Source organism: Miscanthus floridulus, chromosome 13, assembly GCF_019320115.1.
Source record: "Miscanthus floridulus cultivar M001 chromosome 13, ASM1932011v1, whole genome shotgun sequence".
Lineage (NCBI taxonomy): Eukaryota > Viridiplantae > Streptophyta > Magnoliopsida > Poales > Poaceae > Miscanthus > Miscanthus floridulus.
This window is the reverse complement of record NC_089592.1, coordinates 77,770,754-77,842,842: the sequence shown is the minus strand read 5'-3', so window position 1 is coordinate 77,842,842 and position 72,089 is coordinate 77,770,754. Positions and strand designations below refer to the sequence as shown.

General features: G+C 46.7%; 1 protein-coding gene and 1 pseudogene across 2 annotated transcripts; both read right to left on the bottom strand.

Moving 5' to 3' along the window:
- Positions 1-27,880: 27,880 nt before the first annotated feature.
- Positions 27,881-34,837, bottom strand: LOC136500637 (uncharacterized). Of its 2 annotated transcripts, none has more exons than XM_066496038.1 (16): positions 34,481-34,837; positions 34,320-34,373; positions 33,952-34,185; positions 33,352-33,450; positions 33,206-33,261; positions 32,578-32,689; positions 31,660-31,830; positions 31,281-31,517; positions 30,776-30,979; positions 30,487-30,693; positions 30,246-30,389; positions 29,890-30,174; positions 29,716-29,814; positions 29,213-29,637; positions 29,082-29,130; positions 27,881-28,197 (listed from the first exon to the last, which is right to left on the bottom strand). In XM_066496038.1, the coding sequence occupies exons 1-15, from the start codon at positions 34,550-34,552 to the stop codon at positions 29,097-29,099; spliced, it is 2,433 nt and encodes an 810-aa protein (XP_066352135.1). In that variant the 5' UTR covers positions 34,553-34,837; the 3' UTR covers positions 27,881-28,197; positions 29,082-29,096. The 2 variants fall into 2 exon arrangements, with proteins under 2 accessions (XP_066352135.1, XP_066352136.1); XM_066496039.1 differs by having other exon boundaries at positions 30,255-30,389.
- Positions 34,838-46,805: 11,968 nt separating this feature from the next.
- On the bottom strand, positions 46,806-50,089 carry LOC136500102 (uncharacterized; annotated as a pseudogene).
- Between the last annotated feature and the right edge of the window lie 22,000 nt (positions 50,090-72,089).

Sequence of the window (72,089 nt, the reverse complement as noted above, 5' to 3'; positions counted from 1 at the left end):
AGAAAGAGAAAAATAAAAGGCTCAAGGCAAAGGTATAAAATGTAGGAGCCATTTTGTTTTAGTGATCAAGACACTTAGTGAGTGTGATCACATTTAGGATAGATAGCCGTACTATTAAGAGGAGTGAAACTCGTATCGGAATGCGGTTATCAAAGTGCCACTAGATGCTCTAACTCATTGCATATGCATTTAGGATCTAGTGGAGTGCTAACACCCTTGAAAATATTTGTGAAAATATGCTAACACATGTGCACAAGGTGTTTGCAGGGTTGAGATGGGTTTGGGTCCCTCTCTCCCTCCCGCCGAGGTTGCGAGGCGGGATTCGGCGCTTTCGGGAAAATGAAATGTCTATTTTCTATTGTGCCGGATGCAAAATTCTTGGTGGTTGGCACACTTGAGCAAGGGTGAAGAAGTTAGAGTTGAAATGAAGTTGGTCGAAATGATGCTGGCGTCGGTCTACTAACCGGACGCTGGGTCACTCAGCGACCGGACGCTGAAGGGCTGCGTCCGGTCGAGCTGTCAGACGGCACAGTCGCTAAGGTTGAGCACCGGACGCTGGTCTGCGTCCGGTCAAGGTGGACCGGACGCGTCCGGTCGAAAAAAACATGCCTCGGGGAGCTTACTGGAAACGACCGGACGCTGGGGCTTCAGCGTCCGGTCAGTTTTGACCGGAGCGTCCGGTCAGCTTCGTAGCCGTTGAAATCTGACGAACAACGTTTGAAGCTGGTGACGCGTGGCGTCCATCGGGCGACCGGACGCTGAGGGCCAGCGTCCGGTCAGTATGACCGGAGCGTCCGGTCAGAGCGCGTTCTGCCCAGTGAAGGGGTATAACGGCTCTATTTGATGGGGGCTCTATTTATAGCCCCATGGCCGGCTCAAGGGATTTCTCTTGGATATTTTCATTGACATAGCATCCTTGTGAGCTTAGCCAAAGTCCTCCCACTCATCTCCATCATTGATCCATCATCATTGTGAGATTGGGAGAGAATCCAAGTGCATTGCTTGAGTGATTGCATCTAGAGGCACTTGGTATTCGTGTTGCGCTGCGGATTTCGCTTGTTTCTCTTGGTGGTTGCCACCACCTAGACGGTTGGAGCAGCGGTGAAGGATCGGCACGAGTTGGTGATTGTTCGTGGCCGCCTTCGGTGATTGTGAGGGGAGTTGTACCTTCCCCGGCGGAGTGCCGAAAGGTAACTCTAGTAAATTGCTCGTGTCATTGAGTTACCTCACTTGTGGGTCGGTTCTTGCGGTGTCCTATCGTGTGGACGAGGTTTGTGAAACACCTCTTAGCCGCCGAACCACCAAGTGTTGGTCGACACAACGGGGACTAGCGTGTTGGCAAGCACGTGAACCTCGGGAGAAAAATCGGTTGTCTCTTGTCATTTGCATTCTCCCGGTGATTGGCTTGATCTTCATCTTGTGATTGGTTCATCCCCTACACGGCGGTATAATCACCCTATTTACTTGATTACTTTCTTGCAAACTAGTTGATACAAGCTCTTTAGAGTAATTAGAATTGAGAGCTTGCTTTGTTGTTTACATTCATCTAGTTGAGCTCTTGAGAGTAGCAAGTTTGTGTGCCTAAGTAATCATTGCAACTAGAATTGTTGGATAGGTGGCTTGCAACCCTTGTAGAGCTAGAGCAAGTTTGCATTACGCTATTTGTCATACTAATCAAATTGCTCTAGTTGATTTATAGATTTTTAAATAGGCTATTCACCCCCCCTCTAGCCATACTAGGACCTTTCAACTACGCACCGGTGTCTCTGAAGGTCTCCGTTAGACATGTCCAAACCATCTCAACCGGTGTTGGATAAGCTTTTCTTCAATTGGTGCTACCCCTAATCTATCACGTATATCATCGTTCTGAACTCGATCCCTTCTTTTATGACCGCAAATCCAACGCAACATACGCATTTCCGCGACACTTATCTGTTGAACATGTCGTCTTTTTATAGGCCAACATTATGCACCATACAATATAGCAGGTCTAATCGTTGTCCTATAAAACTTGCCTTTTAGCTTCTGTGGTACCCTTTTGTCATATAGGACACTAGATGCTTAGCGCCACTTCATCCACCCTGCTTTGATTCTATGGCTAACATCTTCATCAATATCTCCGTCTCTCTATAGCATTGATCCTAAATATCAAAAGATATCCTTCCTGAAGATGGTGCTAGATCTTGTCAAACACAATGTCATTCCGAGTTAACCAAATCGTCCAACATATAGCACTTGCACCCACAAGAATTTGAGATTTCAGTTTCCTATTTACCCCATCTAACCAACCTATAAATAAATTGTGTACACTAGTTGGAGGTATTAGATTGAAGGAAACCTAAACAATTCTCCACATGAATTTAGCATAATGACAATCAAAGAGTAAATGTTGTATGGACTTATTTGAAGAACAGAAACAACACCTCCTATCTCCTTGCCACTGTCACCTCGCCAAATTATCTTTTGTTAAAATTACTCCCTTGTACAAGTACCACATGAAAACTTTGATTTTGAGAGGTAATTTAAGTTTCCAGATTAAACTACTACACGGTATAGCTTGTGTTCCTAACAAAGCTCTATACATGGAGTTGACTAAGTACAACCCATTGTGATGTAGCCCCCACACAAAGCGATCTCTCTGGTTTGTTAGTTGTACATCTACAACCATGGCCACCACTTCATGCCATGCTCGCAAATTTGCAGCCATCAGAGATCTCTTGAAGGCTATATTTAATGGCGTTGTAGCCAACACTGACCTTACAGTCGCACTTTTTCTTCTCACAATGTTATATAGTGTAGGGAAGAACGATTTTAGAGGGCGCGGTCTTATCCACGAATCCTCCTAAAAACGCACTTGAGACCCATCACCCAGATCAAACCTACCCATCGAGAGGAACTCCCCCTTGACCTTCATGAGGCCAGCCCAAAACTGAGAATCTCCGGACATGTATTGAACCTGTGTTAAGGTTTTGTCCCTTAAATATTTATTCATAAGTAATTGCTGCTAGATCCCGTCTCCATTAATTAGTTTAAAAAGCCATTTGCTTAGGAGACACTTATTGTGAACATCTAAATTTAAGACTCCCAACCCTTCTTGGTCTTTGGGTGTACAAACTACCTCCTATTTTGTCAATTTATATTTTTTTCTTGTGTTCGTCACTCTGCCAAAAAAATCAAGATCTAAAATAGTCCAACTTTTTCAAAACCCCTCTAGGTATTTCAAAAAAGGACATCATGAACATGGGAAGACTGCTTAGAACAGAGTTAATTAGGACAAGCCTCCCACCTACCAACAACATCTTACTCCTCCAACAGCTTAGTCTCTTTTGAAATATTTCCTCAACATGTTTCCAGTCCCTATTCATGAGCTTTCTAGGATGCATAAAAATTCCTAGGTATCTAAAGGGTAACGACCCTACATTGCACCCAAAGATTTGAGCATACTCATTTTTATTAGCTTTAGCTGCTCCAAAGCAAAATAATTCACTTTTATGAAAATTGATCTTTAGCCCTGATAACTGTTCAAAAGCACAAAGCAAGAGCTTCATGTTTTTGGCCCTCTCTAGATCATTATCCGTAAATATAATAGTGTCATCTGCATACTGAAGGACCCAGAGTCTGTCCTCTACCAGATGCGGAACAACCCCTTCAATTTGTTCAGCTTCTTTTGCTCGAGAAATAAGAATAGCCATCATATCAACCACTGTATTAAAAAGGATTAGAGATAACGGATCTCCCTGACGCACTCCTTTCCTTGTTTGAAAATAATGGCCTAAGTTATCATTGACCTTTATTGCAACACTCTCTCTAGACATGACTTGAGAAATCCATTCACACCAAGTTGCTGAGAATCCTTTCATCTTGAGGACTTGCTGTATGAAAGGCCACTTTAGTTTATCATATGCTTTCTCAAAGTCTACCTTTAAGATGACACCATTTTGTTTTTTCCTATGCAACTCATGAATAGTTTCATGTAAAATCACAACTCCTTCCATTATATAGCGACCCGGAACAAAGGCCGACTGAGACGGTCCTATTAGCTTGTCAGCCACTTTTAAAATTCTATTATTTAGCACTTTTGTGAAAATCTTAAAGTTCACATTTAAGAGACAAATAGACATATATTGTTGTATCCGAATTGCATCAGAGATCTTAGGCAATAAAGTAATTACCCCAAAATTTAAACTAAGAATAGGCAATCTCCGAGCATTGAATTCATAAAAAGAGGTTCATCAAATCCGTCTTCACAACCTCCCAAAAGAATTGATAAAATTCAGCGAGAAAGCCATCCGGACCAGATGCCTTGTTATGTTCCACATCAAAGACCGACACTTTAACCTCCTCCTCACTGAATGGAGCCACCAATACTTCATTCTCCTCCACCGACACTTGAGGTATGTCATGCCTCAAAGTCTCGTCCATTGAGAAAGAATTCTATACATGAGGTCCAAACAGTCCTTTATAGTACTCAGTTATATAATCTTTCAAGTTCGTGTCCCCTAAAATAATTCCTTCTTCCTGTTCTAGCTGTACAATTTTTGTTTTCCTGTGTCTCCCATTTGCCACCATATGGAAATACTTAGTATTATCATCCCCTTGCAATAACTTTGTTGCTTTTAATCATTGGAGCCAATGTATCTCCTCCTCTTTGAGCAACTTAGTTAATTACTCTTTAAGATGATGTCTAAGTTCCCCCTCTTGAGGTGACAACAAATTAGTCTCTGCCTTTCTGTCAAACACATCTATCTTAGCCAACAGATTTGATTTAAGCCTTTTGTTTTGGTGAGCCAAATTCCTAGCCCAACCTCTAAGAACTGTCGCAATCTCCTACTCTTATTTAGCCACAGTTCCATTGGTGATCTACCCCTATTTTCAAACTTCCAAACCTCCTTCACTAGCTCAAAGAAACCATCCCTTGACAGCCACCCTAACTCAAATTTAAAATTTATAACGTTGCCTCTATGAGATGGTTCCCCTCCATCTAGCAAAAGCGGTATGTGATCTGAGATTTCTCGGGTGAGTGCCTGAACAGAAGCAAGCGGAAATTTTTGTTCCCACTCTGTTGTTACCAAGATACGGTCCAGCCTTTCAAAAGTTGGAACCTCCGCATAATTAGCCCATGTGTATTTTCTACCTGTCATCTCTAATTCTCTTAAATTCAATGTTTCAATAATAGCATTAAACAAAAGTGGCCACTTGTTATTATATCTTGAGTTGTTTTTTTCTGACGGGTTCCTGATTATATTAAAATCTCCCCCTACTAAGAAAGGTAGATCTCCACAGCTAGTACACGCTCATGCTAGTTCTGATAGAAAGTGTTCTTTGTGCTCCTCTTGCGCTGCGCCATATACAGACAAGAGGGCCCATCGAAAACCATCTACTTTGTTTTTTAAGACAAACTTGATATGGTAGTCACCATCGATAATATTTTCAACTTCAAAACATCCTTGATTTATTCCCATTAGCATCCCCCTGGACATACCCCGGGGGCACCGCCAATGCCAAACAAAATCAGCCCCCACATAGAAATTTTCCAGACACTGAGTCGGGAAACTATTTCTGTTGGTTTCTGATAGAGCTATAAAATCAAGTTTATTATCTTCGGCCACATCATGTAAAAAAGTATGTTTAGCCAGGTCACGCAACCCTCTACAATTCCAGAACACACCTTTCATTGAAACAATTTTTCTTTGCAGCTACCTTCTTATTGAAGAGTTTCTTTTTATTCTTACTCTTTGCCACCTTGATGGGTACATCAACAAGTACTCCATCAAGGCCCGCACTATTATCGTCCATCACCTCCTCCGTCAAGTTGCCACAGAGTCGACTGATAGTGAAGGTGTCGGGATCAATCTCATTCTCCTCAGAATCAATTTCGTTGTCATGTGTAATTAAGAAATTAGAAGTTCATCATTTCTTTTTCTACCTCTTTGATTAATGTTACAGACCCAAGAGTTAAATTTTCATTGTCACCCAAACTGATCCCCACACTGGTACAGAACAAAGCTTTACTCCCGGTGGGGAACCCCCTCTAGTCCCGGTTCCTCACCCGGGAGCAAGCATCCGGGACTAAAGGGGGTCCTTTAGTCCCGGGTCAGGAACCGGGACTAAAGGGGGACCTTTAGTCCCGGTGGGTAACACCAAAAAATAATGCCTCCCACCGCTGCGTCCCGTGAGATTCGAACCCAAGACCTCATGCATTGCCTCGCGCGAAGCTTACCACCCCACCTACACAACACATCTGACAAAGGATGGGATGCTTCTCTTTTGAACTAACCCATCGGGGGACCTTTAGTCCCGGTTGGTATTACCAACCGGGACTAAAGGTTGGGGACTTTTAGTCCCGATTGGTGGCTTCAACCGGGAGTAAAGGTCCACCTTTAGTCCCGATTGGTGTCTCCAATCGGGACTAAAGGTCCCCTGCCACTGTGCCGAGCGCAGTAGCTGTTGGGCAGGGACCTTTAGTCCCGGTTGGAGAAACCAACCGGGACTAAAGGTCTCTCTAGTCCCGGGCGTAAAAAATACCGGGACTAGAGCCCATTTTGACCTCGGATGAAAGGTATGTTCTCTACTAGTGTCACTCTCTTTAAGTTTTGCTCAATACGAATGTTAGAAAAAGAACAAAATGAATTTGTTTTTCGCATTACTTTCATTTTCCTCAAGGTTCACGATGGCAACCCTTTTTTCTGCTTTCTCAAGAGAGTCAACATCAGCCACGCCCGCATTCCGCTTGTTGCGCCACACTGGGGTAAGCTCGCCATCTGATAGAACCGTCAATGTCATGACACTCCCCAATTCTTCTGTTGTCCCACCATCAGCTGAGACTCCGGCTTCTAACATGGCGTCAAGAAGGGCTGTACATTGATGTGTCTGAAATCCAGTCCGACTTTGTGCTGATTGACCTTTCTGGCAACAGGTTCCACGGCTCCATCCCCATCACCATCGGAAACCTGGGTGCGCTACATGTGCTCAACATGTCAGGCAATGCCTCCACAGGGGAGATCCCACATGAGCTTGGCAATCTCGTTCGCCTTGAGTCGCTCGACCTCTCATGGAATAGGCTGTCAGGGGCAATACCAGAGGAACTGGCAGCGTCTTTGACGTCTCTCGAGTGGCAAAACCTGTCGTACAACACCCTTAGTGGCAGGATACCTTCAGGTCCCCAATTCTCCACGTTTCCAAGTAGCTCTTTCCAAGGGAATGAAGGGCTTTATGGTTGCCCCCTTCCTACTCAATGCACCTTGACAGGTTCATCTTCGAAGGCCCCAGCACCATCGAGTCCAGCAGCATCCAAATCTAAGGGTGACTGGTTTGACGACATCATGCTACATTTGTTCGTTGGCTTGGGGTTTGGTCTTGGCTTCTCAGTAGCAGTCATGGTGAGACTGGTGTGCAGTGCCAGATGGTGGCGTCACAACAGCGGCTTCCGAACTCCATAGTGAAATGCATGGCAAGGTCGTTAGCATGTGTAAGTGTATGTAGCATATGCGGTGTACAGGGACTGGCGGTGTATAATGGTTACCATCCATTAGTCCAGCAATCCGTGCTCTTATCGCGGGATAAAATAATCTTAGGAGGCATAAGGTAGCATGCGATATTGTTGTTTAATTAATATCTTTGACTAATAAAAATTACTTATATTAATTTATATGTTATTCTCTTTATTTATTTTCTAACACAATTGACATAATGGATACTCTATAGTTACTGTTCAGTTGTGATAAAACTTACTAGTCTATACGTTTTTCCATCTATATTCATATTTTTCTTTGCAACACACCTATGTGTATTTTGAATATGTATTTAGTTTAAACTGTCACGTGACTTGACAGTCGTTCTAAATTAAAACTTTGTAAAAAATTCTTGGAAGCCCCAACACCCAACCATCACCTCCAGTCCCGAGTATTGAACCTAGTCAATCTCCGAGAGCCTCTCCCAACATCAACACCCGGTCCTCTTGTACCCGAAGGCTACCTCCCTATCTTTTCCGTGCAGTAGTGATGCTTGTCAATGTGATATACCATTTTGCTATAAGTCCCTTTAACTTTTTCGTGCATCCATTTTGCTATGTATCTAGGTATAACGTATGTCTAGATACATAGTAAAATAGATATAAAAAAAAATCAAAAGCGACTTATAATTTGAAACGGAGAGAGTACTCTAATTCGCACGCAAGACTAGAGCACTCGTTGTGAGCGGAGATCCCGTAACAAATGTAAAATAAATGTTGAACTTAATTAAATAAATAAGCTTGAACTACCAAAGTAAACTTCAGATGTCGCTAGAAAACCAGATGCATTCGTCGAGGTACAAAATCGAAGAGGCACCGATAGACCGGCTCCTCTCCACCGGCCAGCTCTCTCCTCACCACTCTCCCTATTTTCTAATAAAAATACAATTGGATGGAAGCACCCACCCGAAGGGGCACCTCCTCTAGGAGGGAGAGAATGTGATATTGAGGTGCAATTATAGAAGTGGAGTGGGGGTCTCTATTTACAGGACTAAGGTGGAGTAGAAGTCAAGCCAAGGCCTCCAAGATGCTCTCCCAAGGTCCACCTAGCGCCAACCACATAGGAAGCTCGGTGGAAACGTTCCCGGTGGGCTGCCGCAGAAAACTGGTGAAGAACCGGATCCTAAGGCCTTGAATCGGCGTGAAACCATTGATATACACGCTATTTGTAGTTTACTGGACACCAAAGCAGAGTTTCCTGGGCCAAAGCTACCCAGACCATTAGTCCAACCGCGCCACTACCTCCCGCGCTGCGCTGCGCTCCACAGCTGACACGTGGCGGGCAAGCCAATCCCTCCCACGCGTGACCCTGTGGCATTCCTGGGTGGCCATGGTCGCTGCTCCACGTGAGTGTGCGTGTGTGCACCTAGCCACGCCGTCGCCACATGATGAGCCACGGTTGGATACCATCGCCTGCTACAAAAAGTGTGCTAGAGCCTGTTTGGATCCCTCCAGCTAACAGTTAGCCGCTAAAGTTTAGTCGGATGGGATCTAGATGGACCAGCTAAAGCGTCGGACTGACAGTTAGTCGATAGCAAACTAATCACTAGTTCACTAGTCGAAGAAAGCACGCTATCGAGAGCTAAAAGCGGTCCCGCTGAGCAAAAAGACGTCTCATGTCCTCCATCTCTCCTCTCTCTCTCTCTCTCTCTCAGACATGCCTGGCAGTGGAGGAGGATGGATCCACGCCGCCGTCGTTGATCCGCGCTGCCTCTCGCTCCGCCGTGGCCCTCGCTCGGGCGCGGTCCCTCGATGTGGAGGCACTCCGGGCCGACACTCTACCGCGAGCCAAGGAGCGCCAGTTGTCGGGGCGAGCACCGCTGACGGATGGGGAGGGGAGGGGCAAGCACCGTTGGCGCACGGGGTGGGGAGGAGTGAGCGCCGGTGGCGGACGGGGTGGGCAGGGGCAAGGCCGAGGAACGCCAATGGTTGGAGGAGAGATGGGGACGGGAGTAGAGCGAAGAGGGAGACGTGAGAAGGGATAAGGTGGAGAGAGAAGAGGGAGAGGCGGTGGTACGTGAGATGGAATAGTAGGAGGCTGGATGCTTAGGGGTATAAATGACTTTTAGTTGAGATACTAGTACTTATTAGCCCAGGGATCCAAACAGCACTGAAATAATCACTAGTCAACTAACTACTAGTTAGCTAATCACTAGTCCTAGTTTATCCAAACATGCCCTAACATCAACTCTCCATTTTAGATACATTCTTCATGATGGCATCGAAATTTTGGTGAATCCATTTGCTACCGGTAATTTAAGGTTACAATCTATGGACCCGTTTAATTTGTAGTTGTTTTGCTTCCTTAGATTGCTTTTGATTCTTGTGATGGTTTGGTCCATTTAGTTTCTACATTTTAATTAGTGTAGCATAGAATATAAATGTTCATGAGGGCTACCAAAATTTGATGAACCACTTTGATTTGAGGCTATTGGCTAGCTGAAAGTAACAAGGTTGGTTTTGGTAATTGAGTGGCAAGTAGTGGACTAATGCTTTCATGGAGATGCTTAAAATAGGGTCCATGAGATGGTGTTGTGCAAGGTGGAGACAATGTTGGAGATGGTGTAATCCACAAGAGCAAGTGTTCAACATAATGGTGTTTGGAGATTGAAGATGGTGGATGGATCAAAAGGATGAGCGGAGGCCCGAAGGCAAAGGTATAAGCTAGTAGGGTTTTGCTTTTACCGGCCACTATGTGTAGAGAAGTGATCGACCAGATTTAGGATACATAGTTGTACTATTAAGAGGAAAATTCTTAAGCTAATATGGTTGTCTAAGTGCCACTAGGTGAGGACTAACATAGCATATGTGTTAGATCCTGTGACATGGTGAGGAAGCAAGTGCAAACCTTTGAAAAACTCTGCACTCACTAGAAAAGTTCGATGGCCACCAGAGAAGGGCCATCGAAGCTTTAGACGTCCCCAGTCTCATTGGTCCGATTGTCTTGCCTGTTGATTGCTCACAAATACAGGAAAAGTCTTGATGGTACCGAAGTTAGCTGCGCCGAAGCTTATGGTTGCACGCTAATTACAAGCGGACTTAGTATATCAAACTGTGCACAATGAGATTAGCTCTAATACCCTTAGAGCAACTCTAGAAATAACCCCAAATCAACTCTACTTTCTATTTTACTATATTTTTGCTCTCTTTGGTGAAATGGTCCATCCAACTTGGAGTTCAAACTGAACAATTCAAATTCAGAAGACATCTTAAGCAACGGTTTTGAGCTTATAAGAACAATAGTTAGCAATTGTAAATCAAAAAGAGTAGTTCATCATTGCACAATCCAATTATCTCGGTCAAAAAGAGTAGTTCATCATTATGCAACCCAAATGCCTCAACAAAAATTAGAATTAAACGTAATTGCACATGCCAATGTCCTAAGAGCATATCCAATTTCATCATTTGTTGATAAACTTGTGCTCAGCTTTCTCGGATGCTCAGCAAGTTGCATATTTTTTTTTGTCAGATCATATAGGAGAGTAGAGGGTCCAACGACAGCGCACACCTATCAGTTTGCCACATTGCTCGAAAAGGACAAGAGGCAATGGCAGCGCATGCCTGCCTCCTCTGCAAGAGCAGTAGGGGCTAGTGGTGGCGCTTGCCTGCCAATCTACCTCCTAGCTCATGAAGAACTTGGCGGTGGTGTGGCACATGCTCGAGTGCTCTAGGAAGAAGTCAAACTCTAGTAGGAAGTGATCAGGGAGTCAAGCATGCGTGGGCAAAGGAGGCGATGAGGAGGCTAAGGTCAAGCAAGATGGCACCGAGGATGAGTGATTCCGCCACCGGGAAGGATGCAACTATAGTGAGACGAAGCTTTGAGAAGGTGGAGCCCAAGTAGGTCTGCCACCAAGGAAGAGACAACAACAATGGCGATGATTGTTGAGGGCAAAGATCAAGCGGAGATGAGGGCGCGACGGTGGAGGCTACGGGGAGGGCAAAGCAGCGGTTGAGGCCAGGAGCCTAAATTTAGCCAATAGGGAAAGGATAGGACACGCCTAGCAAGCAGATCTAAGGCGAGCGGTGATGAATAGCGCTTGGGAGAGCACAAGCAAGGATCCGACATCCGAGTAAGAATGGGAGGGAAAATGAGCAAAAAAGAAAAATAGAGGCCTGGAGAGACACCCCAGAATCATGGCCATGGAAAAAATCTTAAATAACTTCTAAATTTAAGACCTATTTGAAACTGTTCCGCTATATATTTTTTTGCTCTGCTCCATGTTTTTTAACCAAACAGGTGTAGCCGTACTAAAAAATGGAGTTGGAAGAGCACTAAAAGGATGCTCTGCTCTAGAAACTCTAGTTTTTTTTTATAGAGGTGGAGTTTGTAGAGTAAAATTTATGGAGCAGCGCGACACACTTAAAAGAAAAAAATTAAACAGCTCTTATTTTTAAGGGCCTGAGTCGATCAGTGGGTTTTTGTCTCAACACCCATAAGTAGGGACTTAGCATCTCCAGCAGTCCCCCTTTCCCAACCCCCTAATGAGAAAAAATGTTATTTTGAAGATCTTGTAGTTCCAATAGTTCTCCAAACCCTAACCCAATGAGAATTTTTTTTCTCAATCCCTCAAAGCATAGCTTTTCACCCCTCAAATAAAGGAGACCTCTCCTCCCCCAATTCACTATTTCTCTTATTGGGGATTTGATTTTCTCGTTCTGCTAGAGAGAAGACCTTCAAAATCTCAAACAGGTTTTGTATTTCCCCTAGTAATAGTTTTTAGGTTGGAGTTTTCTCCTACTGCTGAAGAGGCTCTTAGGGTCCTATTGTTGCACTTACCGTGTTATCCTGCTCGAAACACCACCAACTGGTACCTGTTGATGCTTGTCATAATCTTACTGCAGCTTGTCATTGTGATCCTGCTCCAAAGATCGACAACTGGTACCTCTGTTGATGCTTGTCATAATTACTGCATCGACGGTTTTTGGAAGTCAGCTCATGCGATCAAAGGCAAATTGTCGGTGTTTCGTACAAGCACCGGCAAGTAGATTTATAGTAATGCGCGTTAGGCTCGGATGGTGCACTAAAGGACACAAAATTTATACTGGTTTGGGCTGAATGTCCCTACGTCCAGTTTGTTGCTGCTCGTGTTATTAGCACCGAAAACAATTCATAGTAGGGGGTACAAACGATCGAGAGAGGGATTGGTCCCAAGTCTCTGATGAAAGGGTCAAAAGGGGGCCAAGAGCTTGGTAACAGCTTGACTGTGTGTGTTGTGTGTTGTGCCATCAAAAGTCAGTCCCTCTGTTGGAGGAAGCGCATCCCCTTTTATAGATGAAGGGGCTGGCTTTACAAGGGTGAGTGCTTAGGATGTGTACTCTACCTAGTCCTGTGGCTCACGTCTACCCAGCCTGGTTTCTGATTCTGATGGGTGCGAAAGGATGATAAGCGCCTACAATACTGTTGATGCCCCTGTAGAATGTCAGGATGGTTACAGAATACTGCCCTGCGTAGGGTATGGGCTACAGTATAGTGGTTTTGACTTATGAACCTCGCCCAGCCTTGCTCCACACGCCTTCTGGTCCCTATGAGTCTCTATCGGAGGGACGCGGGGTCGGGGTCCGGAGTAGCGCTGTGGGCAAGGACTTTGATTTGGTGGACCCGAGGGGTCGGGAAGCGGGTGCCGCTCCCTTGGGTCCATAATGTGGTGACGGCATGTCCATCATTTGTGGAGATCGCAAATCCTTTTCTAGCATGTAGTGGTTGTCGTATATCTTCGTCGGGTTCTGTGTCCCAGAGCTGAAGGCGGCGCCTACAACTCTACAGGGCGAGGAACACACACCTACAATACCTTTCGGGCTCTACGGCGCCCGGAAGGGTCTAAAGCACCCGTCCCATCGTTCCCTGGCAGTACCTTTCCTACCGGGGCGTAGGGTATGGTCCTTGAAGCCGTGGTTGACCCGAATGTCTTGTCTTGCTCTGTACCCATCATCATGAGGGAACGGGGGAGAAGTTGTCAGGTAAGATGAAACTAGTCTTTAGACATCGAACAGGGCGAGGTTCATCCTCGGTCGTTGGGCGAGGCAGAGTCCAGTCCTTATCCCTTGGGCGTGACCGAGCCCACCCCTCGGGGGTCGAGCGAGGCGGAGTCTATCCCTCAACCCTCAGGCGAGGTGGAGCTGTCCCGAAGGCATCGGGTGAGGTGGAGACTAGCCTTCAGCCCTCGGGCGAGGCGGAGCTGTCCCAAAGGCGTCAGGCGAAACGGAGGCTAGCCCTTAGCCCTCGGGCGAGGCGAGGCTAGCCCAAAGACATCGGGTGAGGTGGAGACTAGCCCTTAGCCCTCGGGCGAGGCAGGGCTAGCCCAAAGGCGTCGGGCGAGACAGAACCAAACTTCTATCATTTGAGCAAGGAACGTAGCGGCGCCCTTGTCCATCTAGAAGTTTTTAATGTTCGATGGTTATTTGTTCCACCTCCTGAGGTACCCCGGTATTAGGTCCCCGACAGTAGCCCCTGAGCCTCCGGGTGATTCGGATAGAATCGCCTGGGGGTGTTCTTGATTTTGTCGGAGTTACTTTGCCGGAGGGTGCGCGCGAGCGCACCCGATGGGTGTAGCCCCCGAGCCCCCGGGTGATTCGAATAGAGTCGCCCGGGGGGTAGTATTGGACCCTTCACGGGTAAGGCTAAAAGACTTGGTTTTTTGTCAACTGGGTATTTTTAAGGGGATCATGGTATTCCATTCGCGGGAATTTCATTCAGTGTCGGCCCGGCTGGGTCTCTACTGTGGATCGAGGCCCTGGTGGTCTGTGGGCCTATCCCTCGTTGGGACGACCCTTTGGCTCTAGAACCCTAGGTGGGCCGACCTCCGGTTGTTATGGGCCTAGATGAGTTTAGTGAAGAGATTTTTCTAGTCCATGTCCCCCTGTGGGAAAAGAGTCCGGTTGCTTCGAGAAAGCGAACCGCCCGACATGATTTTGGTGGGAGAGGATAGGGATCGTGGGTGCGTGTCCCACGACGTGATGTGACGGTGCACGTGGCCAGCTCGGAGATCGAGGTGGACGGTTGCCCTTCTCGCATCCGTCGCCACTATAAAACCCCAGGGTTCGCCCCCAAGGTTCCGTATTTTGCCTCCTCGCCTTTGCGTCTGTAGCCTTCGTCGCCAATCGCCCTAGCTTCCCACACCAAAATCACCGCCATCGTTAGGTTTGCATCTGTGTTTACCGCCGCTGTCGAGCTCGCGTCCACACTGCCGCCCTTGTTTGAGCTCGCACCCACCATTCCCCCAACGTTTCGATGGAGCTGTGGGGCAGATCTGGCATTACTTCTTGGCATTTGGAGGGCCTCGTCCATCGTGGCCTCCTCCGCTCGCTGTTCGCCATCAGGGAGTGGCTGCTGCCCGATGATGAGAGCGAGCTTGCGCCACCCGAAGGGTACGTCATGTCCTTTGCCATCTTTCATGAGCGGGGTTTTGCCGTACCCATGCATAGATTTCTTCGGGGGTTGTTGTATTATTACCAAGTAGAGCTGCAGCATCTTACCCCCAATGGTGTCCAACACATGGCGGCGTTTGTTGCCCTGTGTGAGGGTTTCCTAGGGATCGATCCCCACTTTGATTTGTGGAGGCATTTTTTTCACCATTAGTTTGTCGAAGAGGAAGATTGGGGGGAAGGATGTGAGCGTGCTGATGGGATGTGCCAGCATTCATCTGCGCCACACCCGGTCAAGGGACTACCCGCTGATGCGTCTGTCATCCTCAAATAAGGGGTGGCACTCGCAGTGGTTTTATATTAGGGATGACCTGAGCGCCACATTGCCGAAATACTCTGGGCGCCTCATCGACGAGGCTCCAGAGTCGTGGCAGTGGGGCTGTCCGACTACGGAGAAGAAACACTTTGCCAACCTTCTCGCCGCCATTCATGCTCTGAAGGCCCGGGGCGTGAAGGGGTCGAGGATTATTGGTGCCTACCATGCCAGGAGGGTGGCGCCACTAATGGCGCGCGCGCTTCCCCTGTACCGAATGGTTCCCGGAGAGTCATTCGAAGGAACGGTGCTCGCTGATGAGGCGCTTGCTCCTTCTGAAGTGGCGCAGCGTATCAGGGAGGCGATGGAGCCTATGAAGGACACCTTTGGCTCTGCCCTCGAACCTGTGTATCCGGTGCCAGGGCACCCCCAATGCGACCGGAACCCAGGTTCCTTGAATTTGTAAGCTTTCCTTCCCCGTACCCTCCTTTTCGATTGAATTTCTGATCCTTTAATACTAACCTTGGGATGGCAGGACCAGCCAAGGAGGCTATTCTTCAAGGACTGCCCGGTCCCATTGCTAAAGGATTAGGTCGTGGCGGCGGCGAATCGCGTCGTGGCCGAGTGGGAAAAGAGGACAAGGGAACAAAAGAAAGCTGAGGAGCGACGAAAGCAGGAAGCACGGGACCGAGGAGAGGATGTAAGCAGTGATGACGATGATGATGACAGCGATGATGATGGCGATGATGAGGTTGATGAGGTCACTGCCGGTATGGATTGGGGTGTCCTGGAGGATGAGGGCACGCTGACCAATGTCCCCTCGTCTATGCAGGAACCCCCCCCATCCCGCGCGGAGGGAAGTGAGTCTGCAAGGATGGAGGAGGTTGGAGCCGAGGAGTCCGCCGTTTCGCGTGGGGTGCCGGCAGAGGATCGGTGGGTGGCTAGATCCGAAGAGGCCCCTAAGGTGTTGACGAAGGAGGGGGGGCCTATTGCCGTGTCTCATGAGAGGATGGAGGTGAGTGGATCCGCCACCCAGCCTGAGGTGTTGACCGAGAGGGGTGCCTCCGCAGCTGTGCCCTCAGAAACGAGGGAGATAAGCTCCCCTGCCTAGGTGTAGGGGACAGGTTCGAAGCGGTCCCATCCCGATGAGTTGGGCAGGGGTCTGGGGGTTCGTCCCCAAAACGCTCCCGTCGGCCGAAGGCATCGGGGTAAGCCACTGTCTCCCCTGTTTTTCTTTTATTTTGTTTTTCTGTTTTGACTTTATGTCTTTTTCTTTTGTGTAGACTTTTGCGGACGGGCCGCGTTCTGGGGATGGCGCCCAAGAAGAGCCTTGCCCATCAGGCAGGATGGGGGGCGTCGCTCGACGCTGCTCCTATTTCGGGCAGGAGTGGTGACGAGGCTATGGCTACGTTGGTCGACTCGATGGCAGCCGTGTCCGTACCCGCGCCCTTGTTGGCCACCGAGCAGGTAGGATCTTCCGCAGTGGGTGCGGCACCGCCGGCCGAGGGTCGTGTATCGCCAGTGGAGGTGGTCATGACCGCACTAAGCCAGGATCAGTCGGGCACAACCACGGTGGTGCTCAAGGGCGTAGTGCAGTCCGCGCCATCAGGGGCCCCCGCGGATCCACCCGTGGCGCTCGAAGTGGCCCCAATGGAGGAGGATCCGGTCGAAGGGTCCTCAGGCGTTGTGGTGATGGTATGGAGGACTAGGAGGGAGTCTCCCCTAGCCCCTTTATCGGGAGGCAGCCACTCCCCTGCGCGGGGCGAGTCGCCGGTTCAGTGGATGGACGCTCAGGACCCAACGTCGGCCCTTTTCATGCTCGACGACCATTCCAAGAGCATGGAGCGGGAGAGTCTCAACTTTGGGCTTTTGACTATGATGAATGCCCTGGACCAGGTCAGAGGGGCCCTGTGTGAAATTGTCGTTCCCACTAGCCAGGTATCTGCTTGTTCTTCCTTATTTTCCTCCTTCTTCAAGTACTTTTGTGTTTTCGTTTTTTTATACCGGTCTTCTTTTTCAGGTCATTGTTGCTCACAGTCGGAGCAAATCCTAGTTCCTTCATGAACAGAAAGCGAAATGGGATCACCTTGCTGAGGAGGCCCGACTGCGAGGAGATGTGGGTGCGCAGCTTGCCGCCGCCGAACAGCGGGAGGCCTAGGCACGTCAGGACGTGGAGGAGGCCCACAGGATGTTTGAGGATTTGTCGGCGAGGACAAATCTAGATGAGGAGGAGATCGCCAGACTCTAAAAGGAGTGAGATGAGCTGCTGCAGAAGAATGCCGCAGCTAGTGAGAAAGCTGGCGAGCTCCTGGCGGAGCTACAGACAGAGCGGGACCTCGAGCTGAAGGGTGAGGAGAGGTCCGCGATGTTGTAGGAAAAGGCAAACTAGGATGCCGCAATGATCGAGCGGACGACCTAAGAGCGCGACGAAGCACGTCGGGAGGCCAAGGCACGCCAGACGGATCTTGGAGTCGAGGTGACCCGATGGTTGGATGCCGAGGAAGTTTCTGCCGGTTTGCGCACCAATCTTGCCGAGGCACGGTGGCTTCTTCAAGCTAAAGGTGATGAATATGATTGCCTGTCCCTCGCCGTTCTGGTGGTCTGCGACAACCTGCAGGTGGCACAAGAGGAGGGGACTAGCTTGCTTGCGACCCGTGCCGCTAGTATCATGGCTCGGGTGGGCCAGCTTGAGGAGAGTGCTTTTCACGCCGAGATCACCCAGGCCTTCACCGTCGCCCATGCTCATTACGAGAAGGAGATCAACCTGGAGGTGATGAGTGAAGGTTTCCCACCTACCTATGAGGATGATGAGCTAGACGTAATTGAGAAGGTGGTGGCTCCTCTTGCGAAGAACCTAGCAGATAATCTGAAAGAAATGGTTCTCCCTTCGCAGAAGTAGTTAGTTGAATAAATTTGAAGAACACTTATATGTAATATGTGAACAAGTTTCGGTACTATCGAGTCTAGAAGCAGTTTTATGATTTTGCTTCGTAATTTCGTTTTGTTTGATTTCACCTTCTTCCCTTTTTGCAATAAAAAAGAGTGTTTATTCGATCCGACCCTTCCCTTTGCCTAAGGCCACAGGGCTGGTGGTGCTTTCAGGGAAAAAATTTGGGTTGTGCTGCTTGAGCAAAACATACCGTAGCCGTGTGGCCGTTTGGTTTTTTGCGGTCTTACCAATCTATTCCCCCAAGTCTTGCCACTGGCCTTGATGCGAGGAGGGAATCTGATGTAATGATTGTTTCGAAAAAAGGAAGGGAGGTAGCCATACCTTAACCAGCCCCCGAGTAAGGTCCGACCCCCTGCATTTCTCTTCGCCAATGGCTCGGCGTTTTTCCTTGTCGAAGCGGCACAGGCGTTGCTTCACTGGCTTGGAGCCTAGGAGGATTTGGAGGGTATGCTCGGTGACCTCCCTCGGGATGCCTGGCATATCCGAGGGTTTCCACGCAAAGATGTCTTTGTTATCGCGGAGGAAGTCGATGAGTGCGCTTTCCGATTCGGAGGAGAGCGTGATCCCGATGCGAACTTTTTTGCCCTCGGAGTTGCTGGGGTCCAAGAGGACCTCCTTGGGCCCTTCCGTCGATTTGAACGACCCGGACGACCTCTTCGTGTCGGGTGCTTCTTCAACGACCTCCTCCCTGAGGGTGGCGAGCTCTTCGAAGGCGACAGCTACTGTGGCGTGGCCGTAGCATTCGACTTCGCACTCGTAAGCATGACGGAAGGAGGTGCCGATGGTGATGACCCCACGAGGGCTCGACATCTTCAGCTTTAGGTACGTATAGTTGGGGATGGCCATGAACTTCGCATAGCATGGTCATCCCAGGATGGCGTGGAAAGTTCCTAGGGTCTCAGTCCGGTAATTGGACCAATCCCCGAAAGTGACGGGAAGATCGATCTGCCCTAGTGGCATGGCCTGCCTACCAGGCACGACACCATGGAAAGGCACTCGGATGGGGCGGAGGTTGGTTCGGTCGATGCCCATCTCGTTGAGCGTCTTGGCATACATGATGTTGAGGTCGCTGCCTCCGTCCATCAGTACTTTCGTGAGCCGCTTTGGGCCGACGATCGGATCGACAACAAGCGGGTACCTTCCTGAGTGTGGGACGGCATCTGGATGGTTAGTCCGGTTGAAGGTTATGGCGGATTCCAACCACCGGAGGAAAGCAGGCGTGGTCGGTCCAACTGTATAGACCTCGCGACGCGTGACCTTCTAACGGCGCTTGGAGTCGTAGGCCGCTGATCCTCCGAAGATCATGAGCGCACCGATCGGCATTGGGAAGGCATCGTCCTTCTCCTTAGCATCGTCTGTAGTGGGGGTAGGTTCCTTCCCCTGCTCCCCTTTGTTGAGGCCCCTGGATAAGTATTTGCGCATGAGGCCGCAATCCTTGTATAGATGCTTGGCTAGGAAGGCATGGTTTGGGCATAGCCCCTCGAGCATTTTCTCAAAATGGTTCGAAGCGCCCTCTGTGGGCTTCCGGCCACCCTTGCGGTCGGCTGTGGCCATGAGTGAGTTGTCATGCCGTTGCTTCTTATTCTTTCTTTTGGCGGGACGGTTGGAAGCGCCTTCGCCGGCATCCTCGTCCCGCCTTACCTTGCCGTCGGAACGATCGAAGATGGCTCCAACCGCCTCCTCTCCTGAGGCATGGCTGGTGGTGATGTCCAGGAGCTCCCTGGTGGTCCGCAGGCCCCTACGCCCCAGCTTGTGTACCAGAGACTCGCAGGTTGTCCCAGATAGGAAGGCTCCTATCACATCAGCGTCGATGATGTTAGGGAGCTCGTTGTGCTGCCGAGAGAAGCGCCGGATGTACCCGTGGAGGGTTTCATCGGCCTTCTGGCGGCAGTTCTTGAGGTCCCATGGGTTTCCAGGGTGTTTGTACATGCCCTGGAAGTTCCCCACGAAGATCTCTGTCAGATCCGCCCAACTTTGAATGGCGTTGGATGGTAGGTGCTCCAACCATGCCCGTGCCGAATCGGCCAAGAATAGCGGGAGATTGTGAATAATGAAATTGTCATTACTCGCACCACCGGCCTGACATGCAAGCCGATAGTCTTCGAGCCAAAGCCCGGGGTTTGTTTCCCTAGAATATTTAGGGATGTTGGTAGGCGGTCGATACCTTAGTGGGAACGCAGCGTTGAGGATGTGTTGGCCGAAGACCTGAGGGCCTAGCAGGCCGGGGCTCGGGCTTCGGTCCTCGTTGCTGTTGTAGCGTCCGCCACGTCGGGGATGGTAGCGGTGGCGTGCTGTCTCTCCATCGCCGCCGTGGGCGCGTTTGCGAGTGTCGATGGTGCTGCGTACGTCGCAGTCATGGCCAAGGCGTTGATGCACTGGGACAGCGGAGGGCTGCTTGCCGCCTGGCGGTGTTTGGTGAACGGACGCGTCCTTGGTGGGATGCACTGAGGGTGTGCACTGGCTGGTGTCGGGCTCGCATCGTCGAGACAATGAGCTTTCTGCCTGTTGCGCTGCCGCACACTCGAGCAACGTACGAATTTCTCGACGGGCGCGGCGATCCTCGGACGTCGCGGCCTCCGGAAGGCCATGTAGCAAGGTCGTCGATGCGGCGATGTTTTGGCTTGCCCGAGCGAAGTGAGGAAGGCCCCCGTAGTCGGTGAGGATCCTCTGATGTACGGTGCGGACTGTGGCGCGTGCGCGCCCACCGCCTTCGCGGCGTTCAATCTCGCGATTGATGTCCGCGTACTCCTGGACGAGCCCTTGTCCGGCCTCATCGATCTCCAGCTTGTGGGCTCTCAGGTGCTCCATCCCCAAATGAGATGGGGGTGTTACCTCCCCCTGGATCCACCGTTAGGGTCATTTGTCGGGATAGCTTCTTCCCCGGAGACGTCCTCGATGTGCCCCTCGAGGGTCCACGCCATGAAGCACTCTCGGGAAGGGTGATGGCTCCCCCTGCTGGAGTCTAAGCTAGAGAACGATCCTGGCTCCTCCGTGAGGAGCCTATGGAGAGTCTCCGTATTAGGTTCAATTGTCCCCATGAACTCACTGTCCGTGGGCGGCTGAACCATGCGTAGGGCCAGAAGGTGGCCAGCGGTCGCCACGGTGTTCTGGAGACCGAATGGAAGCGTTGTCGGGGCGCTCCGTACGGGGCCTTTCGGAAACAGGGTGATGCTGTGCGAGGCCTCCCTAGATAACTGGGGTCCAAGGGAGTCGCCCGGCTGGCCCTCAAGCCTCAGACGGCTGAGGTTGATGGAAAGGAGAGACTATGCGACCGTGTGGGTCAGCGCTAGTTCTCCTCCTAGTGTGACGATGAAATCTAGGTCATCAAAATGCACATGTGCGCCCGGGACCCAGCTGATTGCGTGGGTGGCCATCCGAGGCCTGATTTGGAATGCGCAAAGGCCCCTATCTGGTGCACCAACTGTCAGTGTTTCGTACAAGCACCAGCAAGTAGATTTATAGTAATGCGCGTTAGGCTCGGATGGTGCGCTAAATGACACAAAATTTATACTGGTTCGGGCTGAATGTCCCTACGTCCAGTTTGTTGCTGCTCATGTTATTAGCATCGAAAACGGTTCATAGTAGGGGGTACAAATGATCGAGAGAGGGATTGGTCCCAAGTCTCTAATGGAAGGGTCGAAAGGGGGCCAAGAGCTTGGTAACAGCTTGACTGTGTGTGCTGTGTGTTGTGCCGTCAAAAGTCGGTCCCTCTGTTGGAGGAAGTGCATCCCCTTTTATAGATGAAGGGGCTGGCTTTACAAGGGTAAGTGCTTAGGATGTGTACTCTACCTAGTCCTGTGGCACACGTCTACCTAGCCTGGTTTCTCATTCTGATGGGTGCGAAAGGATGATAAGCACCTACAATACTGTCGATGCCCCTGTAGAATGTCAGGATAGTTACAGAATACTGCCCTGCGTAGGGTATGGGCTATAGTACAGTGGTTTTGACTTATGAACCTCGCCCAGCCTTGCTCCGTATGCCTTCTGGTTCCTATGAGTCTCAGTCGGAGGGACGCGGGGTCGGGGTCTGGAGTAGCGCTGTGGGCAAGGTCCTTTGATTTGGTGGACTCAAGGGGTCGCGAAGCGGGCGCCGCTCCCTTGGGTCCATAATGATGAGGACATGGCACCTTCGGATATGAACAATGATTATAAGGTGCGCTCGTTCCTATATTTGCATAGTGGCTTTGGTTATAATTCACTTGGTTCCACATGTACATGTCACTATTTGATTGTAGGTTCAAATGTGTTTCATAATGGAAGTTCACCTTCGGATATGAACAATGATTATAAGGTGCGCTTGTTCCTACATTTGCATAGTGGCTTTGGTTATAATTCACTTAGTTCCACATGTACATGTCACTATTTAATTGTAGGTTCAAATATGTTTCATAATGGAAGTTCATCAAAGTTGAACTTTCGGTTCGTCGGCAGCCCAACAGTGCCTCATTGGGAAGGTCATAACTCATCCATCCTGAGTGCGATTAAGATCAATGAGCACTTGATGGAAAACTTGTTTGATAAGCTTTCAAATAGATCTGGTCCCATCTCAATATCACATCGGCAAGGCCTCCAAATCACCAATATATTCTATCGCTATTTCTGATGGGAGCTACACTGTCGTCATGGGCTTGTTAGACATCCTTGGGACCCAGGCCCAAGTTGGAGCACGCCCCAAGAAGATGGAGAACGCCTAAGAGATGGCCTTGGACGTCCTTCTCCATGTCCACCACCTTAGGAGGCCAGCAAGGATGTCCAAGCCAAGCCAGAGGCCCAGTCCAATCCGAGTTCGAGTCTGCCTCGGCCGTCAGGACCAGTCTGTAATAAAACAGACACCCAGGACGCATCCGAACTCCATTTTTTATGATCCACATATGGATGGAAAGATAATTTCATAAGGAAACCAATGGAAGTGGTCCTACATCAAAATTCCATCAGAATCAATAGGAATCGTCGAAACAAGTTGACATCCAGAATCTATCCCGGCGCTGCGTCGTCGTCTTTTGGGCCGTTGGGCCTTGTAACGTGTTGGGACACCTTTAGGACGTGAAGAGGGATCCTTGGACGTCCCTTAGGCTATATAATCAGTAGCCACCACCTACATTAGGTTTTGGGTTTTGTTTTAGATCAATCTATCATTGAACAGTCGCCGTTATCAGTTTACAAGTCTCCAACTTCGAGTGCTTAATCATTCATCTGCAATTGTCACTTTAATTGAGTTGCTTTTTATCGTGTTCTTGCTTGTGTTCTTCGATTCATAGCAGGAATTAGCCTTCTTGGCGAGGTCAACCGGATTGTGACACGGTTGATAACCAGAGGAGACGTGGTGCTAAGGTTGCAGGGTTTGGGTCTTTATGATCTGAAACCGGATCGGTGTGTCGCTCTCCGAACAAATCGTTGTTTATCTTGAACCTGACGGAAGATCGGGACCCGTCTCCATTAAGTGGTATCAGAGCTAAGGTATACCATCAGGTTCACTTTTATTCCCTCGTTTGAGTGTTTCGCATTCGTCCCATAGTACAGTGCCATACTCGTTTTTCCTGTCCTAAAACCTTCTGCGCCATAGCCTTTGAATATTTCAGTTTCAGAGTTCGCTTTGTTGAGTTTGTGTCCTAGGTCAAAGTCTTGTTGCTGGTTTAGATTGTGTTCTTTTCTAGTTTGTGTTGATCCCTCCACCCCCCGCTATTCCGTATCACCATCGGTTTGCATCTTGTGTCCACTAAAACCCTGATTCGAGCAGCTTCCTTAAAACGGTCATAACTTTTGCATCCGAACTCGAAACAGGGAAAATTTTATATCTACGGAGAACGCCAAAAAATTTTAGATCTATTTTATCCCAGCGTTGCTGGGTTCAAAAAAATTAGATTTGCGAAATTCGATTAGAAAAATTAAGTTTCGGGGCCCACAAAGTTTTGGTATGCTTTTTAGAGCACAGTTCTAATTTTCTATAGGCCACATCTTTTATTCAATTGAGCTCAAATTTTTTTGTGGTTTATTCTTGTGTGCTTCTTGCTGAGAAAAAATATCAAAAGAGCAAAAGCAAAAAAAAAGATTGGACAAAAAAATAAAAGAAAAAAATAGTAAAAGAGAATAGAAGATATCGAAAAGGAGCACATAAGGAACACTCAATAGCTCTATTGTTTGTGATACCTTTTGCCTTGTTCACATCTATTGCTACCTTTGATACTTGTTTTCTTTCATCCTTGTTTCCTCTCTTGTTTATCACAACTGGTGATAGGAACACGTATAGGCCAGCAACTAGGACAAGTGCTCTAGATATTTATTCAATATTGCTGTCTGTCACTGACTTGTATGCCACACATATATATTTGTTTTTTTTCGTGCCTCCCAAGTTCCACATATATACTTTAGATTAGTACAGAAAAAAGGTCCTTGCAATCTCGGTACCACTACCTCATAGGTATCACGAACCAGCCACCGATTGTACCGTCTACTGCTTGCATTGGTAAGAACTTTGTAAGAGCTTGGTAAGATGCTTCCACTTGCTATCAAAAGTGACACCACTACAACCACTTAGTCATTTGATAGGGATAATATTTTTGTATTGTCTTTTGCTGTCTTCTAACAATGACAGGTTGTTCGTATCTACCGACTTATGATGGTATAGGTGCCGATGAGTACATGGAGTGGAAAATTGCCATCGACAACATATTTGCTACTCGCTTTATGTGTCCAAGGAGGAAGGTAAAAATGCAGCTAGTGTTTTGCGACATTCTGCTTTATCTTGGTGGGAGTCTTTAGCTCCTTCTGATAAACCTCAAACTTGGAACGATATGAAACTTCTTATGCGAGAAACCTTTGTTAATCCACCTTCTGTTTTGATTTCATATGATGAGGTGCACCATTTGGAGGAAGAATCTGTTGTTATTCCTCTTGCTATGACTAACCTTCTGCAGGATAATATTCATAAGCGAGAGGATGACATGGAAGAAAATGAGGAGTTCACAACCTCATATGCAAATTCAGAACCATCACTTCACAATGCACCTATTACTCCTGCTGAGAACACAGGTAATGCCCACGGTGCTACACTCACGGAAGGTGAAAATTGTCTTAATGTACTAAATTTTTTCACAAACCATGCTATCATAGAGCAATTCTTAGTGAAACCCTCTCTTGATTTATCTTTGTCCCATGATAATTTGCTTGATGTTCTTTGTGATAAAGATGAATTAGTTGATGATGCTTCAGTTTTCCATGTTTTGAAACCAATTACTTATGCTGAACATAAACGTTTGCTTCCCATTGCTACCAAAAAAAAGAAATTATTGTATTCTTCAAATACTTTGGGTTATATTGAGTTTGATACTTTATATGCTCTTAGTAGTTTAGAAGAGAAACTTAATTATGCAGGATTGCCATGGTTGTCTAGATGTATATGTCACTTTATTGGCAAATATAATTGTAAAGGAGAGTATATGGTGCATCGTGTCTATATTTGTTCAACTCTGAAATCTCCTTTCATTGTGCAAAAATATGATCAACTAGAGGGCACCAATAGCGATAATGTTGTCATGTCGAAATCCCCAAGTTTTGTAATGAGGCAACATGTTAAATTTCAAGAAGGGGAGCAATATTGGCTACTACCAACAACTTGTCCACCAGCTAAGCTCAAACCGAGGACGGTTTGTTGTCAAGAAGGGGAGGATGATGAGGACATGGCACCTTCGGATATGAACAATGATGATAAGGTGCGCTCGTTCCTACATTTGCATAGTGGCTTTGGTTATAATTCACTTGGTTCCACATGTACATATCACTATTTGATTGTAGGTTCAAATGTGTTTCATAATGGAAGTTCATCAAAGTTGAACTTTCGGTTCGTCGGCAGCCCGACAGTGCCTCATTGGGAAGGACATAACTCATCTATCCTGAGTGCGATCGAGGTCAATGAGCACTTGATGGAAAGCTTGTTTGATAAGCTTTCAAATAGATCTGGTCCCATCTCAATATCACGTCGGCAAGGCCTCCAAATCACCAATATATTCTATCGCTATTTCTGGCGGGAGCTACACTGTCGTCATGAGCTTGTTAGACATCCTTGGGACCTAGGCCCAAGTTGGAACACGCCCCAAGAAGATGGAGAACGCCTAAGAGATGGCCTTGGATGTCCTCCTCCATGGCCACCACCTTAGGAGGCCAGCAAGGACATCCAAGCCAAGCCAGAGGCCCAGTCCAATCCGAGTTCGAGTCTGCCTCGGCCGTCAGGACCAGTCTGCAATAAAACGGACGCCCAGGACGCATCCGAACTCCATTTTTTATGATCCACATATGGATGGAAAGATAATTTCATAAGGAAACCAATGGAAGTGGTCCCACATCAAAATTCCATCAGAATCAACGGGAATCGTCGAAACAAATTGATGTCCAGAATCTGTCACGGCGCTGCGTCGTCGTCTTTTGGGCCGTTGGGCCTTGTAACGTGTTGGGACACCTTTAGGACGTGAAGAGGGATCCTTGGACGTCCCTTAGGCTATATAATCAGTAGCCACCACCTACATTAGGTTTTGGGTTTTGTTTTAGATCAATCTGTCATTGAATAGTCGCCATTATCGGTTTGCAAGACCCCAACTTTGAGTGCTTAATCATTCATATGTAATTGTCACTTTAATTGAGTTGCTTTTTATCGTGTTCTTGCTTGTGTTCTTCGATTCGCAGCAGGAATTAGCCTTCTTGGCGAGGTCAACCGGATTGTGACACGGTTGATAACCAGAGAAGACGTGGTGCTAAGGTTGCAGGGTTTGGGTCTTTATGATCTGAAGCCGGATCGGTGTGTCGCTCTCCGAACAAATCGTTATTTATCTTGAACCTGACGGAAGATCGGGACCCCGTCTCCATTACATAACGTGGTGACGGCATGTCCGTCATTTGTGGAGATCGCAAATCCTTTTCTGGAGTGTAGTGGTTGTCGTATATCTTCGTCGGGTTCCGTGTCCCAGAGCAGAAGGCGGTGCCTACAACTCTACAGGACGAGGAACACGCACCTGCAATACCTTTCGGGCTCTGCGGCGCCTGGAAGGGTCTAAAGCACCCGTCCCGTCGTTCCCTGGCAGTATCTTTCCTGCCGGGGCGCAGGATATGGTCCTTGAAGCCGTGGTTGACCCGAACGTCTTGTCTTGCTCTGTACCCATCATCATGAGAGAACGGGAAAGTTGTCAGGTAAGATGAAACCAGTCTTTAGACATCGAACGGGGAGAGGTTCAGTCGTTGTGCGAGGTAGAGTCCTGTTCTTATCCCTTGGGCGTGACCGAGCCCACCTTGGGCGTGACCGAGCCCAACCCGCGGGGATCGGCGAGGCGGAGCTGTCCCAAAGGCGTCGGGTGAGGTGGAGACTAGCCTTCAACCCTCGAGCGAGACAAAGCTGTCCCGAAGGCGTCGGGCGAAACGAAGGCTAGCCCTTAGCCCTCGGGCGAGGCTAGCCCAAAGACGTCGGGTGAGGTGGAGACTAGCCCTTAGCCCTCGAGCGAGGCGAGGCTAGCCCAAAGGCGTCGGGCGAGACGGAACCAAACTTCCGTCATTCGGGCAAGGAACGTAGCGACGCCCTTATCCGTCCAGAAGTTTTTAACGTTCAATGGTTATTGATTCCATCTCCTAGGGTACCCCGGTATTAGATCTCCGACACCAATATCACCTGTAAATAATAACAAGGTCCAAAGGCGGCGCCTAGGGCCTTTCGGGGCATTTGTCCAGCTCAACTATACCACAGCTCTCGAGCTCATCATGTTAGTACATTTCACAGAGACCTCACGCTGAAGGACATCCGCTATAACATTCACATCATTCCAAGTGCACCACAATACAAGCACAGACGAGTTACATAGTCGCAAAACTTCAGCAGGCTTCTGATTCTTGGGCTAGGGATATCAGTACAGCTTTGCTAAAACAAGGCCCCAATAAAGGCGCTGTGAAGAGCAATGGTGCAAAAGAAAATAAATCTAGAATAATTTTAATCCAGGTCATCTTCAGCATCGACCATTTCGAAGCCAAAACATTGCCACTTGTATGGTTTCCAACCGCATCACCACCCTCAAAAACCAATAGCATCTACAAGCAAAATAGTGATGTAATTCAGCTTGATGCAGAGGTGAGTGGTAGTATACATCTATTGTAGCAGCAGTATCTTTAATGTAAATGCAAGACCGGTCGATATTGCAAAAATGCAGACAGTATTTATTAGCTACTCCCACAATTCCAAATTGTAAGTCATTTTTGGCTTTTCTAGTTTCTAGATACATGGCTTTTGCTATGCATCTAGATATACACTGGTCTAGAAAAGCCAAAGGGAGTATTACAATTTGAAATGGAGTATTACACAAACACAAGCCTCATGACAAACATGATAATATGATTAGGCAAGGTAAGACCAGTGGATGTTGCAAATACGGAAACTAATTTTTGCCTTCCTGCAAGACATTTTATAATATGATATAGCAAGGCAAGTAAGACAGACTGGCCTAAAAATTGCAATGATTTTTAAAAAATGGTGTAGAACCAAATACACCATCCCAAATGATAAGGCGCAATTTGACTTGACAATTTTCAAGATCACACTTTGACCACTAATCTCTTGTATATGTAATTTACGTCAATAAAAATTTTGATCATTAGAAAGTATTTCTAAATACAAATCCATTGTAATCACTTTAGTAGTATAAACTTGTCATATGATTAGACAATTGTTGGTCAAAGATAACAAAGTTTGATGAATAGTGCATGCCTTATATTACAGGACAGGCCGACAGAGGGAGTATTCCAAAACACAAACTACATAATACTGTAATGTGATACTACCATAAGCTAATTCAAAGTCTTTGATAAGTTTAGGTCATCAAACCAGTCAAAAAAAAGGAAGCAGGTAAATTTGGAAACTCAAAGTGCAAACATCGTGCAGGGTATAAAAGGCCATCAAAAGAATATGGTTCATGTACCCAGTGAAAGCTACTTCATCTTCTGGAAAGGTATGCTGTCCCAGTTGACCTGGAATATAAAAGATTTGCACTGCATCAGCCTCCTAAAAACATGTGTCAGCTTTGACATCACATGAGGAATGGAAACATACCTCCCCTGTTGCTTTCCTCCATAACCATGTCTGATATTATTTGCACCTTTGTTGTGTCTTGCACCATTGGCAGCAGCTGTGAGCATAGATGGCTGCCCAGTTCGAACTTCATCTAAGAAGCCATTATCTTGGGTGTTTCTTACTTTGCCTGAAATTGTTACGTCACTAACCCCCTGAATGATGTTAAATTGATCTGTGAAGCCATTTCCAGAGGGAATTGTATTTGATGATCTGGAATCAACTGCAGGCCCCCTTTTTTGCCGAGTGCTTTGTGCCACAGGAGTAACGGCAACTGAAGGCAGCAAGGACGAGTAAGGGGAAGAAGATGCTGTAGCAGCAGCTATTTTTGCAGCAGCTGTAGTAGCAGAAATGATCTGTTGTGCTCCTTCACGAAGGTGAATGAAGTCTCCCTCAATCACAAACAGCTGCAAGGCAATTAGCTTGTCAGCAACACAAACGATCTAGTATCTACAGATTGACTAAATTGCTAAGTTCAAGTAAACCTCTGGATGACTAGCCACAAAATCATCAAGCTTCCCATATTGCTTCTTATAGTCATGCCAGTGAAGAGGAGCCAACATTTTCCCAAGCCTATTTGGCAGCTGAGAGAAAAATTGCACATGAATCAGAACTTATTCTCTACCATAGCATCTTAATGTGGATGAGAAATAACTCACAGTTGAACTAATCCTGATTCCACCCTCAGGTCCAGCAGGAACTGCACGTACAATGCAAGCCAATACAGATCTCTCATCTAGGAGAGCAGGTTCCTTTGGTACATGGGGTAATTGTGAACCAAAACCACCGGCAACTGATTTCATTGTATCAACCTGATTTACAACATTAGGATTCTCTGTTGCACTGTTTTTCAAGTGAATCTGGGTAGTTGACGGAGGAAAGCTCGAAGGTTTATGCTGTCTAGATACAGGCTCAGGCTGCTTGTCAGATGCAGCTCTTTCATCCTGGTTTTAAAAAGAGCGAACTAAACGTGAGACACCCACATAAATGAGAAACTGTATAAGACACACAGTACCATAGAAACCTTTGATTCAGTATTCTGCTCTTCGTGCTCAACTCTTCCAATATGGCTGTTCATATTTGACAATGAATCCTGTTCTTTTAAGGCTTTTTGCTGCTCATCATAAGTTACAAGTTCAGCTACATTCGTTTCACCAACCTGTGTTTTTTTTTTAAACAAAAAAGTAACAGGGAGTAACCATAAGTTCATGAATTGATTCCAAGTTACAGAAAAAAACAATATAAAATGGACTAACTGTAAGTTCATCAGTTGATTCAGTAGGTGCACTTGCAGGCCTCTGCTGTTGTTTCCCATGAGCATTAAGATGGTCTGGATGGATACCCTGACTTGGCTTTGAGGACAGATCATCAGTACTAATAGAGCCTTGTTGTAATGCAGTCTGGTCTGATTGGGATGTCTGATAGTTTGTTTCATGTTGCGGTTGTGAGACATTTTGTACTTCCTAAACAAGAACAGATTAATTGCAAACTTAGAATGGGCACTGCATGTTACAATGTGCGAAGTACTTCAAGAGAGTAATTTACCTGCTGATTGGGCCAATGTGAGTTTGGTTGAATCGTAGACTGCGACTGAAAACTGCCAAACTGAGGAACGCCAGAGTCGGGCGATGCTAAAGGTTGAGGAATGCCTTGAGGATGAATCATAAAAGAATGCATCGCAGCAATATGCGCAGCCGGACCACCTATTCCCAGTAGAGATGGAACAGGTACAGCTGAGGCATTATTTCCCTGAAAAAAAATAGTTACACATCTCATAAGTACGTTCTAACAAATTGTATGTTATTGTCATAAAATGCATAAGTTGCTGCAATACTAGTAATTGAAAACAAGAGGTTTAGAAAGCATGTAAAGCAAAAGTAAGGACAGAAGGTACTAAAAAAGCCATGGAGGAACTGCAATAATAAAACAAAAAAAGAAGACATCATGATTGCTGCGAACAACGATTAAGTCACCCAAACAACAGTGACAGTATTCAATTTTCCCCTCCCATAGACAGCTATATAAATTGCTTACTGAAATAATTTAATACCTTAACAGAGGCATCCACACTTCCATTATTTTTCAACAATTGCTGGTTCCCATCTGCAGTTGCACTACCATTTGAAGCCACGCTGTTTGCTATGCTTTGAACATGTGATGATTCAGCTGACCCCTCCCGAGAAACTTGCGGACCATCTTTTTGTGCACCAGACCGTTCCCTTGCCTCAGCTAATTCTTGCTGGAGTAGTTGTATTGTATGGAGAAGGCTCCGCTGCATTTCAGCATACTGTGGAAAAACACGAGGAAGTGAAATTCTAGTCTAAAAGAAGGGGATATAACAAAAACTAGTGTAATAAAGGAAACCAAAGTATACATGAATACTTTTTTTTGCGACGAAGTATGCATGAATACTGGAAAGCTAAACTTACCTGCTGCTGGAAGCTAATCCAATATTGATTAAATTGCTCCATGCGCTCACGTAACTCAACTTGTAGGGATTGAGACTGCAAAGCATCCATTTCTCGAACTTGAGAAACCCAAGCATGGGCTTCCCTCAACTGCTCATCTTTGTAAAGAATGTTGTCTTGAGCAGCCCTATGCTGGAAACAATAATGTGGCTATCCATAAGCAGCTGAATTTAGAATGCTAACAACACTTCAATCGTCATTAGTTCAAGAAAGAAATCATCCAACAACGCTGAGTAATCGAGAAGAAACTCTCCTATAACCAAATGGCCATGGTTTCAAAGGCAGCAAGGCAAGCTGGGTACTCCTTATCTCCTAGGCGACAAGGAGTAACTAGATCCCCATGGCGAGCTGGGTTCGTCCAGGCAATAACTTTGAAACAGAGCAAATGACATTTTCAATACTCAGGGATCAGTACAGAAAACTAAAACAAACAGTGCCATAGGCCACAGCCTAAGATCCTTTTTTTCTCGAATATGAAGGAGATCAGTAAACCATTATATTGAGAACACAAGGTCACACACACACACACAACACAGGCTAACACTCATCCACAGATTGATTCTCACTCGTGGCAAGAGAGCAAATATAACAACATAATTTAGAGATGTGCAATCAGAATGGGCCTGGAAATGCTGCATATTATATGTAACTCGGTTCATATTATCAGGATATTACTGAACGGTGCATCCATTTCAGGCTTCTAGCATGCCAGTGATTTGAAAATTGAAAGGTATACAAACTACTGACAGAGAGATCATGCAAAGCAGGACAGTACACTTATCAGAGATAGAATGTCCAGTTTGAAGAAAAATGATAATGTAGTGACAGTATAAACATAGACATGACAAAAGTGGAACAGAAATGACTAGCAAAGAATACCTGTTCCTCTAATGCAATGAACTGGCTTTCTTTTTCACGCAGAAGTTCTTGGAGCTCATGAATTTGTTTAAGATGTTGGGCTCTTTCAGCTTCAGAGTTGTCACGTTCCCTTCTGCAGGAAATGAGAAACACTCAGCATACATTTTAATTGCAACAATGTTATGGATGTTGATCTAGATGGCCCTAACCCAAGCAGCCTGACATCAGCCAGCCGATAAGCAGCAGCCGGACCACAAGGGCAGGGATAGGAGAGGTGGACTGGAATAATAGGTCTATTTCTTCTTGCTTGATTAGATGGATATATCTCCTCCCATCTCCCCTTGTATAGAGAGGTTTACTTGACCCCTAAGCAAGAGACCTCTAATTAACCCTAACACTAATAGGCACACTGCCAAATGGAGCACAATGGGCCCAGCCATGCAAATGAGCTGCTGATAGTGAATAGCTACGAGTAAGTAAATCAACAGATTCTGTGAGCCCGTCAGAGCAACTTAACAAGTCCACAGCACATACTTGCCCAGAAACTTGAATGTCAAATAGAATTTTAAAGATTTGACTCCATGAAAAACTATTCCAAGTAATGAAATCTGGTACCATACCAATTAATTGCAGAAGTTACGTATAGTACCTGACAGTTGCCAGCTCTTTGGTCTGTTCTCTAATAAGATCTTGATTTGCCCACACCTGACAAAAGAAAGAAACAAAAAAGATGACAGACATTTTTCATTTCCTCTCACCGTGAAGATTGCAAAACATAAAATGAAGAACACTAACCGTTTGATGATCGATCTTCAGAGCATTTAGTTCTCTATCCTTGTCATTGAGTTTCATTTCTAGTTCAAGAATGTACTGCTCCCGCTCATGCAGTTGCTCCTGTTCAATCCGAACATCAAAATTATTTTCAAATACGGACCAGACAATCCCAGGGTAATTGGATGAACTGAACTAAGCAATGTAAGCAGCAAGAACATGAAATCAGAACAATAATAGTAGTGAGGTTTTATAGAAGCTACTCTGTGTCTTATAATTATACGGATAAAAAAGAACTGACAACAATGCATCATTTAAGTGTGCTGAGCATTAACCGCTAATCAAATTATTTGTCCATCAGCATACATGTTACAAAGCACAAGGATGCCAACAGAGCTACAGTCTCCACCAGCATGACATGGGTTCAGCCCTTTCAATGTCAACACTACAATTCAACCAGTGAAAGGTGCTTGGCAATCTGGCCCCTTCAGAAATGTCAAAATCATGGAAAAACTAAGCAGTACTACTAGCCAAGTCATCTCCAACAACTGGTAAGTGAAGCACAATCTTATTTGAGCTAGGTACTAGTAGTAGAGAGACACTGAGCAAAGCAAAAGGAACAACCTTGATCTTTGCCACAGCTGCAGCATGCTCCTTGGCAGCCGCCTGGAAGCTTTGTTGCGCCTCGATGATCTGCGGGTGTGCGATGGCCTGCGCACGCAGCTCGATCTCGACCTGCTGCAGCTCCTCCCGCTGCCGCGCGAGGCTCTGCAGGCGCTGCTTCAGGATGTCCTCGCTGAGCCCTCCGCTCCCATCAATGGTGATGGCGCAGAAGTCCTCCAGTCCACCTGCCCCTTCCTGCACCCACAGCGCCGAAAGCGATCATCCCCAACGCGCCCACGGGGGAAACCAACGCGCAGCGAGAGATGCTGAAGATAGAAAAAGGCTGCATTTCGCGCGTCGCGCGAGCAAGCAGGCAAGGAAGCACGCACCTCGTAGATAGCTCGGTCCTCCTGCTGCCCCAGCTTCCCGTGCTCCGCTGCATCCTGAATACGAAGCAACAGCAGGGAGTGAGTTGGGTAGCGGGTCCGGACGGTGGTGGTGGGAGAAGTGAGGGTTTTGTGCTGCCGGGGGAGCGGCGGCGCGGGCCTACCTCGGCGCCATTGGAGCGGAGCGAGGAGTCGGGGACGGCGCGCCACTCCTTGCGCGCCCCCGCGGGCTCCATCTGCGGCGGGGCGGCCCTCCCTCCCTCGCCCGCTTCCCTGCGGAATCGGGATCTGGAGGCGGCGGCTAGGGTTTTGGCACGCGGCGCCGCGGGCTGCTGAGGCGGGGAAGCGCGGGCACGACAGCGCACGGGCGAACACCGGCGGAGGTACGGCTGGTCTAGGGTTTACGAGCAGCGAGAAGAGCGGCGATCGGGGGGAGACGGGAATTTGGGTGGGGATTTCTGCGGGAGTGGCGTGCGATTGGGGGAAGGAGAGGGAGGAAGGAGGCGAGACTGAACTTGGTATAGTGGATGTGCGCGTGTCGTTTTGTAGGAGGGGCGAATGGGCGATGGGCGACGGCCGCCGCGGGGGCCTTCTTGGGTTGCTAGCCTCAGGTGAGTTTTGCGGCCCATCCGCAGGTGTTATTAGTCTATCTTCTTCACAATCGGCCCAGAAAGCCCAAACTAATAACTGTTAACGTAAATTTTGCCAGGGAAAAATCCTTTTTACCCTCAACTATTTATATATCATATCAAAGTTTCTCAAAAAAAATTTATTTCTCATATCAAAGTTTGATTTTCCTCCCTTACCTATAAAAAGTATGTTTGCTCCCTCTTAATTTTTAAACCGTTATCTTTTTAATTCATACTCAACGGTTGTAGCCTGTGTGGCGCCACATCCTTCATCTTAGATGATGTTACGCCAAACACGAGGGGATTAGCCGTACTAGGTCGATAGTTAGGGGGTAAATTGGACTATGGTTGTTTTAAAAAACATTATTTAATAGTTTTAGAAAGTTATGCATTTACACTTAGAAATCTAGTTTGATCCTAGAAAAATCATAGAAAATATTGTTTAGCTTCGAAAAATATAAAAACCAATTTTATATTTTTTCCTAAAATTATGTTTTTACTCGCTAGTAGATGTTTTCGTCGTATATATTTATCTCTGTCCACCCATTAATGTGTTGGTTGACCAAATATATAGGTAAAAATATTAATGTTTATGAAACAAATAAGTATAGTATAAAAATATATCTCATGAAAAATATAATGATACAGATATTTTTATTTATAATCAGCCAAACTCAATATACTTTAAATTACTAATATGTTATAATTACATTTTTTGGATGGAGAGAGTATAATTAATCTATGCTTTATGACCCAAATTATGTAGAAATTCAAGTGTTTTTTGACGTGTCATGTAACCACATCTTACTTGACCATATTTAGTATGAACGCACTTCATATAGTCTACACTAGCATGGTCATAGGTAGGATCAAACGACACTTGTGTTAACACTAACAACTGCATACTACATGTGTGCGGTTGTCTCGTTGCTTAGAGCCTGTTTAGTTCTCTTCCATTTTGCAAAATTTTTTAAGATTCTCCGTCACATCGAATCTTTGGACGCATGCATAAAGCATTAAATATAAATAAAAAATAAAACTAATTACACAATTTAGACGAAATTCACGAGACGAATCTTTTAAGCCTAATTAGACTATGATTGGACACTAATTGCTAAATAACAACGAAAGTGCTACAGTACTATTTCGCCAAAAAAATCACCAACTAAACACTACCTTAGAAAAAAAAATGAGGGTGATATAAGACAAGTTGGGAGGTGAGGTATTATGTGGAGTGGGGTTGAAGATGAGAGCGTGGTTTACTGTTATACTCATGGACTGGAGTTTTGCCAAACTTTGCTGCTACAAGAAGACTGATGTTTATTTTCATTTAGCCTAGAGAGCATGTATATCCAAACTCTATATTAATTGTATTTATTTAGTATGATGCTTGTATGAGTTTTCTAATCAGTTTGAAAAATGGACGGTGGACGCACCTGGTAGCTGAGATATACTTATATCCTATACTATGTAGCGTGTCCGTACGTTGCTACGGGATAACTAAATTTTTGTACTAAAAACACACGGATCGCACGATAAGATAACAATACTATGAAATTAAATACCGATGTTAAAGTGATATTTAATATCCAAAAAACAAAGTTCATAAAATTAACACAGTCACGTAGAGCGTGGCGTCACATGCTCACAAACTCTACTGTATAGACATTTTCATGATGCGGCTAAGATAATATTTTATATCGGCAGGAAGAAATCTCCTATATCTGTTTCTTTCATGCGCCAATAAATCTATAAATAAGTTTTATCGCATCTCCATACTATCTTTGTGGGTTTCTGAATGTTTTCTCGTCTGCCTCGCTTTTGTAGAGTTGTTCGCTACAGGGAAAGAAGGTATCATGCTTCGATCGTTGGGGCAGCACCAGCACTCTTGACACGCCTCCCCAGTCGCCATCTCTGCCACCAGTGTGCCTGAAACCAAATATTTGTTGCGCTTCAAAGTTCAAACCAAACAGCTGTGGGGCGTATCTCGTCTTGAGCAACAATAACAACAGATATGATATCATACGGCGTTCTTGAAGAAAATACCAGGCCTAGACAGATTACCCAACATAACAAACTATAAAGTGTAACAAAGAGGCAAATGAAGATATGTGAAACAACAGACATTGAACTCATTGTCTTTCATTGAATCTGAATTGGTTATATGTTATATGGTGTGCAAACAGTTTAACAGAGTCATCCACACTTTATTGTGATGCTCGTATGATTAAGATGAATTACGTGATTTCCTGCGAGGGTTTCTCACCTCTGCATCTTGTTACTCAATTCAGTGATATACATTGCAATGCACAAGGATTCCATAATAACATCTAAGAGCTAGCCCTTTCTGCTCTACTCTTTGATCTTCTTTACCTGCAGAAAAGAACTAAGATTAAAAATAGAGACGGATTAAACGGAGCACTTTTGCAAAGATGGAAGGGCCATAAGCTAATATGACTTACTGACCTCGTAACTAACTAATAGTCTAATACTAATTATAGTGTATAGTGAAGAAGATTGCTGATGGCCATGCTCATTTGGTTCCTGCATCTGGCCAAATTTCCAACTTCTGGCAATAAAAAAATTCACGTAGGGGTGCTTGCTAGTCATTTTTCAAGGAGTGAGTTATGTTTTGGCTTGATAATTGTCTTGCTAGTAATCAAGAGAAAAGTAATTACCTAATTGATTGCAATATCAAGAAACAAAAGCTAGTTAAACAAAAAAACCTATTGTTCACATGGTATAAGAGGGCTGCTTGGAGGCCACTGCTTGGTGCAGGTGTGGCGCTCATGACTTCATGAGCCCTGGCTTTCTGTATCGAATGTGCGTAAGGAATAAAGGTCCCTAGAACAACATTGCAGAGGAAATATGCTTACCTAGATTAGATGTTGTATGTATATACAACATCAGATATTGGTAAACCAAACAAGGTACCCTAAGTTACTGATAAAGGAAATAACCAGGATATATCAGCAATAAAGTACCAAATTTAAAACCAAATTAAACATGACATGATAACCGATAATTAAATAAAAATTAATTGCTTACCATTTCATGGATGAGACGTTGGTGAAGTTGGTTTGAACCCTCTTTATGGAGTTTTGGTGGTAGAACTTGGTTCACAATGAGTCACCTTACAGACACTTTCCTACGAAGAATGTAGTCTTGATGACTCACTGATTGCCAACACCTGAAAAATGCCAACCCAAAAAGGTAAGAAAAAAGTATTACTTTCAAGGGAGTACATAACTGCATATGTTTGGGGCCTAGGGAGCTAATCACACAATGAAAAAGGTTCCACGCAATGACCATCCCTCTCTCTGGGTTGCGCCAATTTGTTAGCCTTTAGAAGGAAGAATATGAGTTAAAGGTTTGATACACCTAGTGAAAACAAATATATTGTATTCCATAGGGGCAGATCATCTGATGCATCCTATTGTTCAATCTCTTATCCAAATATTAATTTAATAGCTGATACAGCAGTAGAATTTTTTTTCATTAGTAGCGAAAAGAAGGCAACAAACCTCAACCTCATACAAACCAAGTTGTCATAATATAAAAATAGTCAGCTGATGAAATATTTTTGACCAAAAATAGATGAAATATTATATCTTGGTCATGATATCTGAAAAATTGCATCATATCATATTCCAATTAAATTGTAGTAGTAGCAGATAGAGTGAACAAATAAATTTGCATTCTCTGTGGCACAGGGCAGCAATCCAGAAATATAGCATATTATATGATTGTACATGGAAGCAAGAGATTATTAAAATTAGGCAACATAATAGAGGTACTTAAAACATCAAAGATTCCCTGAGCAGGGAAGTTTTTAACATGCAAAGGAACTTGCCCTCAATAAGATTTGCAAGTTTAGAAGTGGAGCAACACAATAAGGTTTGCAAGTTTAGAACACAAATGGTGGAACACGTTCATTCCTTTTCTGTTCGAACAGAAAGTTTACTTTTGGTTTCATAAGACATTGTTTTTTACCAAAGAGGTAAAAATGAAGTCTAAAATTACAGGTGAACAGCAATACTCCAGGTGCATTACCTGCAGAGCTCTAGTCCATAAGGAAGCTAAATGAGTAAGAAATTGCAAAGGAACCCAACCAACTAAAGGATCTCACAAAACATTGTACGTAACAGCCTTTATTTATCTGTATACACCAGCTCAGCTTTGTAGCGTTTATACGATGAGGAGAACCCGTCTTCCACTCCTATCCTTGAGTTTGGCCCCAAACAATGTAATTGGAATATGAAATGTATATTGGGCTGGGCATATGCAATTCCAGTAACAATAGTTATTAGGAGAATCAAACATAAAAATCAAAACTGAGAAGGTGTATATGTGAAGGGCTAACTCTGAATCTTGGAGCACACAGCGTGTAAATCAAAGCAAAATAAATTGATATTTGCATACCTAGATATAGCAACACAGAGAGGAACCTCCTGCGTTCTCATCAAGTGGAGGCACTCAATTTGCATACCTAGATATAGCAATACAGAGAGGCAGCTCCTATATTGTCATGGGGTGGGCGCACTGAGGGGACATGGGCATCCCAGGTCCAGGCACTGCGTTCACCATCTCTCTCCATGCATGGACAAGGAAGGTACAACAGAATACAAATAATTTAATAAAACTAATTAAATTAAAGGTAGTCGATGTATTGAGTTCGATCAGAGCTTAGATTTGAGCCAGATCGATCACTTTTCAGAAAGGGAACTATGGACTTCTATTTTGCAATAAAAGAACCAAACTTGCGATGAACTTGCACATCCCTACATTGATATGACTCCGCAAACTTTCAGTGAACTAACCAAACAGCTGCTTCTTCTTCTTCGGATCTGTATCAACTGCAATGAATCATGAATGCGGACGACGCATGGACAAAGAAATAGGGCTGATGTGAGACAAGGCGCCACGTACCTGGAGGACGAGAACGCCATTAGCCATCACTGTCCACCGGCTCAGCGAGGCCGACGTGCGCTCTCGTTCACGGGCTGAGCCAGATTGGCCCTCGCCCTGTCCCTTAGGTCGAGGTGAGCCACCGCGAGCGCCGGGAGAGGGGAATCCGGTAGGCAGGAGTTGACCTTTGAGGTGTGGTACTTCGCGACGGTGCGGGAGATGAAGGAGGCGATCCAGGCGTGGGAGGGCATCCTCGTGGCGTCATCGCAGCGGCTCTTCCTCGCCAGGCAGGAGGAGGACGACCAGAAGCTCGACGACGCACGCGACACTGTGCACTACGGCATCCTCCAGGGCTCCCGTGTCCTCCTCGTCCTCCCTGACGACGCGCCGCCCTCGCCCTCCCACGCCCCCACCCCCACCGCGACACGAAGAGAGAGAGGAGTTTTTCTTCCGGAAGGTGACATGTCTCCCTACGGTTCCTTCCCAAGTCGACCGGCGGCAGCGATGTTCTTCGGCGGAGGTTGTGGCAGAACCGCCCAAAATAACATACTTACGGAGGCGCTCGTCCTCCACCAGACACTAAGCGTCCTGAAAGCAAGCTACAGCAGGCAGTATCCGTCGGGCGCACCCTAAGGGAGAACCCGAAAGATCTACATTTTTCCAAGGATCCAATAATGAGAACGAGTTACAATACTTAATCCATTTCATACATCCAGAATTCTTAGAAATTCATTATTACATTGCCAAATGTCAGAGTGCGGAATATTAAACAGCGGAAATCGAGAATAAACATCTAGCGATAAAGAACAAAGATTCGTCTGTGCCCACCAGATGAATCCTCCACACAAAGGTACTCCTCATGCATTACCTGCAATATGGGTAAGTAAACCCAGAGTACACAATATACTCGCAAGACTTATTCGACTAGTGGAGATAATTTCTCGACTCCAAGGATTATGATGAGCTTTATGGTTTGCTGGTTTTCTTTTTGCAGAAAGCAATACTATAGTGAGTCCTTATTTATGCTATTAATAATAGCCATATTAAGTTATTATCTAGCCATTCTATGTAAGCACTTGTTCTACTTTAAGCAGGAGTTGAGCAATCAGTTCCATTTCATCACATTCCATCTTCCAGTTCTTACTACGGTGCTCGACCAAAAACAAGCCATACCGGATTGCCCGACGATTCACGAATCAATGTCCCCAGCTGGGTACCCCAAAAACACACGCCCCGCTTGTACCCCAGGCACAAGCAGGACTAACTCATCACCCTCCTGTCCTGGGTGTCCAGGTCCCCATCCAAACTTGGACTCCAAGCCCCCACTCCTGAGTCCTAGACTCAGTGCGGTGCAAGGACCTCCACCATTTCCGCCTCCAATTAGTTGGTCCGGAAAGAGCCAGATTCCATGACAAGAGAGCAATGAGTCTTCCCTGCGCCTATACCCAAGTATGTGCTCGGAATAATAAATCTGTGACTTGCCTCGAGACTTATGCAACGACCGGTCCTTAACCGACACAGATAGGGAAAATGTGTAGCCAAGCTATGCCCTATTGGCCGCAGGACACAACATCTTACACCCACCAGTATCCAAACCACATCCCTACCCGGTCACCATTTTCCTTTCCACCATTTTATCACGAGTAATCATAATTATCACATATTGTGAGTAGCGGCAGGTTACTCATGCTACCGATACCCTTAGCATAGCAGCTACTCGACCTGTACTATTAAGAATCATAGGTAGATATATTTATGCATGTAGTTTCCATAAAATTCCTATAACGTAAATGACATCATATATATATATATATATATATATATATATATATATATATATATATATATATATATATATATTCATTGATCATAAAATATGGGTTATGCACCGGGGCTTGCCTTGGACAGGCGGTGGGTCAGCAAAGTTAGCACCAAAAGGCTCCGTGGCTCCCTCCTGTATGAGGATCTCCTCCTCGTACTCCTCAATGACCTCTTCGTAATCCTATTCATCCACGGGCACGAACTCTACCAACTCGTGATCTACATGCATGAAATGATGATGCAACACTTAGTAATGCGACAACAGCAGTTCTTAAAATAAAATACACCTATCAAGCTAATAAATGAGTTCTACCGACTAAGGTGCTAAGCTACCTATTGTTGCCACTAACAAGTATGAAGCATGCTATATATTATCTTAGCAACTAAAGGTATTCTTACTCCTAATATCGATTTATTTTATATATGATAAAACGAGTGGTACTAGCTACTCTATTTATCAACCTACTCTAGGGCTACCAAAATTACAGTGAGTACATAATAATCTAATGGTCTTACTGTAAAAATTTTATGGCTAAATCTATCATCAGTTTGACACAAAAATTCTTACAAATATTAAATTACGTAATACTAAGCTCTCTAATTTGAATTTATGAATCTATCATTCTCATAGCTAACTGTAAACTAACTACACTAACAGTTAGATGGCATTTTTATGAACCTAACAATTTTTGTTTCACTATTTTTGGATACCCACAACATTTACTATTATTTTCTAAAGTTCAGCTCGAAACTATATTGAATTACTCTTTAGTAATTCGATGAAAAATGAAAACTGACTTCCTCCTCGCGTGGCCCGCTTCCGAACGGCGCGGCCCACATCCGCACACGCTCAGCACTCCGCGCGCGGCCCACGCGCGCGGCCCACCCGTGTGATCGAGGCCCAACGCGGGGAGACCCACGCGCGCGCTGGCTCTTTTGCAAAAGAGCCCCCGTTCTCTATCCTATTCGTGAAACTCACTCAAGCACTATTTCACCGAGTCACGGCATTTGCATCTACCACCCTTCCCTTATTCCAATTTCTATTTCCCAAGGTCCCTGGCCAGAGCTAACAGAGGCTACGGCCTGCCCAGCCAAACGCCGCGAGCACGGACCTCCCTGGGCCCAACCAGCACCACCATGATACTCTACGTGCAACGCGCAACTGATCGAGGTAACAAACACCACGACTGGTGTCGCACAGAGACGTGGTCGTGCACCATGGCAGGGTTTAGCCACGGTGACGCCGACGCTGGCGAAATGTCAAGCCCAACGCTACAATTACTACCGAGCCTCCATTACTAGAGTACTGATATCACCCTAGAGGTTCTAGATACACCCGTTCTACTCCTAAACAAATCGGCCATGGACACAGCGGCAACACTGCGTCCATCGGTGATGGCCACGCACTCCGGCGAACCTCGGCCCCAACCAACTCAACCAGCTACCCTAGGAGCAAGAAGGCCTCACCAGCGATGTGTAGGACGACTTGGATGAAGTCACGAGGCATGACAAGACTACTGGCCATGTACATGGGGTTGCTCTGGTTCACGGCAAGCACGGTGATGACGTCCCCAGCGACCTATGCTCCACTGGCGAAATTGCTACACGAGCGAGGCAACCATGTCAATCACGACGCAAGGCACCGCTCAATTGAAACAATGGAGCATGGTGCGGCGTCTTGGACGAGCACCCACCTCAACGGCCATGGCGGACTGCCGTGGGGAAAACACCCTGCATTACCTCACTGGTGGACGAAAGCTCATCAGGTGGACTCCGATCGCAAGCTAACTACCCGAGCTAGTTGTGTGCCTGGTTAATTGGAAGGAGGTGGACTATGCAAGGCTAATTGCTTGGACGACGCCATTTGGACTTATGGCGATCGGCGATGGGCGAAAACTTAAATTGGGGATGGACGTCGTATGGCAGCAGCGGTGGCAAGTCTGGCACGACTGCTGAACTCCAAACCAACCTCTAGACATGCACAATTACCATCTGGGGCTAGCTCTGCGGTTAGGCCTTGGCGCGGCTCGATCGGCCGACGACATGACGGAAACATGGTGTGGCGTAGTCAGGGAAAGCAACAGCGTGGTGTCGCATCACGCGCAGACATGAAGGCGAAGGTAGGTGGGGCAAGCCCACGCGCGTGCAGCCGAAGGTCAATGGGAGCAGTAGTCGTGCGGCAGCGATGGGCGGTGCGACCGGGGTGCAGTTCAACACGATGGCGAGCCGCGGGGCTCAGGCGGACGTGACGGAGGAGGCAGAGCAGCCAGGCTTGCCGGGCCCAGCGTGCGCGTGTTTGAGCGAGTAGCGTGCCAAGCGCGGCAAAGGCGGTGCGGCCTGCGCGGTGGTGCGCGCTTGAGCGAGCGACGACACCGGCCGAGACGCGGTGACTGTGCCCAGACACCGAAGCCGACCGGGAACGTGCCTTGCACACACTTTAAAGCTGCTCAAAAAGCCAACTCGATGATCCAGTAGCTACACCACCTATTTTACGCTCTAGCTGGTATATCAGGCTACTAAAAGAAACCATAAAACCATGCCACTACTTAACCTGATCCTTCTATAAAAATTGTTGAACTTGGCTTCGTCGACCCATTTTTCGACTTACGAAAATTGACTAAGTTTCAAACGGTTTCGCGTTGAATTCCATTTCCAAGCTATTAAGTAAGCTATCTAGCGAATCCCGTTCTCGACCACACGTATTTCATCGTCACCTACGAAGTTCATGCTACAAACTTTTCTAAAGTTTCGCATATGCATTCTGTAGCATTTCCGTTCAATAAAATTTCATTTAGAACCCTAAGTAATACAACACGACATGTAATGTAACATGCGTTTCGTGTTTCAAGTTCCGTATATTGCTTTATACTCTATATTACACATATTTACACACAAGTATGATGCTCATGCAGTGTTTTAGCAAAAAACTATACAGTGTAACACCGAGGGTGTTACAGAGGTGCTGCTCCACGACGAGGGTGAGGGGAAGCACAGCCGCGGGGTCAGCAGCTGTCAGCATGGCGGCCGACAGGTCGGAGATCTACGGGGTTCCCCTTCCCTTTCCATCCCTCCACCGAGGCAATGGACGGCCGCTCCCGCGATTGCCAAGGCCTGACCCAGATCCAGCCATCGCCGACGAGCCAGAGGTGGTTGTCGGAGCTGGGGAGGTCGCCAAGGCATGTGGCGGCGGCGGAAGATGAGAGGGCACGACTTCTGTCGCTCGAGCGGAGAGGAGGAGGACGTTTTAGTTTTTTCGGAAAAAAGGACGTCTCCAGGAGGGGTCGGACCGGGGAGGGAGGCTGTGGGCGTGCGGGGCTAGCGCCGGGGGGGATGGAGTGGAGCGCGTGATGCAGTATCACAAGGGAGGGAAGGGCGGCCCCAAAAAAATATCGCACCAAAAAATTATCTTACTTTTATTCTTTTTAGTTGTAGAAGAAAACTATCATATAGGGGTAGCGAAGTCACGGGCAATGCAAATTTGACCGTATGATTTGGCTCAATCTAAATATCCTGTACTTGACAAAAATTTAACCATGGTCTGATCCTAGACAAATTTTGGCTTTGGTACAATTGGACACGAACCAGATGTACCCGTGACTAGGGAGAAATGGAAGGGAAATCTGCAGTCCGCCGTCCCACGCGTCTGTTCGACGGTGCCAGGGCTGGTTTACGTTATATACAGCCCACGAAAAACCCATGGTGCGAATGTCCCGCCGCTCAAAGCTGTAGCAAATGAACGAACGAGCTAGCCAACAGCCCGTCCATTTCCAAGCCGAGATATATCTAATCTAATAATACTATATGTTGCTAAAAAAATCTAATAATACAATAAATAAAAAAACCGTGTGGCTAGAGTCTGGACGTCCAGACGCTAAGGCCATGTTTAGGTTACAAAAAATTGCAATCTGATAAATAGTAGCGCTTTCGTCTTATTTGGTAAATATTATCCAATCGTGGACCAATTAAGCTCAAAAGATTCATCTCGTGATTTCCAACTAAACTATGCAATTAGTTATTTTTTTACCTACATTTAATGCTCCATGCAAACGGCTAAAATTGATGTGATGGAGAGAGAGTGAAAAAACTTAAAATTTAGAGCTGATCTAAACAAGGCCTAACACCCACCCTGCCTGCAGCTACGCATGCCAGCCTGTCACTGCTTCGCATGCTGCTCACGTGCTGCTGCTCGCATCCTGCTACGGTGCGTGTGCCTGCGCCTGCTGCTTGCGCATGCTAGTCGCATCCTGCTGCGCGCCCTGCTACGCATGCACGTGGGGACTGCTACGCATGCATGTTAATGAAAACACTTACAACACTTTTTTTATGTTCTCACAATAGCTTTTTTTTTACCTTTTTTTATCGAGGTGCCAGAGCTAGAAAACATGATTTTTTGCGTCTTTTCCTCACAAACTTGACATAAATTAATATGAAACTGACATTGGAGTCGTTTTTTCGAAATATGTTTCAAGACGGTTTGAGCTCCAGCACAGAAGCTGTTCTACGAGAAGAGCGGGAGCCAAGCTAAACTGACCTTAAACTATATATAAACTGTTGCGTGCTCGTTCGTTGCTATGGGATAGTTAATATTTTGTACTAAAAACACACGGATCGCACGATAAGATAACAATACTATAAAAATTAAATACCAACGTTAAAGTGATATTTAATCAAAAAAACAAAGTTTATGAATTTAACACAGTCACGGAGAGAGCGACGTCGCAGACTCACATGCTCTACTGTATAGATCTTTTCGTGATGCGGCTAAGATAATGTTTTATATCGAGAGGAAGAAATCTCCGATATTCATTTCTTTCATGCGCCAATAAATCCACGAATAAGTTCCGCCGCATCTCCATACCATCATGTACATAGGTTCGAGTATATATGTAAATATAGGTAAATGCTCGTGCATTGCAACGGAAAAACAATGTTACGATAACATATGTATGAACATGTGTTGTACTATTACCAATAAGTATGATGTACGGAACACCAATATTACATATGTCTTCATGTTGTATGGACCATTATAAAGTTCAAGAAATCATTAGTATTTTACCTTCTAACTTGACTATAAACCATCAGTTTAAGGGCCCTAGCATGCATGAAAAAAAGACAAAGGTAATATCTTTCAGAACAAGATAATTAGATTTGGACAGGTAACTATAAACGTATCAGACAACCATCTGGACCAATTCCCAACCTACAAAAGTATATATCATGTGTTAACAATCAATAGTGCAAGAGAGGTGTCATGCATAGTCCCTATTCTAGGTTGTTTGTTTGTTCATCATGCAATTGCAACCATTTCATAATTTAAGCACATACAGAGTTCTTAAGTTGTGTGCCAGATCCAAAGCTTAAGTCGTCAGCTAGAATCGGTAGAACTCTTGAGTCCACAATTGGGTCAGATATAGTATTCATGGGTATCTCATTCTCTGATTCACGAAGGATGGCATTAAACATAGCAATATCTAAATGAGCTACGCAATGCTCCATCATCTGATAGAAACATAAAAAATTTCATGACTTCACATAAAAGATACCATTACCCAAGAAACAAAAATCAGCATCTGAAAGCATATCAATTTTGCCAACACTGGTAAACATCCACACTCATGTCCACCAGCACGAAGAGGACAACTTCTGCTGAATGCATCATCAAATGCAGTTTTCCAGAGATCAATAGAAAAACTCATATGTTGCTGATCACCCAGAAAGCCCTAACAACCTCCCAATCTTTGGAGTTGACAAATCTTCTACAGGGGTTTGCATGTGGGGTGTCATTGCATGTGAAATGTAAATCCTTCAGAAAACTAATAAATGAATTAGTTTGCAGTAGGTTTTACTCATCACTGTTTTACAGGAGCTATACTCAGCTTTTTGGAAAGTGCCAAGACAGTAATAGGGTTAACCTTTATATGCCACCACATTTTCTTCAATGCATCTATAATGTGCTAGTTTCACGCCAATCATCTAGCAGCTTCATGATATTGGGTATACTTGCCATTGTAGTTACTTTTCCATCGTGTTGTAGCAAAACTCCTCTCAGGCTTCTTTGCACCATTTGTGCTGAAAACCTTAAATGGACTTGAGTGTCGTGAAGTACCAAATGTTTGTGCAACGATCTCTCAGGACAAATGTGTTCGATAGCCAAAATGTCAGCCTACATCAAAATTAGGTTCTTACTTCTTAAATTTTGATATGAAAGAATTGATCCTAACAACAATAAGGGAAACAAGCGATAGAGCGTAGTCATAATTTACCTTGAAACATCATTGCCACGAGATTTTGAAACAAGCAGAAGCCCAAAAACTGATTTTTTTTTTCAACTGAAGCTTTCCTATCTGAGGACCAAAATTTTGATGCATGAATGTAAATCCTAGATAAATGGGGAGCTAGCGTATGAAACTTATGTGATGAACAACCATGCTCTAGCACCACAGAGTAGAGAGAAACCTCAAGAGCAACCTCATTATTTTCATACAAAACTTAGTTGCCATTATCAGCTAGGTTTTCTCTAGTATTAGCAATTCCATAGTCAGTGCCCCAAATCTGATCACATTTCGGAGTTTCATCCAAATATCGATCTCCTTTGCCTCTTCAGTGGCTTTACCTTCAATCTCTCTGTCCTCAATGACATTACCATTAGTTACTTTGCTCTTCAGTGGCCATGGGGCTTAAATAGAAGCCCCCATGAGAAAGTATATGCTAATGGGAGTAGTCAACTGGAAGTGGTGATGAACACAACAATACTTTCATATTATATGCTAATGGGAGCACGAAGAAACGCAGGGAAATAGACTTATATACTAATGGTGGGAATATTCATTTAGGAAATTGCAGAAGGTTTACCAGTCTAACCATGTATAACCTGCACATCTTTTATTTGGCACCACTGATGTTTCCTTCCATACATGATTATTGTTTCCTTCCATGCATGATTATTGTTTCCTTCCATGCATGTGGCCTCAGGTGATCGATTTGTTTCCTTCAAAGTAGGTAGGGATCACAGGGATGATGGTTTCTTTTTCTATCGCGCCTTTCCTTTTCTCAGATCGATCGCATGGGGTGGCAGACGGATGAACCAAGATAATTATCACACCAAAACGGTGTCCACGCTTTGTTCTTTTTAGTTGTAGGAGAAGGAGATTCAACCCACCTAGATGGTCTTTGAAGCAAGCATGTCTCCAAAGTCCATGCTGTGCCAAAGTCTTGCTTATGTTATTCTATATATACAGCCCACGGAAGCCCACTATGCGAATTCTAGTCGCTGAGCGTGGGCCAAAAAGGTGTATCTACTGAGTACAAGCTGGCCGACGGCCCACCCATTTCTAGGCCTCTTCTAATAACAACAACAAAAAAAGGAAACACACTTACAGACACTGTCGGCCTCACTTGGCTGCTTTGGTATGCGCCGAGGCGATTGACATCCCTTGGATTTCTACCAAGCATGGGCCTCCATGTCCAAGGGTACAGATGGGATATGGACGGTTACCACTAATATTATATTTGTTTTTATTTTTTTATTCGAATTCGAATACGGATAGTTTTAGCTATGATGGATAGAATACTTTTAGATATTGACATCATAAATATGCGATTTGAATATTCGGATATAGATACGGTATCGGATCTTGAATATTCGGACTCAGATACGGACAGATTTAAACCCCTTTAAACAGATTCGGTCTCGAATACGGACCAAAAATATCAATACCATTTTCATCCCTATTCATGCACGCAGCAGCGCTGTCTCCCTATCGGGCACCAGGTCATCATAGCCGATTTAGCTGGATTAGCTGCGTGATAAACGTGATCTCCCCATGCATGTTAGGCCATACGAGCTATTCTCCGTGGAAGCAATACGCAGCTCACTGCTACAGTTTTTTTTTTTTTTTTTTTTTTTTACCGAGCCACGCAAAAACGATTAATCGAGATGGTTTTTGCAACCACCTCGGCGGAAAAGGTCATGGTAAATGTGACATTTTCCGAGGCGGTTTCATGCCCGCCATGGTAAATCAGATAAAAAACAAGAAAAACGAAAAAGCCTAGATCCTGCCCTAACCGGGCCTGGATCTAGGCCTGGCTCTACAGCCCCTGTGCGCCACCGCCGTCGGGGGAGCCGTGACCGCCGCACTCCACGTCCGTGGGGAGGACAAGGAGCGCTGCCATGGGGAGGCCGGATCCGGCCTCCATGCCACCGCCGGAGTTGAAGGGGGAGGAGCGCCGCCGTGGGAGAGGGCCGCGGCGTTGCCGCCGCTCGCCTGCGCCGCCCGCGTCCGGATTCGACGGTGAGGGCGAGGAGGAGCCCGGATCCGGCCTCTCTGCCACCGTATTTGGCCTCCCCGCCCGCGTCGCCTGAGGGAGAGGGGGAGGGAAGAGGGCCACCGCGCTGGAGTGGAGGAGGGCCATTGCCCGAGGGGAAGAGGGCCACCGCCGCCAGAGGAGAAGGCGGCTTCGTGTGCCCCATCGGAGAGAGCAAGAGGCGCCGCCATCGACAGGGAAAGGGAGAGGCGCCGGGCTTGGGGAGTGAGGTAGAGGTGCCGGGCTTGGGAGAAGGGAGGCAGCGACGTCGGGTGATGGGGAGGGAGGCAGCGGCGTTTGGTGTTGGGAGTGAGAGAGAGAGAGTAGGGAATGAGGAGACTAGGGTTTCCGCATTTATATACAATCACCTGTATCTGGGCCGAGATGGGCTTTTGTTGGGATGCCTGCCTCGGTTAATGATTTATTGAGATGGTTATTTTACAATGCCCATCTCAGTTAATACTTATTAACCGAGACGGTTGTTTTACATGCCCACCTCGGTTAATTGCTGCCCGCCTGCCCTGCCTCGAATAATCAAGGCGGGCAACCGGGCCACCCGCCTTGGAGCCCCTAACTAAAACATTGCGGAAAAGATTTTATGTAGCGGTGGCTCACGGTTGCATAAAAAACGCAGCTCATGGGCTGCATGTTGTAATGTCTCCTCTCTCCTATAGGAAAGAAGATGACCTGTCACTGTGTAGTGGTGGCCCTGGCCCTTCGAGTGCCAAGTGGTGTCGTGGTCAGGTGGCCAGCTACCCATAGGTACCGTTAGAGCAAGTATAACAAGGCTTACTCAGCCAGCTAGAGTCCACATCAGAAAAGTAGCGTGATTTGGGAGGGAGAGAAAAGGAGAGACAAGAGCCAGTGCTTAACTCTTAGCCTAGCTGACAGCCTTTTCGGCAAGGCTGAATTGGCTGGCTGGTGCTGGGGCGAGACCAGCCAGCCAATTCTAGCCTCCAGCCTCTAGCCAGCAGCCTCCAGCCTCCAGCCAGCAGCTGGTTTGCAGAAGTTCAAAAATTGACGCCAACCAATTGTAGCTCATGCTAATTTCAAACTTTCAAATTCAAACTACCATGCATTTCTAGATCATGCTGATTTATAGTTTGAACCAAGAATTTCAACCAATAATTTACAGTTTGCAACTCAAGCGCTGGAACAGTTAGTCATGTAATGAGGCTACATGTCCGTCAGGTCTAATGTTCAGCATCATCTGGATGGCTTCTTCTGCCTCAGTGTATAGTTTAGCCTCCGTGTATGCTCTGATCAGCGCAAGATAGGAGAATGAGTCAGCAGCGTGACCACAGTCCTGCATCTCCTGGAATATGCTTTTCGCCTCGCTATACAGTCCTGAAGTGGCACATGCATTGATCATGGAATTGAAGCTGATATGCACATTGCAAGTTTGGTCCAGATTAGCCATGTTTGCTTTAGATGATCAAGGGGGAACTACAACGGTCCTTGTTTTCTGAAAGCAATTTCAAAAGTAACATTGAATGAAAGCGAACCTTTCCTGGCCTGATCCCATCTTCCTTCTTTCTTTCGAATATTAAAGACGCCCCCTGATGCCTACCTAAAAATATGAAAAATCCATAGTCTTAGAACTGGACAGAAGGAAAACTAAAGCAGTGGCCAAAAATAATGAATCAGAAGATCTTTACTTGCTTTGTTTCCAGGGCACAAGAACCTGACCGACTATTCCATATAAGCTAAGCATGTTTGTGTACATCTTTTCATCAATCGGCAAGCCTAGCTTCTGTGCAGCAGCAAACATTTCAACAGCCTTGTCTAGCTTTCCTCCTTTGCCGTAAACACTGATTTGAAGATTGAAGCTGATGAGTGATGACGTGGTGGTACAAACAACATATTCAAGAAAAAGAATGCAATTCCAAATTAGGGGTCCCATTTTTCAGGGGTTTCTATAAACTTATCTACCTTATCATTAAATTAAATGTCTGTATAGACTGAGAAATGCCAGAGCAAATATGATGAAATCATACCTGTGAGGAACAGAATCCTTGAAGAAAGCCTAAGATCATAACGCCGACATGACTATAGAACTGGACCAATCAGGAAAAACAACCGGTGTTGCAGCACTTGAGGTAGCAGGTGTCTGCTGCTCCTATTATAGGGAAGGACAAATTTTTAGCAAGTCATCTTTTTTTGCTTAAATTATAATGCCACAGGCCCAGCATGAAGAACCTAAGGGACAGATGCCTACCTTGTCTTAGACGGATTATCTGCTCCACTGCTTCCCATGGTGAATCATAGAAATAGTGTAGCAACTAGTCCATTGTCCGTAAACAAATGAACTAGAGTATTTCATCACATCACCAAACACTATAGAACTTGGCACTTGTAATTCTAACACTAAAATTCCCCATACACCAATGAATACAATATGATAGTCCCATAAGACATTTTTTGAAACGAACAAAGTCCCACAAAACCTTACACATCCACAAGACAAGACTGTCATGGAATTGTACCTAAAGCTACTGGTTTAGAAAACATCAGCCTTGACCCAAACCACATACAAATAATCGCCTTCAGGGAGGTATTCTTTTACTCACCTTCAATAAAAGGCTTTAGTTTTTCTTCAAGCCAGTCAATATTCTTCTCCAAGTAATCCATGCAATACACAAGCCCTGACATAGAAATGAACAACTTAGAGAAAGATGCCATATTATTAGAACAAAAGCAGGTAAGTCACTGCACAACAATAGAGGACCAGCTGCATTACCTCAACTTTCCTAAATCAGACACCACTCCACACAACCATAGATATTAACTCCCTAACTCCAGAGATTGGGGTTCCTCGATTTAGCTCAACCCACTCCGGCAGCTCATACGAGGGTGGATCTGCGTCGTACTTACGCATCCACAAATAATTATCTAAAGCAAAGCATGAAATGATTATCATAGCCTGCTTTATCCTACTGCAGTACGGCACCCCATCCAGAATCTGCCATCATCCTTTCGACACCCCAAACCTCCTTTCAATTACATTTCGCAACTTTGCATGAATGTAGTTGAATTTCTCCTCCCTCTGCAACTGCTGCAAATCTATGCCCCTAAAATCATTGATGTGATACCTTATGTTTCTATAGGGGGTCATGTAACCTGGCATCTCCCTATAACCCACGTCTGCTAGGTAGTACCGGCCTACACGCGATGAAAACAACGAGAAATCCATCAACTGTCATAGCAAATTGAACAGAAGTATGCTGCTGGGGGATGTGAACATCAAGGCATCACGAACCTGCTGGAGGATGTGGGAAACGAAGCGTCGTCCTGATAGTCTTTCAACACCGCCATGTTATGGCATGCCCCCACCTTCCTGGCCCCCACGTATGTGAAACCGCCATCCATATCCAATATGGCACAAACATTAATTGTTGTTTCGTCTTTCCTATTGAAGAAATCAGCCTTTGCTTCACAGTTAACCTCAACCTTTATGTGTGTGCCATCTATAGCACCTATGCATTCATCAAACCATGGTGCATATGCAGCAAGTTTGTGGCTTACACGTGCGTAGTTCCTGTCTACTAGCACTAGGACACTATTTGCCCATCTATACATAACCTCTGCAACTACTGTAATCTTTCTGCTAACTGTATCTAAACACCTTTCAAACCTATCTTGGCACTCTACTAGTCAATTGGTGGGCACAAGTCTAGATGTACATGCCTAGAGCTTCTACCGAGGTGCACTTATCTGTTGATGGCAGGCAAAATGATAGTAGGGTTTCATGAAAATGCATGAAGGCATCACACGTCATGCGCAAATTGTCTAAACATCTGGTTTGGTTGGCAAGGGTAAGCTGCATCCATTGGGCTCTAGATAGCTTAGGAATGGGACAAGGAGGATTTACCTCAGGCCTTTGCTATGACAGAATACCTTTCAGAAGGATGACTACTGCCTTCGCCAAGGTCACAGTGTTCGGTCCATCACTGGAAGTATCACTGTACGATGACTCGTTAGTGCTGCTCATGATGCTACCTACAAATGGGTAGAAATCAGTCAGATTGTAATGCAGATATTAGGAACAAAACATTTGCTAATAAGTGAACATATCAAGATACCTCAACTAGGTAGCACCTTAAAAATAGGTTGGAATGTACAAGAGAAAAGTGATACATGTATAATGTCTTACAACACTCACAACACTACACAAATTTTTTATTCAAAACATGAGACAACGACATGCACTTAGTTCTCCGCAATGGTCTTTGGTAATACAAAAAAACGAACATAATGAAACAACAAACAGAATGAACTCAACATGCACATGGTGGATATCTACAAATAGTAGAAGAACAAGAAATGTGCTGATCACTGGGACTTGTTGGAGCACACAAAGGCCCACATCACATTGATCCAGTTCAGCCGGCCCTCTTTAGATTTCATTTTAAGAAAACCCTGACGACGGAGCCTATCTCTGCAAAGGTTTAGGGCTTGCACGAATACTACATCAGCCTCGCTGATACCATCTTGCATCAGAATGTCTTAGACTTGGGCCAACTCCTGAGCATCGGTGTTACGACGAGCCTTCTAGGACCTAGCCTCTCTGATAAATTGGCCTAGGTCTTCAAGGCACTCTTCTACGGATGGAGTTTGGATACTCTTCTTGCTGCGAGGACTGTTAACTAAATATTCCCTATGGACTCTCTTCGAGGGCTGATGACTACTAGGTGGCACGACTGGCTCGTCCGATAAGGATGGAGGAGTGCGAGGGCTTCCATTACTGAGCGACTTGTCAGGTCGATGCCCCCCGCCGATAGCAACTGGCCCCTGTCATGTGGGGTGCGTCCCAAAATCATGATCAGTTGCTCATAGCATTGGGGTCGTCTGAACTTGTTTCTAGCGGGTTGGCTATTTCCTGCATGTGTTCAAGTGATCGCGAAGTTAGTACTGAGTTAGTAGGAACCTAATTGCTAAAAAAAGTCAAGGAAATGCATGTAGTTAGTACCCCGGGGCTGGCGCCATACCACTCGGGGTCAGCTATAACCTCTCCAGTCAGCGGGTCATGGCCTAGCCCAGTATGGGTCTGTCCGTCACGCCAATTGAAGTAACAACATTTCAGCTCGTTGTACTTATTTTGGCATGTTTTCTTGCTGTACCCGTGGTTCGTGGCTTCGTTGAATTCACGAACGACATTGCTCCACCCTAGTGAGGTTGGACCAGTGGAGTTCCAGTGATAGTGGTCTTTCTACTTGATGATTAGGTCAAGAATCAGAGTGGTTGTTCTATCATCCCAGCAAGCACGGTCCAGGCTCATCTGATTCAAGGATCGACAAAGCTATTAGTAATGCACCACATGGGATTTCGAACACTGTATTCAGGTGTAGGAAGCATAGAGCAAACCAAAACTATATAACTAGAACACTTATCCCATAAATAAAATAGGGAATCAATTGGCACTGGTCTCATTCTCCACCACAGCCAAGATTGTCCATACAATAGAGGCCATGCCATAATTGCCCATGGAATAGAAGACATGTCAAGAAAACAAACTAGATGATTGTCCAACCAAGTACCAACCTGCCAAAATCAAATGCCTAAGCCAAGATTGTCCAATAGGGAAAACCAAGTCAACATGCAATTACAAAGTCCAAGTTTTTATTAAAAATCACAAAGGAGAATTAAAACCCAAATCCACTCACTGTCACTGTAACATTACAAAAGGAGAATGAAAACCCAAATCAAAATAGCTAATTGCCAAATCATATCCCTAACTTGCCTTTTGTGTCCGTTTGCGGCATTTTGAGCGGAGGTTGTAGTGGCTGCTAGCAGTTAGAGAGCAAGACGAAGCCGACGATGCTGCCAGTTTGGGCAGCGTTGCTCACAACCGGACGAAACGTCCCTTCTATGTCTGCAGTGCAATCATAGAGCACACTTGTAAGATGATAAACATAATCTGAAAAATTGAACATTTACAGGGGTGAAGAACATTACATGTGTATTGGATAACATAATGTGAAAAAGAATATCAACAGAGAATTCATTGTGTACTAAGTTAACACTAATGAAGCCTGAAGCTATACTAATCACCACTTAGGCAAGAATAAGTTAAGACAATCAACTCTATGTACCCACAGATTCAGAACCGCAGCATAGCAGTCACTTCTATCAATCATAACTGAAACTATAGAGATCCCACAAGGGTGATCCTATACTTTTTGAAGAGTTTAAGAAACCACCTACAACTTTGTAACTATCATCAAGAGTTCATTCCACAGTTAACTAGAATTGAAATTAGAAACAACTATAACTAGAGTTCTAGTTTACAAAAACTTAACATTTTACAAAGCTTATGAAAAGTAAGACAACTTATTAGTTGTTACCAAAAGCTGATTCGATGGTTAACTAAGCCATTAAGCATCATCAACAATCTGTAGGTAGAGCAGTTGATGGAGGTGGTGTTAGGTTCATGGGGGGCTTACCGTGGTGGAAGGAGTCGCCGTTGATGGAGGCGGTGTCCGGGGACAGAGGCCGAGCGCACTATCACCGAGGCCCAGGGAGAGAGGGGGAAACCCTAGCCGCACGGGGGTGAAACTACAAGATGAACAACTGCGGCTCAGAGGCGGCCAGGTGAGAGGACGGTGGCATGGGATTCGGGTTACCTTGCTGGCCGAAGGCGCCGTCGATGGAGGCGGGGTGGGGGAAGGAGGATGACGTCACTATCACCGATACGACGAGGAGGATGGCGTAGAGAGGCGGCCGCGCTCGGATCCGGTGGCCACGGACGGCGCTCGGTGACGTGGCACAGACCACCGCCGGTAAACGCGCGGAGAGACGGCGACGAGCGGCGCGTGTGTGTGGAACCCTAACCACCGACGGAAGAAAGGAGAGAGTGAGACACCGCACGCTGAACCGAGCAACGAATATAAGACTAGTCATAAGCCCAGCACCAGCCAGCCCAGCCAGCCTACCGAATAGGCTGTGAATCCCACCATACAGCCTGTTCGCAGCCAGCTGCACTGCTGCAGGCTGCAGGTCGACGTTTGGCTCCCCATCTTCCTCGCTTTGGATGCCGTGATACATCCACACATATACGTAAGTATTAAATGCTTGCGATCACTGTTGCAGCGAATTTATAATTTGTGTTAACTATATAACTAGCTATATATGACATGGCATGGTGTTACGTCCTTCAGCTGGCTAAATTATTAGCCTTGCTTTTACCGTAGATAGATAGTAGAGCCACATATACAGGTCGTGGGTCATTGTATTGTTCCTTTCTCTTTCTTTTTTTTAAAAAAATTTTACATTGCTGGCTGATGTTTTTTTTGCGGCCGATAAGTCAGTCGATGTTGTTTTATTGTGAGAGAAAAATACTATACTATAATTGATAAGTTCAAACGAACAGAGCCATGTGGTGCTCCGTCTATAAAAGCGTCTCTTGCTGACGTGACAGGGAGCTAGTCAGCACTATCTTGCCTATGTAAGTGTTTTGTTTTATTGGCGGCACTAATAGGGTTCTGTACCGTCTGTTTTTCTTAGCCACGGTGTATATAAACTGTTATTTCTTTAGAGTAACGATTTACGCCCTTGCGATAACAAAACCGTAATACGCTTTGAACAGCCTGTGCAAAGACTTCTTGTAGTATAGATACTTGCCACTACTACACAAAGCTTTTGTAGCCGCAGTACAAATCAATTTCGAAGAAATCACAAAATTGGGAAAAAAGTAGCAATTTTTTTAACCCGGTAGGCCCCCACCCGCTCCGCTAAATTCAAAAGTCATGGCATTTTTTCTCTTGCGAAAATCATTTACCGCCTTCACCGGCTACGTCGTCGTTGGTACCACCCGCCGCCTCCGTCGTCCCACCCAGCGCCCTAGCGTCATCTAAACTCTAAAGACGATGGCTTCGAAGGGAAGGGAGAGGAAGGGGTGAAGAGTGAGGGAATGGAAAGCATAGGGGGCTATCGGTAAAAAAAAAACGTCTGGCAAAGGGCCCTCACGTGCTGCTCACAAGACCTATGGACACGGTGGCTGCTGTCATGCATTGCCACGTAGGATCTAGGGCTTGTTCGCTTGGCTGAATTTTGGAGGAATCTGGATGGTTTCACTGCTGGAGGCCGCGGCTTTGCCGAGTGTTTTTACACTCGGCAAAGAGCCCTTTGCACTCAGCAAAGGCTTTACCGAGTGTAGCACTCGGCAAAGTCCGCTCGGCAATTTTTTTTGGCAAAGGGTCTTTGCCGAGTGCTTTTTATCTGGGCACTCGGTAAAATAAAAAAATTTTTGCCGAGTGCTTGGGGCAGCACTCGGCAAAATATTTTTGGCCGTTGCGGCGCCGGCCATTAACGGTTATTTTGCCGAGTGCTCGACCCAGCACTCGACAATTTTTTTTTTAAATTACTTTGTCGAGTGCCCCAGCCCAGGCACTCGGCAAAGTTTTTTTTAAAAGTACTTTGCCGAGTGCCCCTGCCCAGGCACTCGGAAAAGTATTTTTTTTTTATTTTTTTAAAAAAATTACTTTGCCGAGTGCCCCTGCCCAGGCACCCAGCAAAGTTTTTTTTAAAAATAACTTCTTTGCCGAGTGCCCCTGTTTAGGCACTCGGCAAAGAATTTCTGAAATTTTTTATTAAAAAAAATACTTTGCCGAGTGCCGCAGCAAGGCACTCGGCAAAGAAATTTTATTTATTTTTTTTGAAAAATCTTTGCCGAGTGCCTTGCCCATGGCACTCGGCAAAGACCTCGAGAATTGCAATTTTTTTACATCCCATTGTAACAGACAATATATATATATATATATATATATATATATATATATATATATATATATATACACATCAATCATCACATCTATATCACCAACATGCATTATATATCACAAGCACACGCATATTTAATAAATCCACCGAAAATCCATCACAAATGCACCAAAGTTCAACATCACAAGTTTATTATTACAAATTGAACATCACAAAGTTCAACATCCCTACTGCGGCGACGGAGACTGCAGGTGTGGCCCCCCGGACTGTGGTGAAGGACCGAACTACGGCGAAGGGTTGACGCGATCAGCCGCCGGTGACACGGTGTAACAACCCAAAAATCTACACACCAAAAATCCCAACTACAATTTTTTTTCTTCAAAACCCTAGGTGATGATGAGTGACATTTGTAGGAGCTAACCCTAAGTGTTGCATTAGTCGTAATCCAACTAAACAAACTCATAAGCATAGCATATCACTTGTTGTATATGTGTGTGTTTAAAACCCCTAACACATACATTCTTGCATGCATTTTAATTCTAAACAAGCGAGTTGCCGTTTATTGATCTTTTGTTGTGCAAATAAACGTAACTACTTATAATTAATTTATTATGCAATAAATTAATCACCTAAGTACCACCTAAGTATGTGGGCCCCACCAACCAGCCCTAAGCTCCACCCATAATCAAGGTGCACACTAGTACATGAAACTAAATAAATCAAACCCTAACCAAATTGGCAACAAACAACAGAGAAAGGAAAACGAAATAGAAAAAGAAAGGAAATGGATGAGGAAAATGGAAAAGCCATCTGGCCCAGCTTGTGGCCTGTCCATCTTCTTGGCCCAGCTCGCCAACGGCAATAGCAGCCCAAGCAACCGAGTCGGTCCAGCCTGCCTTCTACCACCAGCCGGCCCAGCTCGCCCTCCCTGCTTCGCTGGCCCACGCGCACAGCCCACAGGCCTAGCCAACACAGGTGTTCCTTCCCTTGCCGAGCCGATCAGCGGAGTAGGTCCAGCTTGCCCCAGACCCCGCGTGCTCCAACTGTTGGCCCAGCTCGCCCTCCCAGCCTCGCTGGCCTGCTAAGCGCTCGTGGCCACACACGCGTGGCCTAGCAAGCCCGGCGTCGTCACCTCCTCCCTGCGCTGGCTGACGGGTGGGACACCCTCGTCATCCCCCTCCTTGGTCCCCTCCTCTGCATCCAGAAAACAGAGCACAGGTGCCGTGGGGGAAAAATCCGATGCCGCCTCAGCCCCTCTCCACCGTCCGTGCCTCACAACTGACTACGAGGCCCTGCTGGATGGGTGCCACACTGGCACCGGCTGCTCGATGGGGTCACGCATGGTGCATGACCGCTGCCGCGCGCCTGTCATGGCCATGGCCGAGCCGTGATCCTATCGCCTCCCTGTCCCCCGCCTTTTTGATCAAGGAGCGCGAAATCGGTTTTACCATCACACCCGTGGCCGTGTCGTGACCCTGAAGCCCTAGCCTCGATGAGATCATAGCCCTCCGCATGCCCCTTGGCCATCCCCAGCTGCTCGTTCCATGCCATGGCCGAGCTTTGGCTATAAAAGCCCCGGCCCCGGTTGCCCTAGCGCATTCCCGTGCCCCCCCGCCACCTTGTGGCCATCCACTGCACACCCGAGCCAAGAAAGAGAGGGGAAAAAGAAAAGGAAGAAGAGGAAGAAGAAGGAGCGCCGAAGCCATCCGACGTCGCTAGTGTCGCCGGAGCGGAGGACGTCGCCCCGATCAACCACGTCGACGCTGTTGCTTGGCACGGCACGACAACATCTCGACACGGCCACGACCCGCCACTGCACTGCCATCCTTTCGCCTTCGACATCGAAGGTGAGCCCATGCACCGCCCTCTGCTCACCGTCACCATGTGCACCATGGCCACCGACGTGATCTCCAACCTGGGAGGCCCAATGTCCACACCTTTCGCCGCCTTGGAGCATGGCACACTCACGCACACGTCCACGACCACACCTGCCACCTTGCCAAGCCCCGAAGGACCGGGCACATCGGAGCTCCGTACGCGCACTGAGCATGCTCGCCATGGACAGAGCACGACCATGGCGGAGCCGTTCTGTCCGATACGAGCTAGTAGAGGTAGGATGGATCGACTTGCCTTGATCTTGGGAAGCCGTAGAATGCCTAGACCGCCCTGCCGGTGCCCTATAGCGCTCCTGCATGCCTCACCATCATCACCATGCCGCCGCGGACGCTGTAGTGCCCCTACCGGCCACATGGGGACCCGAAGCCCCGCCTTGAGCCCCTAGATGCCCTCGCCGTGCCCCCACGGATTCGTAGAGGCCCTTATCCACACACCCGAGCCACCAAGGAGCCCCCACGCATGGCCTCACCGTCGGCGAGAGCTCTGCTTTGGCAGAACACCGGTGGAGAAACGGGGGGCGGAGCCTCTCATCACCACGTGCACCGGGTGCATGATGCACCACACGGCCTGTGTCCGCATGGACACGGTCCACCGTAGACCTACCCGCGGTCCATGGACTAGCGTTCCTGAGTCCACCGTGGACTGTCCTATGAACCAAAGCCCATTAGAGGCCCACTAGGAGCCCAACTGCGCCATGTGGCATCCTTCGCAGCGCGACACGTGTCCGGGCCAGCCCGGCCCAAATCCAGCCCTGTCTAGGCCCACAAAAGCCCAGTCGAGACCTAATCTGGTTGACCATTGACCAGTCAGTGTTGACTGTTGACCAGGCCCACAAGTCAGCGACATAGAGCCGCTGGACCCACTTGTTAGAGGATGAAACAGCCAAGACGACGTTAGGATGACGTCATGATGATGTCAGCTGCTGACGTCAGCAACTCTGGCCCCACCTATCAGTGACTGTGACCCATTGACCGTTGACTTGCCCGTTGACTTGACGTTGACTTTGACTGGACCCACATGTCAGCGACACAGAGACTCTGGGCTCACATGTCAGGAGGTGATGTCGTGATGACGTCAGCAGGACCAACCTGTCAGCCGCGGTTTAGCTCTGATGTCGTCATGCTGACATCAGCATGCCACGTGAACCAGTTACAATGTGACACATGTCAGCCCAGGATTAATTCAGCCTTTTCCCATTTTTAGAAATGATTAAAACTTTAGAAATTCATAACTATTTAATATGACCTCAGAAAAATACGAAACTAGAACCAAAATTTCATCTAAAATCGAGCTTTACGCAATGAACCCATGTTTGAGTGCATTTGGCTCTTTTGAATTTTCATTGCTTCTTTGTGCTATTCTATAGACGTCGCTAACGCGACTATAATTCGAACGTATGCAGACTTGGAGGAGAACTAGACGGATGAGGATCGTGAGTACCGTGAGGAGTACGGAGACAACTACACTGAAGGTGCCACATCCCACCCAACCTCATAGCACCTATTACGCTTGGCTCATATAGAACTGCTATTGCTTACTTTATTGTTATATTCACACTATGATAGGACTTGCATGGTAGCATGCTTACTTGATGGCCTTTACCTTGACGCAACCTTACCCCTGCTTACCCTGCTATTAGGCTAGACACACACTTGCTGCTATATTTCATTGCTTATACTTCTGCTACGCTTGTACTATATTGATGCGTGGTGGAAACTGGTGTTATCTGGACTATAGGGAGAGTGCTGCGTGTGTGACTTGGGTGCGTGGAGGGTAAGGGTTGTGTCGACCAAGTTGGAGTATACGACGAGCCTAGGGCAAGTCTTGCCATGGGGTGCTACCTAGGCACCCCTAGAATGGATACCTATGGTGGGTAAATGGTATATGAGGTGGTTCTGGGTGTGAACCTGTGATGGGAGGAGCCTGGGATGGAGGTGCTGTGGTGGCACGGTAAATGGAAACCCTGATGGAGACATTCTGGCTTGGTCATCCCTAAGGACTTACTAGTACTTAGATCCACCAGGAAGCCTTACGTACCACTTGCCCTATATGGTGTGGGACGGCCAGACTACTTGGTAGGATATTGCCACTACTGCTAGGTTGATAGCGGATAGTGTAAGGAGGTACGGGGCGCAGAGGATTTTCCCCACACCCTTCCGAGACTTCATGGAGACCTTGTGGACCTGGCTCATGACTCACAGTTTCAGCCACCCCAGACTAAACTTGGGGTGTACCAGGGCTGAATGGTAGAGTGGCATTATCCTAGGCTAGCAAGTGGCCGGAATCAGCCCAGCTGACGATGGTCAGTGAAGAAGGCAGATCTTGTGGTTATGTAAAACCTCTGCAGAGTGTATGGTTGATCGATCGATACATGAGCCGACTTGTCAGCTATGGACCTTTCCTGGGTTTCGCTTAAACTAGATAGCGAGATGAGTCCTTCTCTTCTTTCCCCGTGAGAGAGTGTCGGTCATAGCCAGGGGCTATGGGCCTTGAGACAGTGCCGAGAGGGAGTTGGCCTGTCGACTGAGCGATGGTATGGTGATGGTGGTATATCAATCCCAGGATCGAAACCTGGCTCTAGACGGAAATGGGGTGGAATGGGTGTGGAAATGGTGTTAAAAACCTGACCAACTATTATTAAAAACTCTTGATACGCTAATACATAGGAAACCCCAGCCTTATAGGTTCCTTTTGAATATATCCAACTTGCATCCAATTTCCACAAAGCAATGCTCATAGGGTGGGAGTGGCCAGTACAAATCGTACTGATAAATTTTGGCACACAAGTTCTGCTGAGGATTATAGCTCTGAGGAGTTTGACGGTTGAGGGGTTCGTTCCTACGCTCGAGTTTGGCGATCTTCAGCCTGTTCGCTTGTTGGTTTTAGCCAGCCCAAACCAGCCAGCCAATAGTGTTTTTCTCTCACAATAAACCAGCACCAGCTAGCCCAAACCAGCTCAGAAACCAACCAGTGAACAGGCCGCTTATCTTCAAGCTGTTCTGAATGAATGCTACTTTTGATTTTGCCAATGCGGCGATGTAATAAATTATGTAATTCTGCACTATTGTACTCTGATATTATCGTTGTATGGATGTGGTATTCGACTAGAATTTAGGTAATATGATCTACAACGGTCTTATTACATTTCGACTCTATGGATTTTCCTTCGCGAAAATCAGGTCGTTTCAGTTAGTATCAGAGCCATACTTGACCATAGGATGAAACCCTCAGAAATGGACGATAGAATAGGATGTGAACAACCCTTCTTTCGGTTATATACCGACCCTGCATTTACTTTTATGCAAGGCTTATCTATTTATTGACCTGCTAACACCTATTTCCTTAAAACATGCAGATGGCAATGAACGTCGACTGGCCACCTCTAGGACCGCTACCTCTGGACCACACCAAGCTTACCTTCAACTTATGTGAGCTCGAGGGTTTTGCACAGACCCTCTGCCGAGTTCTCATCATGTTAGGAGTCCCTAACGAGCTTGTCAAGGTCACCTGCACCAAGAAGTTAGCTCAGGAAGGAGGAATCGAAGGACCGGTTGTCACCTCAGTCGAGTTCCCAGCTAGCACTACCTTACCTTCTGTCCTAGCTTTCACTGAGTTGACTATAGAGGACATAGTCGAGGAGGGGTTATGAGCTGTCTCACACAATGCACTTCGTAGAGTGATGAGGGACCACTACGAGCACCTGAAGGCGATAGAGTTCTGTCTACTTCCCCAAGCCCTCGACCTCAGCCTTACCCCTAGTGAGCAGAGTTTTGCAGCCGATAGAGTTATCTTTGCCGAGGAGGACAGATGCCCTCGTGTCTCGGCTATCCACCTACTAGAGTAGGATAGGTACGTGACCCAGCTTGAGCAGAGGAGACGTCAGGACCAGGCCCTTCTGTGGGAGTACCAGGAGCGAGACTCGCAGGGAGCATAGGAGCGAGCTAGTTTGCTTAAGACTGTTGCCAAGCTACAGGATGAGCTCAACCATTGTGAAGAAGTCCACAGAATCGAGGTCATAGACTTATAGGACAAAGTCGCCAACCTAGGCAACAGGAACTGCTACCTCGACAGCAAGGTCTTGGAGTTGCAGAGAGAGTTGGATGACAAGAAGGCTGAGTTCAACCGTAGAGGAGACAGAGAGAGGTACAAGGGGATTGATATGCTGAAAATCCAATCTCGGAACAAGACCATGACTCAGGATCTAGAGGAGTTCAGGAAGAAGGCCGTTCACAACTAGGGTCACCTGATCGAGGCACTCAGGCAGAACGAGTACCTACAGGACAAGTGTGAGAGGACATGGCAGGCTTGGCAGAAGTCTGACAAGAAGCACCTTAGGGAGATGAAGAGTATGTGGGATCAACTACCCAAGGAGATTTGTAGCAAGACGAAGCCTAGTATAGAGGAGTTTGAGTTAGCCCCAACTCGCCTCAACCTAGATGCCTGCCCTACCCTACCTGGAGCCAAGCCTACCGAGGAGCTCGCTGAGGCCTTGAAGTACATGTCCCGACTTCACAAGTCTGACGAGGAGATCAAGATCGAGAACAGTCGTATCCCAGCTGTGGTGTACGAGTTAGAGTAGATGACCCTGCGTGGTCATGAGTCATGACAGTGGCTTCCATAAGTTGTACCCCATGATGTACCCCTTATGAGATGTAATATGAGACACTATGCGTAGTACGATTCTTATGAGTCTTCAAGTGTAGCTACTGGAGATGATGCTATGTAATAAAACCCATGTAATGAATGTTTTGGATCTTATTGCATTTTATGGACCTTATTGCTTCTTTGTAATGAGTGTTGGATAGAATAAATGTTTTTCTTTAAATCGTCAAAAATCATGTAATCATACTAAATTATAAGCACTTATGGCACAAACACTAAAATTCCTATGATCTGTGTTGCAGATGCCGAACCGCCGATCTGATCGCCTAATGAACCATGGACGTGCACCCACCCCTGAACCAGTCAAACCAAATGGGAGGCATGGTGGCAACAACCATGGCCGTGGCCGTGGCCGTGGACGTGGAGGGATACCCTTCAACCTGGAGAATACCCCGTCGCCTGAGGAGAACATTCCGCCACCACCACCACCGAACCTGGTAGAGGTGATGGCACAACTGACCCAACTTCTTGCAGCTCTTGTTAACGAAGCAAATCGTCGCTAGGGAGGTCAGCAGAATGACTTCCAAAGGAAGCTGGAGGGATTTCTGAAGCTAAGGCCACCTACCTATGATGGCACCGACCCTGACTCGCTTGTGGCCGATGATTGGCTCAAGGAGATGGAGAAGAAGTTTGACCTCACTACTTTCACCGATGATGAGTGTGTTAGAGCTACCACACACCAGCTCATAGGTGCGGCACGCGCCTGGTGGGATAGTTTCAGTGATTCCCATGAGGACCCTGCCAACATCTCGTGGGAAGAGTTCGCTGAAGCATTCACTGAGTATCACATTCCCAAGGGTATCATGGAGGTCAAAGCTGAGGAGTTCCGCAACATTAAGATGGGAAAGGACAGGGTGACTGAGTACACTACTCGTTTCACCAACCTTCTGCGCTATGCCCCTTCCTATGTCGTGAACTCTAAAAAGGAGAAGCTGTATTATTACCACAAGGGACTTAACCCACACATCAAGCTGAAGTTTGGCGGTATTGAGAGTAGCACGCTGCGTGCTCTGGTGGATCGCTGCATCCAGATTGAGAAGGACCGTGCTGAAGTTGGAGAGGAGTACAGGGAGAGGAAGCATAAGCCTGAGGAGTCTTTCCGTGGATGTGATCGCAAGAGGTTCTGCAGAGATGCACCACCCAGGGAACGCTCTCGCCGCAACAGGGATGACAACCCTGGATCGAGTAGGGGTAGTGGAGGCTACACCGCTAAATACTCCTGCCCTGCTCAGGATCGTTACACCCAGGATCGACCGCAACACTTAGGACCGTTTCAACCGTTCCCGCTCTGTGAATGAACGCCCAGCACAGAACCGCTCCGCACCAAGCACTAGAAACTAGAAGGCACCCACGCCAACCCCTACAGTCGGTGCGCCTTTCACCTGCTTCGCTTGTGGCCAACCGGGTCACAAAGCCGCTGAGTGCCCACAGAACTCAGCCGCTCAGAAGTCTCAGTTCAAGGGATCTGCTACTCGTGGACGTCTCAACCATGAGTCTTTTACTTGTATGCCATTAAAAAAGATGGTCTAATCGTCCATGTCCCTAAAAAGTTTGATCTATCGTCAGTGTCCAAGCTCGAAAAACTTTTCTCTCTCACGTCATTCTGTCACTAACGGTGTGAAATGTGGGTGACAAAGGACTTGAATGCCTCTGAAACTTTTGTTTCTCATGTGCCATTGCCTGCTGGGCGGCAACCTGGTGGCGACAAAAGGACTAATTTGATGTGGGCGACACACCCATCCATCCACCTTAATTTTATATCTCGTCCCACAGCGCCGACGCCCGCCGCCTGTTCGATAGAATGTGTCCTTGGAGAAGAGGGAAAAGGGGCAGGAAAGCGCCAATTGAGAGCAGTGACAACAGCATAGAGTCCTTGCCAGACGGTGTCCTTCAACACATCCTCGGTTTCCTTCCCGCGCGAGACGCCGTGCGGTCGTGCGTGCTCGCACGGCGCTGGCTGGAGCTCTGGATGTTCGCGACGGGCCTGCGCATCACTAGCAATGGATACGAGGACGACATGGAGAAGCTCTGGGAGTTCGTGTGAACCTCTGGTTTCGGCATGCTGTACGGTGCCAGGCTCGAGTCCTCCGGTTGGTAATGCCATCTGGAAATTGGTTTGATCTAAATTACATGCATCTCGTCTGCGCGGACTCCGGTCGCAGTTGCCACGAAGGCGTTGGCCCCCCCTACCTCGGCACTGTGTTACCTCACGCCGAGCCGCAGACCTCAGCGTGGCACTGCTCGACGCCGGAGGTCTGGGTAGTCAGCACCGACAGTCCTCCTTGGCTGCCGCGAGCGCAGAATCCTCCTTGGCTGCCGCGTTGGCATCGATGGATATCCCATATGCATGCATGCGCCATTGCGCCGATCGAATCGGCCCGTACGTGCATGCATGAACCATCGCATCGACTCCATCCATCTCACCTTCTGTACCTGTACCTGTACGTCCGTCCGTCCCGTCGAGTGTGCGTGCGAGCGAGCACCGAGCATGCACGCAGGCCGACCGGCCCCGTGCGTGTTGTCACCTCGTGGCCCCGTGCGTTTATGAACACGTCCTTTACCACCAGGGCAAAGCGGGCCATGTGCTTGATTATATGTACATGCATCGACTAGCAACATCTATCAAATCTTGCTTGTAGATGCGAATGCATGCGCAGGACTGTGAACGTCGTACTTCAGCTTGACCAGACGCTCAGATATAATTAAGCTATCACAGACTGAGAGATTATTTAATATACAAGCACATCCTACTAGTTAGCGATGCAAATCAGCATGCATGTTAGATATATATCGAATATTATTATGTACGAGTTTGGTAGTGCTAGAATTTCGAGTTGTATCTGATAATATTGGTTTGATCGGCTGCGCCCCGCCGGCGACCGCCACGGCAACGCCACCGTGTTCCGCGCCAGCCTCGCCCCGCTGCTCACCGCGCTCCCCTCCGCCGCGCTGCGCTCCCAGCCGGACCCCGGGCGCGACCGCGCTCACGCCCTCGGCCTCTGCTTCGGGTTCGGCTTCGGCGGCGTCGCCGACGCGTCGGACTGCCATGCGTGCCTCCGTCGCGGCAGCCAGCGAGGGCTGCGCCAACGACACCCGCCGCGCGGGCGTATGGAGCCACGGCTGCCTCCTGGCGTACTACGCCGGCGACGTCGCTTCCTCGTACACCGACGGCTTGGAGCAGACGCTCGCCGACCTGACCATGGCCCTTGCTCAGCCCAAGGGTCCATCGCTCTGTGAGTCATCTCTACTACTACCTCGTTCGGTACATAATGTCACGAGCGTACTGCGATTTCGACACTAGAACTCCTGCTCTGATTGATTTTATAAGGTAGCTGACATCTTCAACTGAAAACTGAAATGCCCGCACCGCAGGGAGGAAGGCACAATCCATCATGTCGTTCGTTCTGGCAGCCATTGGAGCGGTCACAGTCGTGGTCCTCGCGTGCTTTCTCGTGGGCTGCGACCTGCTGGCAGAGACCCTCTTCGGGAAAATGGCGGAAGCAGGTACCTCCTCCGTCTCTGCGCAATTTCTTTCTTGCATGCGGTGATCGGAAGCAGCAAACGTTGCCAGGCAGTGGCACATGAGAAACAAAAGTTTTAGGGGCATTCAAGTCCTTTGTCACCCATATTTCACACCGTTAGTGATAGAATGGCGTGAGAGAGAAAATTTTTTCGAGCTTGGACACTGACGATAGATCGAACTTTTTAGGGACGTAGACGATTAGACCATCTTTTTTAATGGCATACAAGTAAAAGACTCCTCAACCATCTGGACGCTGAGGAAGCACAGGCTACCCCTGACATGGTGTACGGTATGTTTTTAGTTAATGGCAATACTGCATCAGTTCTATTTGACTCTGGAGCAACTTGTTCTTACATATCATCCAAGTTTGCACGAGAGCATAACCAGTCTGTAACCCCGCGTGGAAAGCCTATCATCACCAGTTCACCTTTAGGAGACCTAAAGTGCACACACATCTGTAAGGGAGTGAGTCTTATCATTGAAGGTCTTGTCTTTGAAGCCGACCTAACCCTGTTACCTTCCACAAGCCTAGATGCCATCTTAGGTATGGATTGGCTAACTATTCACCGAGGTATCATATCATGTTCACCTAGATACGTCCAAGTGACCCACCCATCAGGCCAAGTTATTAGATGTGAACCTCAGTCTAGAAAGTCCACTTCTATCCTGTGTGCCCTTAAAGCCAGTTTAGAATCACAAAAAGAGGAGAAGATAGTTCATGATGTGCCTGTGGTCAGAGACTATCCTGATGTATTCCCTTAAGAATTATCGGGTATGCCACCAGACCGTGATGTGGAGTTCATCATTGATCTTTTGCCGAGAACAGGACCCATTGCCAAGAGACCCTATCGCATGTCAGTGGACAAACTAGCTGAGCTCAAGAAACAGCTTGATGAGCTCATCTCAAAGGGGTATATCAGACCCAGTGCTTCACCCTGGGGATCCCCTATTCTGTTTGTTAAGAAGAAGGATGGCTCAATGAGAATGTGCATTGATTACCGAAACTTGAACGCAGTCACCATCAAGAACAAGTACCCTCTGCCAAGAATCGATGATCTGCTTGATCAGCTTCGAAGTGCCAAGTATTTCTCCCAGATTGATCTCAGATCTAGCTATCATCAGATGAAGATTTGAGAGAGCGACATCCCGTAGACAACTTTCGTGACTAGGTATGGGCAGTTTGAGTTCACCGTGGTGTCCTTTAGACTCACGAATGCTCCCGCCTACTTCATGAACATGATGAATAAGGTTTTCATGGATGAATTGGATAAGTTCGTGGTAGTATTCATTGATGACATTCTTGTTTATTCACCCACCGCTGAAGAACATGAACATCATCTGAGGACTGTGCTTGAGAAACTAGCCCAACATCAGCTCTACGCAAAGTTTAGCAAATGTGAATTCGGGCTATAGAAAGTTGCCTTCCTAGGACATGTACTATCAGCCGAAGGTGTCACAGTTGACCCAGCCAAGATTGAAGCTGTGAAAGAGTGGGATCAACCCCGTAATGTGACAGAAATAAGAAGTTTCTTGGGATTGGCCGGATATTATCGTCGATTCATCGAAAACTTCTCCAAGATAGCCCGTCCAATGACCAACCTTCTGAAGAAGACTAAGGAGTTTGAATGGACACCCGAGTGCGAACAAAGCTTCCAGGAATTGAAACAGAAGCTTACCACAACTCCTGTGCTAGCATTGCCTGATATCAGCAAAGATTTCGTGGTCTATTGTGATGCATCCCGTCAAGGACTTGGTTGTGTACTGATGCAAGATGGAAGAGTGATAGCATATGCGTCTCGACAGTTGAAAGAACATGAGAACCGTTACCCAACCCATGATCTTGAGTTAGCAGCAGTTGTGCATGCCTTGAAGATCTGGAGACACTACTTGATAGGCAACAAGTGTGATATCTATACGGATCACAAGAGCTTGAAGTACTTTTTCACTCAGGAAGATCTAAATATGAGGCAACACCGATGGCTAGAGTTAATCAAGGACTATGACCTGGAAATTCACTATCATCCGGGAAAAGCTAATGTAGTCGCAGATGCTCTTAGTCGCAAGAGTTACTGTCACTCTTTGATCACTGAATCCGTACCACCTGAGCTCAAGGAAGAGATTGAAGATTTCCAACTTGAGATACTACCGCATGACTTGTTGAATGAGCTCCGCATACAGTATGATCTCACTGATCGCATCCGTCAAGCTCAGAAAAGTTGTGAAGAGATTGAATATCTCCGTAGTATGATGAAACTAGGCTATAAGACCAACCACCAGGAAGATGAACAAGGAACCATCTGGTTTAAGAACAGAATCTGTTTCCCATCTGACCTAGTACTACGAGAGGAAATTCTGTCAGAAGCTCACGATTCCAAGTACTGTATTCACCCTGGAGGTTCAAAGATGTATCAGGACTTGAAGAAACACTTTTGGTGGAAAGGCAAGAAGACAGACATTGCGGGACATGTGGCACGATGTGACACCTGTAATAGAGTCAAGGCTAAACATCAAAGGCTAGCAAGATTGCTGAAGCCTCTTGACGTTCCCGAGTGGAAATGGGAGAGCATATCCATGGATTTCATAGTTGGATTGCCCCGTTCACAGAAGGACAATGATTCCATCTAGGTGATTGTTGATTGTTTGACCAAGATTGCTCACTTTGTACCAGTTAAGACCAAGACCGATGCCGAAAAATTAGCAGATCTATATGTTGAGCATATTCTCAGACTACGTGGAGCTCCCTCTAGTATTATATCTGATCGTGGTCCTCAGTTTGTGTCCCGATTCTGGGAAGCTCTGCACAAGTCCATTGGGACCAAACTTGATTTCAGTACCGCTTACCACCCATAGACAGATGGACAGACTGAACGAGTAAATCAGATTTTAGAAGACATGCTTTGCGCTAGTGTACTGAATTATGGCTCTGATTAGGAGAAATGCTTGCCCTATGCAGAGTTCTCTTACAACAACAGCTACCAAGCCAGTATCAAGATGTCGCCGTTTGAAGCTCTGTATGGCAGACCTTGTAAGACACCTTTGATGTGGTCTCAACCAGGTGAAAGATCGTTCTTTGATTTTGCTAAGATCCAAGATGTAGAAGAAGGAGTTGCTCAAGTGAAGGAGAATTTGAGGATTGCTCAAAGTCGATACAAGAGCTATGCTGACAAAAGAAGAAGAGAACTTGAGTTCAATGTGGGAGACTTCGTCTATCTCAAGGTATCCCCGCTACGTGGAACTGTCAGATTCCATGTGAAAGGAAAGCTAGCCCCTAGATTTGTTGGGCCATACAAGATCCACAAAAGGATTGGA

What these genes read in the sequence shown, in the direction of transcription:
- LOC136500637 (XM_066496038.1), bottom strand. Translation starts at nt 34,552, where the DNA reads ATGGAGCCCGCGGGGGCGCGCAAGGAGTGGCGCGCCGTCCCCGACTCC. An exon ending in CACATTGGCCCAATCAGCAG is followed by an intron (nt 30,694 to 30,775) that starts GTAAATTACTCT and finishes GTTCTTGTTTAG; the next exon opens with GAAGTACAAAATGTCTCACA. An exon ending in GAATCAGGATTAGTTCAACT is followed by an intron (nt 29,815 to 29,889) that starts GTGAGTTATTTC and finishes TTTTTCTCTCAG; the next exon opens with CTGCCAAATAGGCTTGGGAA.